Source organism: Chenopodium album, chromosome 3 (genome assembly GCF_948465745.1).
Source record: "Chenopodium album chromosome 3, dcCheAlbu1.1, whole genome shotgun sequence".
Classification (NCBI taxonomy): domain Eukaryota; kingdom Viridiplantae; phylum Streptophyta; class Magnoliopsida; order Caryophyllales; family Amaranthaceae; genus Chenopodium; species Chenopodium album.
In genome coordinates, this window is record NC_137836.1 from 34,884,590 (window position 1) to 34,956,678 (window position 72,089).

General features: G+C 35.8%; 2 protein-coding genes, 2 non-coding genes and 1 pseudogene across 4 annotated transcripts; 4 read left to right on the forward strand and 1 right to left on the reverse strand.

Annotated features, from left to right (window-relative positions):
* The window catches only part of LOC145623937 (pentatricopeptide repeat-containing protein At3g09650, chloroplastic pseudogene), a 2,745-nt pseudogene extending 2,159 nt beyond the window's left edge, over positions 1 to 586 (forward strand).
* A 6,487-nt stretch (positions 587 to 7,073) lies between these two features.
* LOC145613201 (putative DNA helicase MCM8) lies at positions 7,074 to 35,600 on the reverse strand. The gene is made up of 17 exons (XM_081668265.1): positions 34,915 to 35,600; positions 33,481 to 33,621; positions 33,266 to 33,380; positions 32,928 to 33,150; positions 32,376 to 32,539; positions 31,549 to 31,812; positions 29,271 to 29,366; positions 28,978 to 29,130; positions 20,155 to 20,225; positions 19,942 to 20,060; positions 14,796 to 14,925; positions 9,965 to 10,016; positions 9,732 to 9,888; positions 9,477 to 9,651; positions 8,441 to 8,611; positions 8,211 to 8,324; positions 7,074 to 7,355 (listed from the first exon to the last, which is right to left on the reverse strand). The coding sequence occupies exons 1-17, from the start codon at positions 35,083 to 35,085 to the stop codon at positions 7,305 to 7,307; spliced, it is 2,367 nt and encodes a 788-aa protein (XP_081524391.1). The 5' UTR covers positions 35,086 to 35,600; the 3' UTR covers positions 7,074 to 7,304.
* Positions 35,601 to 42,501: 6,901 nt separating this feature from the next.
* Positions 42,502 to 43,188, forward strand: LOC145625005 (uncharacterized). Its single transcript, XM_081678088.1, has one exon. The coding sequence runs from the start codon at positions 42,502 to 42,504 to the stop codon at positions 43,186 to 43,188; it is 687 nt and encodes a 228-aa protein (XP_081534214.1).
* Positions 43,189 to 69,030: 25,842 nt separating this feature from the next.
* On the forward strand, positions 69,031 to 69,104 carry TRNAP-UGG (transfer RNA proline (anticodon UGG)). The gene has a single exon. It is a non-coding gene; the product is annotated as a tRNA-Pro (tRNA).
* Positions 69,105 to 69,298: 194 nt separating this feature from the next.
* On the forward strand, positions 69,299 to 69,372 carry TRNAW-CCA (transfer RNA tryptophan (anticodon CCA)). Its single transcript has one exon. It is a non-coding gene; the product is annotated as a tRNA-Trp (tRNA).
* Positions 69,373 to 72,089: the final 2,717 nt, after the last annotated feature.

Sequence of the window (72,089 nt, forward strand, 5' to 3'; positions counted from 1 at the left end):
TGTTGAAATGCACTCGAGGATGTTTACCAGTAAGCATGCATCCAAAGCCAGGCAAGATAGAAGGCGAGAGAAAAAGAGAGCTTCAGAAGCTTTCAAGTTTTGGTTAGGATTACCAAATGAGTATTATGCTACTGAATGGAGTCTAAATCCACCCGGCAGACAAGATCAGTATGAATCCGATTCTATATGAACTGGATGCAGGGGATGACATTGCAGAACACCGCTGACAAAGTTGCTGTATTAAAAAGACTAAACATTTTTTAAAAATGGAACCTCAAGGCCAGGTCTGGTTTTTGCTGAAGACAGCTGACAAAGTTATTATATGAATTATGAAGTTGTATTACAAATTCAAAAACATCCAATATAATGAACCTTAAGGCCTTGTTTTGCAGAAGACGTCTACCTGACAAAGTTAATATCTGAAGCTGTATCAAAAACTCAGAAACAACTGAAGTTAAACCTTAGGTATCATCAGCTAGTAAAATTGTATATTAGGTTTTCATCATGTATCATATGTAAAGCTTCTAGAACTCAAGACACTTACACGAATCAATGAAATTTGATACAATTGATTTGTACTTTTCAAGCTGTGTGCTACAATGAAAATCAAGTGATATGCATATCAGCAATATGCTTATGCTTCATATTTGTACAAGTGATATGCTTATGCTTATGCTTATGCAGTTATGCCTCATATTGCTGAGCTTCTTGCCAAACCTTATACACTCATATAAAAGAAGCGACTGATTTGATTCCAACATGAATTGTAAAAAGTGTACATGCCAATGGTAAAAATGACGATACCAATGATACACATTGGCAGCAAAGGTGTCAACAATCACACTCGTTCACTTTCAATATTAAATCTACACCATTTAAGGGCTTGTTTGGCATCATTTTTTGTTTTTAGTTTCCTGTTTTTTTGAAAACTAAAAACCAAAAACAGGAAACAAGAAAAAGGTGTTTCCACTTTTTTGTTGTCAGTTTTCAAAATTATCATGATTTTAATAAGTCTAAATAATTTTTGATTCATTATGTGACATATATAATATACTTTTAAAAAACAGAAAACTAAAAAACAGAAAACCACAGCAATGCCAAACGAACCCTTTTTTCTTAACTCGCGGTGTTTCCACTTTTTTGTTGACAGTCTTCAAACTTTTTTTTTTTTTTTTAATTTAAAAATCATAAACAATAGTAAAAATAAATAAATAAATAAAATAAAAATACTTGCAACATGAAAAAGGTGATTCTACTATTCTGTTATTAGTTTTCAAAATTATCGCGATTTTAATAAGTTTAAATTGTAACACCCCCAAACTTCGAGCTTTTTAAAACAATAAGAGTAAGTTTTAACTTTCAAAAACTCAACCATCGAACTCTGAGAGTGTTACTGCTACACTTATTTTCCGTAGAATATAAATGCAAAGCAAATTGAAATAATATTTAAATAAACTAAGTGGTCTAATTGGTGGCAAAATAAAATAGTAATTACATCAAAACTGCAATTATTTTAAAACAACAGTACAAAAAAAATGGAATAATTTAATTCGAAAATAAACTAAATGTCTTAGCTAGTGAATATTCTAATCAGAAACAAGAAAAGAGAGAAAACTCCCAAAAATCAGATAAACTGAGTAATTCCAACTTCATCCCATAAAATAAATAATTTTAGTTCAAAACATTTTATACATAATTTAGTCTCATAGACATTATATTACTCATCCAAAATCAACATGTCACATAACATATTATTGTTTTATTTAAAAAAGTGAAAGAGAACTCCAGTAAGCCGGGACTAGTCCCTGTCACCATCTACTTTACGGAGGGTCGTGCATAACCCCAAATGGCCATGAAATAAAGCATAATGTCCCTAGTGTGCACACCCCTCACTAATATCCAGTGATTAGGAGGAAGACTAACAACAACATACATGTAACACCCCAATAATTCTCCCATTTCCAAACCACTTACTTTAAATAAAAATAGAGGAGAACCATTGGCATGTTACCGCCACGTGTTAAAACGTTAAGGCTTTATCAAAGTATTGCAGCGGAAATCTAACTTAAATATTAAAATAATATAATTTAGAAAACCAATAAGTCAAAGCTTACAAATTGGAACCATAAAGGCCCTTCTTTAAAACCAAATCAATATTCAAAATCCCAAAACATAAATGAAATAGCAAAACATAAATAAGTTCAACACAAAGAACGAATACTCTCAATCACACCAATCCCTTGACAATGCGTATGTCAAATCCCCGAATTTCACATCATCAAGCTAACCTGTGCAATACTGCTCCCCAATAATACAAGTGTAATAATTGGATCATCACAGGGTCATTGAAAGGCGAAGGCCATGACCAAAAGAAAACACACTAAAGCACGCAATCAGCAAAGCTGAGTACATACAAAGCTACAACGCACAAAATCTAGCATGCTCAACTAGTTAAAGTAAATAAACATACAACACGAATTCATTAATCAAGACTCCACACTTAAACAATTCAATCGACTCAACATACTTGCTAATCAATTCTAAACACTCGACTCTTTATATTTAATTTAATTAATTTAGTTTGGAGTAAGCAATAGACGAGGTTGTCCAATCCACCAAATCATTTTGGTCCCAAATGACCATTTAAAATAAAAGTTTAGCGCGATGCAAGAATGGGCGCGACTCCATTCTCACAAAGTTAGTCTAGGATCCCATCTAACTTTCATTGTAAAATAAAATGTAAATATCAAAAGAAAAGAGGACATGTTGATCAAACAAGCCTCGGAAAGCCACGGGCTACCACCGTGTACCCCAACCCATAATTGTCAATACTCTAGAAGTGCACGCTTTCCAGAGTTTTATTGCTCATCCATGTTTCACTTTACGTGATTACGAATTTAATTAATAGCCGACTCAATCAAGTAGAACATACATAAAAATCATACATCAATTTATTTTTAATCTTATTTAGGACAATGGTGATCACATCACAAATTGACCTTTAATTTCATTAAACTTCCAAATTATCCAAATTGTTGAACATAGTTAACCCACCTAGCCATTCGGCTTAATCCACCTTTACTCAACATACTAACAATTCATGATTGAGTAATAAAATAAATAACAACCTTGTAGAATAATTAATAAATTCATTCCAATTAAACCATTCAATTCCAATCCTTTAATAATCCAAATGTGGTTAACAAACCAATCCAATAAAACTATGCTTGTATCAACATTCCATACAAACAATTAATCCAATATAATTCAACAAACTTGCATCCAAAATTCCATACAAGCATAATTAATTCACCAAAACATGCCTCATAAATATAAATACATGAATTAATTAAATGTATAACCAAACAATTTCCATCCAAGTGTTCTCTAATCATGAAACTAAGTTCTTTTCTTTGGTACCTAAACATGATACTACTTACAACGAAGTAGACATGTACGTACCTCGTGTAAACAATTCGGTTGGCCACTTAAAAACTAGAAATCACCTTCAAAAAACTCCTCTTCTAATCCAAACAATAACATCTCAATCAATACCCAATCAATCAAATTTACAGCAACACTAACTTACTTTAAAACCTTCAAAATCCAAATCAAACAACACTTTAAAACCCTCCATTTAGTTAAAATTAAAGGCTTATATATAGTTCTTTAAATTTTCTTCATAAAAACCTTAAAATACACTCTTATAAATGAAATTACAACAAGTTTAAAGTTTAATAAAAATCTTAAAATTATTTAAAAACCTCTAATAATCTCCCTTTTTAATGGGTGATTAAACCCTCTTTATAAAACATCAAAAGTAGTACTTAGGAACTATTTCCAGCACTTAAAACTTCAATAAAAAAAAATATATTTATGCTTAATTAACTTTAAACATAATTAATTTTATTAATCAAACTCAAGGATAATATTTTAAGTATAAAAAAAACTTCGTTAAAATCAAAAACTGCCCGAAAATCATATTTAGAGGCTGAATTTGACCACGAGAGGGTGATGCTCACTACCAAAGGTAGTGAGACTTTCTTAAAACGTTGTTTCCACATGAAAAACACTACTTTTTCATCAAAATCGAATGAGTTCAGAACCTGGTCGGGATTAAAACGGGATTAATATTAATGAACGAAAATCTTAAAATTAAAACACGAATTTAAGTGTTCAAAACAATCTGGAATTAAGTTAAACTAATTATTACTTATAATCACCAAAATTTCAAAACATCATTACTATAAAAGCCCTAAATCAATTGTTCATAAAAACCCTAAAATCATGATTTTCAATAATTAAAAACCCTAGGTTATAAAATTTACAAAATCTGAAAATTATGACACTTATAAAATCTGAAATTATAAAGTTTAATCATCAAAATACAATTTGATACTAATTAAATTAATTTCAAACAATAAAATCAAAACCCATAATCAATAATTATAATTACACAAATTAATAAAACTAAGGAGAAAGAAAATAAGACTAACCTTTTTGTGTGGGAAATTTTTTTGGAGATTCATGGGGTATTTATAGGAGAGAATTGTAGGGTAAATAAGAAGATTGGGCCTCATAAAAATAATGGGTCGATTAAGTAAACAAATGGGTTAGACTTGTGTGATTGGACATAAATTGTAAAATAAAGGTGCATAAAATAATTTGTTCAAATAAATTTCGACCCAGATTAATAATTTGAAACTTTTGAAATTAAATTATGAAAATTAACAAATAAATATTATAAATAAAATAAATTTTCATTTATAAAATATTTAAAAAAATACGGGGGATTACAATACAATAATTAAACTAACTAGTAGCAACCATAACTACTAGTGGGCAACCTGTTCTTCACCCTTTCGGGCTTCATTTCCCTTCTTAGATTAAATTTCACTGTACATCTTATTAGATAAAATCATCCAATTACACTATACACAAGTATTGCACAAATCAATTTAATCCCAAGTAACAATACTTCAATTTCAGTATTATTAGTCCATAGTCATCCCACATGAGGTCATCAATCACATATAATCAAATCATCCAATTCCCAAAGATTTATTTATTTTAAATAACTCATACGATGTCGATGTCAAATAATCATTTTTTTTTTCGAAAATACGTACTTCCTCTGTTCTTTTTTACTTGACCTGTTTCTTTTATCACGCTTGCCAATGCAAAACTTTAACGGTCAATAACTTTAATTCTCCATAATTAAAAAATATTAAAGTTATATATTATAATAGTACTTATTGAGACGAATTCAAAATGATCAACATAAATATGTTTTTCCTTACATATTATTCACAAAACACGGTCAAATGAGGGGTGGTGAATAGTGTAAAAGTCAAAGCGGGTCAAGTAAAAAAGAACGGAGGAAGTATACTAGTACACAAAATAGAAATCTAGTATATAATATGATTCCATAATATATCATACGATAGCACACTCATCACATATAATTACATAAGCACATATTTGACGCACAATGTTTCAAAACAATTTCCTAACGGGATTCTAAAGATGATGGACATTGAAAATTACCTTGAGTTGTGCGTAAACCTCAAGGTAAGTAGTCTCCTAAACGTTCACCTAGTAGCCTACGTCTACAATAAACCGATAAGTAATTAGTCCTACACGTCACGAAGCTATATAATGCTCACGAGGGTTAGTAAGCTAGTGTACTACTTTTGTGTAAAGAAAACACTATTTTATAATAAAATTGGAGAAAAGACAATTTATAGAACAATGTTCTCATTATAAATTAGATGCTAAGGTAGACTTTTCTTATTTAAAGTAATCTTAATAGAGTGCTTTGAAGCACATCCCACGTAACCACAATAGCTTGACTTCATCTTTGATAGGATATTTTCATGGTTTTGTTCTGGTAAATTATTCGGATCGAGATTTTCAAGAGTTATTAAAGAGGATGGGATCAATAATTTGAACGGGTAAGACATAAAAACAGAGGGTGAGGTTCAATCGTTACTTGAATTTTCCAAAATAAACAAAATTTATTTCATATGAGAATCATAGTGGTGAATTATAGCTTACCAGCCAAAGATCAAGGTTGAAGATAACAATGCAAATTGTTGATTACTTGAGAAATAATTGAAAAAGGTGGGTTTTCTTTTTGTACGGTATACGACTTTGGTATTTAGGAGGTGTATATATAATGTAGGGATTTTAGGGATTTATTTATCTCGAAAGTTCAAAAGATAGAACCCAAATTAGATTGAGTTTAGAAGTACTAGCTCATCTCTATCCGGTAAAACTAATCACCACTCTTTTCTCCTTTACCCAAATTCAAAATAGGTTTTGAAAATTATCCTTAGTCAGTTTTGGTTTTTTTTTTTTTTTTTTTTTAATTAGAAAATAAATAATAATCATAAAATCTATTAATATAACATATATAATTAAAGTTTAAAAGTTTATACTAGCTAAAAAATTTTGGGGTATTACATAAATAATTTTTGATTCATTATATGACATATGTCATTTGATTTAAAAAAAAAAAAAAAAAAAAACAAAAAATCATAGCGATGCCAAACGAACCTCTTATCCGACTTACCCCTTCCATTTCAATTGAAACTTGGAGGCATAACAGATGTTTGCGTATCTTAACAAGTTGGCATCATACATTTGATATATGGTTTTAATTCATGAAATTCTACTAGTTTAGAGTTAGACGATTATCAAAATTCAACAATTGTTAGCTTTGTTGTGGACTTAGATTCATTTCAAACATTTGCAGGTTAGTTAAAGTGAGGAGCTTTATATTGGCGAGCTTTGATGCAGAATCAATTATCGTTTTAATTGATCATTGAGAGTATGAGTTTGGAAATTATTTTGCAAGGAAAATGGCTAAATTTAGAAAAATTGATTAATTTACTTGTATTAGAAACACATTTTAAGATCAAATAATGTTGCAACTTATGTAAGATTGACTTCTCAGAAAACTGTGTGCCATTGGAAGGTTTAAAAATCATTAAATCATCAAAAAGTACCATCTACGTGTTGGTATACTATACGCGTTTCAACAAAAAGACTTGAGTGAAAGAATGTACATGTAAAACAAGAAAGCGGGGCACAATATAGTTGACATTATAAACAAACATGTCATGGTATATGTAAATCAATACAGATTAATCGAGTACTGATTAGTACTTCCTCATTGCAGTGATGTGCTTATGCTTTCTGTTTGTAGAACACTATCACTTTTCCATGACATATAGCTGTATTTTGACATAACCAAAAGTACAGTATTAAAGATAACCTGCAAATATCCTTCTGCCCCATGTCTAGACCCTGGACCTTGATACCTGACTCCTTGTGTATGATGATGAAGGCAGCTGTAATAACAGGGAAACTATCAGATACATTGCGACTCCACGGTAAACATAGGAAGTATAATGATCAATTAGTGTTGTAATTAGTCGATATCATTATCCATAACTAACATCATGTCTATGTAAGGCACATTAAGAAACTGGTAAGTAACAAATCGGTGACTGTATCATCAACATATGACTAGCACACAAATGTGGCACCATTGTGATTTGTGGAACATTGACTAATGTGGGACTAAACTTCAACCTTCGCAGTCTTCGTATAATAACAGTAACTATCAGATACGTGCAACTCCACGATAATCATAGGAAGTTTAATGACCAGCTACTGCGTGCTGTAATTAATCAATCATAACCCATAACCATCATCACGCCTATGTAAGGCAGAGAAAATCAGCTACTATAACCATCATCATGCCTATGTAAGGCAGAGAAAATCAGCTACTATAACCATCATCACGCCTATGTAAGGCAGAGAAAATCAGCTAAGTCCTTACACAATGAAATTTCAGTGACTGCTAGAATTCTCACCACATTAAGAGCAAATCAATGATTGTGTATCATCAATATATAACTAGCACACAAAAGTGGGACCATTGTGATTTGTGGAACATTGACTAATGTGGGACTAAACTTCAACCCTCATGTTTTTGGGTCCAATAGTAACTTGGAAGTACGGGGAGAGGTAAGGAAATCCCCACTTCTGATTAGGTGGGACAAGATTCAAACCCTAGACCTCTAAGAACTAAGGTTCTACTCTTAACAGTTGAGTCAAGCCTAGCTTGGTAACCTTAGTAAACTATTACCAATTACAAGCATATATGTAGGCACTGTTCAAATAGTGTAGTGTATAAGTACTTGATATGTTCTGGGCCCCTTTTTTATCAAAAAACCAACAGTGTTCAAATTTTCAACAAAGACATCAATATCTGGAACTCTGAGACCAATCCTATCCGCCAAACCGTATATTTCCTGAAAATATGTGAAATACAGGTCAATAATGATCACAAGAAGCAGCAGGATCAGTTTGCAACCAAGCAAAGAAAGAAAAATGTAAACGAGGAAGATTGAAAAACAAATAAACATACGGATATTGAAAAACAATCTTTCTGGTCCAATTCTGATTGCTTATTGAGAGCACTCAAGAATCGCTTTGCTTCCTTCTGTTGACTCATGCCTCCACTACGTGCAAAATCAATAACTCCATGTTCATCAACATACTTATCATACAGGGATTCTTTCATGATTTCAACAACATCCTGCAATTAGTTTTTCAGAAAAAGGCATAACTTATTATCAGAAAAGAAGGATAAGGAACAAACACATCCTTGCAATCTATGCAGGAAAACACAGTCGGAAGAATCTAACTTCTCAATACACATACAAATTCAGTGTCCTTCCTAACCAAGAGTTGGAATACATGGTTAGCTCTTGATTTTTTTTTAACTACAGTCCAACTTTAAATTGAATTGAGGTCACATATCCAAGAGTAATTATCAGCCCAGTTGGCAAGTAGAATTAGACGGTGATAATAGGAATGAATTAGGTGTAATTTTCTTTTTTTTTTTATATAAAAAAAAGGTGTCATCTTAATGCCCTTATAACAACAATTTTAGACCTTTGTGGTACCATTCCCCGAATGGTAATTTATGGTAGTGAAAACTTATTAAAAAGAACATATACTTTCAAGTGAAGCAGCTTTACCATGAGAATGCCAGAAGATATTCTTCACAATTTTTACATTCAAAATCATTCCTATAACCACTTACCAAATGGGCTCTATATAATAATAAGGTGCTCTATTTTAGTATGAATTAGTTATACACAACAAAATCTGCAAGTTAAAAAAGGTGTCTTGAGCTTGAATAATTAAGCAAGCCATGTTTGTATAATAATCTAACACAGATTATTACTAGTTCCAAGAAGCACAAACATGAAAAGATTTCCTAGAAGGAATTGCTAATTTAAGACCTAAGATCTGACTTGGTTTTATACCCACTAACTACCAGTCTCCAAATTATATCACTGGATATTTTACTATTTCCATGGTTTTTCTAGACAGTTTCAGAGAGTAGTAGTCATATATTAGTGTAAGAATAAATTCATTTCCCGTGCTACAATTACCAAAGCATCCTGTTCAGTTATTTCGTCCCTCAAGTCTACCCTAGCACGAGCTTCTGCCAGCCTTACTAGACTTTCTAACTGCCTTGCAGTTATGGGAGTACCATCAGCTGAAGTGTTACGATCCCTCAACCGTAAATAGAAATTTTGAAGAATCTCTGCTGCTGACCTTGACATCCTGATCAAAACAAGTTCACACGCAGAATTAGGTGAATAAAGCTCATGAGTAGAAGTAACAAGGAGGGCCATTTGACTCACTTCGGAAAGACATAAGCTCTTGCATAAGCAATATATTTTCGTAGAAGTGGAGCAGGTAGTGGGACGAATTCACTATCTTTCCTAGGATCCAGTCTCAACCTTGAAACCAATGACTCACTTGAAGCACTAACAACTATTTGTCCAATACTCTGTGATGCTGCATTTAGAAGAACAGTTATTAGTATCAGCATATGAGTTGAGAACAATATTATCAGCTTAAGAAGGAATATCACCTCTACAGTGTCTCTTAACTGTGGAGGAATTATCTCCGTAACCAGAATGAAGCTGCAAGAGACTACATTTTAGCATGTTTTTGTTTTTGAAAAGACAACGATGAAAATATCTTAATATGAGGGAGAGAGGGTTGAGAGTTTTGAGACTAATAACTAGCAAATGAATTTTCCATCATAAATTATATACCACATAAAAACTAGCATACAAGTTCAAACTTGGCTTGACAACATTACATACCGGCATACATGACATACAACTACCTACCTTATTCATTATTTGATGCAATCCTTGAGAGCTTCAACTAATAAAAAAATGTTTATTGTCGGTATCTCGTATCTGTAGACACTTAAAAATGTCTACTCGATCGAAACCCAATGATGAGTAAAATCTTTCATCCCCATTTGGTTCGAGTAGAGTATTATACCCAGTTCATTTCATTTCCCTAGCCCATCCTATTTCCAGTAAGCTCAAACCTTTTATTTAACCCTTTCCCTTGTTTCCTAGCCCAAAATCCACATACCTTAGCTAGATTTTCTCTTTTCATAATTGCAGTCTAAAACCGAGCAAATCTGACTTTTGTGGTTCATAATTATCAGCCAAATATTACATCATTGGATAGACCTTGAAATAAGCTTTCCAACAGGGGCGATTTCGGCCTAGTGCGAGGTGGTCAACAGAACAGAGCCCCCAAATTTAAGGGGCCCCAAAATTTGGATATATATATTTTTTGTTCTATATAGTTATGTGTATGAATAGTTCGAGAGTGTAGCTTATAGTTTTCTAGGTACCACAAGTTTGATTCTCTTCCACAACACTTTTTGTTTTTTTTTCACTCACTTCAAACTCAATTTCGGTAATCAGCTACATCACCTCAACCTCTCCGCCCAGAATTCGGTAATCAGCTACATCATAATCGCCTTTTCCATTCTTAAACCTTTTATATTCGATCCAAATTGATTTCCTTCCTTCAATTATTCAATTTTCCTTTTCTAATTTCTACAAAATCTTTCTATTACCAAGGTTAATTTTAACAGTTTTTATCTTTAATTCTTCAATTATTAATTAATCTACAGAAATCCTTTATCTTCCAAATTCATTTCACTAAGGCCTCATTTTTGAGAAGTTGCACAGGGCCCCTAATGCATTGCGCCATTGTAGCTAGGGGTGAGCAAAAATTCCAGGTACCCAGAATTGGAACCGGAACCGGAACCGGTTAGGAACCGGCGGGTCCAGAATCGGAATTGGACCCGGTGGTTCCAATTCCGGGTAATAAATTAAGGACCCGGTTATAACCAATTCCAATTCTCAATTTTTTGGAATCGGAACCGGAACCGGTTGGGTACCCGATTACCTAATATATGCTAAACTAAATAAATTTTAAATAATAAAAATATGTTGAATGTATCTAATTTGTAAATCAAAAAAGTATTATTAATACCTAACATAAATACAAATAGCTTAACGCATATATAAATGTAGGTATTAAACGCTAAAAATGAAGCTAACTAAAATAAAAATTATAATTTGTATTATATTTTTACAATTACATACATAAAGTGGGTACCCGGAACCGGAACCGGTACCCGGTGGTTCCAATACCAATTCCTAAATTTTAGGACCCGGTTGAACCAATTCCAATTCCAGATCCGAATTTTAGGACCCGGTTCCAACCAATTCCAAGTCTGGGTCTTAATATTTTGACCGACTACCCGGTTTGCTCACCCCTAATTGTAGCCTCGACACTGCTTTCCAATAATATATCATAAGGCCAATTTCGATTTGAAACGGAAAAAGTATGATCAAAATACCAAACTCGGTCCAAAACCGACACCCTTGTATTATTTTTAACCACATCTTTAAATCAAGAAAAGATATAGACATGATTCCAATTGACTTAGAAAGTAACTTCAAGAACTTTCCAACGAAATATTATTTGCCTTAGTCCGAATACGGGATTAAAAAATATGATAAAAACAAAATCCGCAAAAACCGAGTGTCGCGCCAAATATCGTGGTGTGGCGCTGCCACAGGGTGCGTCAAATATGGCGTGCCACACCAAGTCCTTTCCCGTGGTGCCAATCGTTTTTCCTTTGCACCAGCTTTCCCGTAAATTCTATTATTTTTTCTGACTTCAGGTCTATGATTACCATAAATCCATAATCTTTCAAGAGTTAAACATCATTTTGAGTCTCAATTTCTCTCTAATTCTCTCTTTTCTCAATCCTCCCCATACTAATCATTCACCATTTCTTCCTAGTGTTCCTAGACATCAATACTACACTCGAAGCTATGTTAGGGGCCACGGCGTGAAAAGTTGATCATTAACCTTAATTATTTCAATTTATTAATTTTATTGAAGTTTACTAACGATTTAATTATGATATAGATGCAAAGTTTGGCGATCGACGTAAGTAGACTTAATTATTCTTTTAGTTTAATTAATTCTACAATAGTTGTTCCTACTAGCATCATGTTTAGGGAATGATTTTTAACTATTAGTATCGTGTTTATGCGTTTTTATTAATCAGGTTAGTATCATGTCTAGGGTTGTATTAATAATTATTTAATATCATGTTTAAGATGCCTTAATTCATTTTTTTATTATTATTATTATTATCAAGTTGCTTCCAATATTTCTATACATGCTTTTACTTGATTATTCTACTTATTGCTTAAATCATCAACATTGCACGTTTTAATCAAAACCTGTAATTGAAAATAACGCCTAATAAATAATTTGGACAACCGGCTTTGGTTCCCAGTAATCTTGTTTTTTAATTGAAGTGATCACAATCATTAGATTTATATGTGCATTAAAAATTTAACCAACTCAAATTAATTAGTTTGGACTTTGGAGCGAATTGAACCTTGTTTGTATGTCTTTTGGGTTACAATTAATACATATCGCTAAAAGAATCAAGTTGTAGCCAATATGGGCAGAATTGACTTCATGACTCAATTCCATACCATCATCCCCGAATATCTAGATTATGGAGTTAGCAACCTCATGGATTATGAATGGAGTGTAATCTTTATGGATTAAATCGTTGTTGTCTTTCGATTTCTTCCTTTTGTGGTGTCTTAAATGATCCATGAACAGTTTTACAAGTTCCTTACAAACTAGTTAACGGCTCCCTACTTTTTCATCCATATTCTTATAATATTAAATCCAATTTCCTATGATTGCCAAAAGCATATTCACAACACGTTCTACGAAGGCGCACTTCGACTCTTCGAACGACACCTATAGTATTCGGTCATCAAATATTATGCATAGTAGATAACAAGAATTTGGGATAGCCCCAATTACTCAGTTTGAGTAACGATTTTCGTTACTCAAATGGCACTAATGTAAATTCGAACAACTTTTTGTATTTTTTTAATTATTTTTACAAGTTTACTTGGTAATTCCCACCATTCACCCATCATCTTCCGGAGGGTACAATTTCTACCATTTCACCCATCACCACAGCCACCACAACCATCACCATCATCAAAGCCACCATCTCTCTGCCAAACACAACCACCATCTCTCAAACCCACCGATCTTCTTCCTCGATAGACCTACTCTTCTTCATCCTTTCTCAAACCCAAAACGCCGCGGCGGAACAAAACTCAAGCGTCCCCATCTCCACCTTCCCCGATCTCCACCCAAATTGGAACAAAACAAAAACCTTATGAACGAAGGATGAAATTAAGGGCATGGTCAACCCCAAAGGGAAGGGACCATTTCCTCCATTGAAGCTCCCTTAATTGTGCTTAATTTTCGAAGATGAGCAAAGAAGTGATGATGGTGGTTGCTGTTGTGATGTGTTCGACTATAGAGATGGTGGTTGTGGTGGTGAAGAAGTGAGATCGGGGTGCTGCCATGGTGTGGCTGTGATGATGGTGGTTGTGGTGGTCAAGTGAGGTCGGGGTGCTGCCATGGTTGAGTCCTTGAGGTAGAAGAGGAGTGAGGAGAGAGAAAGTTGAATGGTAGTATTGTAGTATTGAAAAGACAATAATAGTACCCCTTTGAGTAACATATTTTGCTACTCATGTTGAGTAACTTGGATTTCCTCAAAAAAAATTGAAGTTTTAACCTTCTGTTAATAATTATTACTTGTGTTAGTTAATACTTCAATATATTGAATGTTTTAATCTTGAGCAGTCCACTAGAACTTTAGATTCATACCCATAGTAGGAGAGTTGTAAGAGAACTTTGATGGTATGAGTGTAAAATACTTGCAAACAATTTGGGAACCAGTAGGGGGAAAAAAATAAATAAATAAATAAAAATAACAAACAAACAAACAAAACAAAACAAAACAAAACAAACAAAACAAAACAAACAAACCCACTCAATATGGGCAAAGAGATTACATACCAGAAGCATGATTACAAAATTTTCAAGTTTTCATGTGCTTGCAAATCTGTTGTTATAAATATAGTCAGGCCTTTCAATTTTACATCATCAAATATGGACAAGAGAGCCATGAAAAACTAATCAGTTACTTAACTCACAGCAGTCATTAACAAAATACTAAACAGAAGCCTGACAAAACAGATAGCAATCTGTTGTTTGACGTTAAATACATCAGACCTAAAGATAGCATGATCTTTCAGAAACAAGTCTTTTAATATCTTTGCATGGCTGACATACAAATGCCATTTGAGAAAATCTTGCACAATAATTTGAAATTGTTTTTTAACAGAAAGTTCATCTTTTATTTGACATTCTGTGGATTTTTAAGACCCTCAAGAATCACAGCAGCAAAAAAACAGAGTTAGAGCCTACACAAAACAAAACAAAACAAAACAAACAAAAAAACTTGTGTGTACAGTACTTACAGCCATAATGTGCTCAGAAAGTCGTTTATCCATGTTTTCATCGGGTTTATCCACCAATATGAAAACCAAATCAAATCGTGAAAGCAGAGGAGAGCTCATCTTCAAGTTTTCATTCACCGTTTTAGCACGACTGTAAAACCACATTTCTGAGATGTTAGCAAAACAAAATATTTAGGGGTGACTAGACCTAATATCTAGCTTGCATAAAGTTTGACTTCCAGTTTGTTGTATAAGACTACCAAGTACTAAGATATTCAATCACCTAGATATTTAATTTTCTATAGTTATTGACTTAAGCATTTGGATAACGCATTAGTAAGTTGCAGAAATGAAATATGTTAGTAATTACTACCCAACTATTTAGCAAGATTTAACGAATTTATTTATGGCTTGTAAAATATAGAAAGTTCCTTAAAATTTAGGAAAAATTGATAAAAATAATCCCAACTTTCGCCGGTTCGCTCAAAATAATCCCAACTTTGGGGGTCTTTCGCTCAAAATGGTCTTAAGTGACCCGTAACCTGTTAAAGAGGTAATTTTTTTTTTTAGATTTTTAGTGACACGTGTCACTATGTGAATGGTTGAGAATAAATAAAAAAAAATCTAAAAAAACAAAAAAATTAACTGAACACCCAGCCCCAACACACACGACAACCCCACCCCCACTCCCGTCCAACGATCCTCCTCCCACCGTCCCAGCCCAAGTCCTCGGCCCTCACACTGTTGCGCCTAGACGGCTAGACCCCCTCCTCCGCCGTCGAAACCTCCGTTCCCGACGCCCTTTCCCTAAAACCACAAATCCCACAACCACCGAAATCCCTAAATTATTTCCCCCACAGCGTGTTAACCCCCAAACGCCCCTCCCCCACCATCAGAACCCTAGAACCCTAGCGCTAGGGTTCCGATGGTGGGGTACGGGTGTTTGGGGGTTTTTACGCGGTGAGGGAAGCAATTGACGGTGAATAGGTTGTTGCGGGCTGCTGGGTTGCAATTATTGGTGGTTGCCGCTGCTTTGGTAGTTAGTGGGGGCGTCGCTTGTGCTGGCGCGGGGGAGGTTGTTTTTCAGTGCGGTGGAGATGGAGGATGGAGTGGCCGTGGCTGCTGGTGGTGAGGAGGGTGGTCGTGGGCAGGTATTTGTTGTTTATTTTTTTGTTTTGTTTTTTTTTCTTTTTTGTATTTTTAAGTTTTTTTTAAAAAAGTTTTTTTCAACCAATGTTATGATGACACGTGTCACCTTAACCTGTTATAATAGGTTGGGTGAACGGTTGGGACCATTTTGAGCGAAAGACCCCCAAAGTTGGGATTATTTAAAAATAATCAAAAGTTGGGATTATTTTGAGCGAACCGGCGAAAGTTGGGATTATTTTTATCAATTTTTCCTAAAATTTTAAAAAATAAAAAATAAAAACCTTTCTTGTGTAAGCAAATTCTTTCAGACATGAAAGAACTTTTGGATTGAAATCACATGTTATCTTATCAATTGATAGTGCTGGAAATGCTGCATATATACAATCCCCCTTCATCTCTGCCCCAACTAGGATAACATTATGAAATGAAACTATCTGACAATTAATGTCATATGATGGTAGTATAGAATGTATATAATGATGATCTCCCTTAGACCTGAATTGAGGCAAGATTGGGTATGGTAAATAGGAGCTTGAGGAAAAGCAAATACATAATTTTAGCACTGTGCTATAAGAAGCTATCATGATAAATATACACGATTTGTAACATTAAGTAATCATTTCAGCATGTAAAGCAAGCCCTTTTTCTTTTTCACTTTAAGGGTCACTTTTCTTGGTCAGATTGTCCATACTGTAACTGAGATAGCAGAATCTTATTTATAAGAACCTGGAAAGGATAAAGGTGGTAACAAACACAATTGTTAGAGATTCCTGCGTTGTGCTTAAGTCATTTCATCCGCCAGTCATTGGCATCTATCAGGCACACTGCATACAAGGCCTTTCAGTTGTCCACACAGTCTGCTAGCCAGTGAACAAAGAACTATTGTTGCTTACTCCACAGGGCTCCTCTTTGCATGTTTACAAGTACCTTTTATCTTCAGAGACCCTCCAGGTAATACTATGTATAACCATTTGATGAAGTTTATGTTCCGATCAAGAGGAGAAGAATTAAACAAACTGAAGAAAGGATTAAGCAAAAGAAGAGAAGACTTGGTGGTGACAACTCTTTTACAGAAATTTTTTACTTGTTTTTGTGCCTAAGAATTGGTGATTTGGATTATATGGCAAAAATATAAGGTTTGAACTAACAGTGTGATTGGATCGGGAAATCAGGAAGGGGAGAGACAGCAAAGTGAGGTATAGGAAGTTAGAAAATTATCTTTTGTTTGGATAAAAAAGAGGAAGGAAGGGGAAGGGAAAATCATCAACACAATATTCTTCTTTAAAGAGAAAAAAGGAACTTTGTATGAATCAATTGCATCTCACTAATTGACGAAGGCAAATCAAACAATGGCAATTGAATACTACAGAGATGACGCAAATAGATAAAATTAGCAAACCAATATGCAAGTTTTTGAGAGAATATTTGAGGACATAGAGAGAACTTAGATCATAACCCTAGGATAATTAAGGGATTGTTTTTCTCCAATATTACAGGCTTACAGTAGAGAGAGGAATGGAGCAGAGAACAAAAAGTAACGAAAAAGATAGAGTTGAAATAGTTTAAAATTTCCATTACTTCCATTGTTCACTGGAAAAAAGTAGAGGATATGAGAGAAAAATTCAAGACCATAAAAGAAGACTGATTTACACAAAAATGTCATATTTGTTACAAATCTTTCCAAATTTAGAGAGATTTGATCCTTAAGAAATGAGGGGAAAATTTTCCTTTCAGTCCCCTCCCCTCCACTTTCCTAACTCCCTGCAATTGCTATCCAAATAGGAGAAAATTTATCCCTCCCTTTGCTTGTATCCAAATTCCAAACATAGTGTAAAGGATGTAGATATAGCTCAAAATGCATGAGATTGTTGTCTTATAAATATTTTCAAATAAAGTCAAACTTTAAGGCAATGAAACTAAACAGTGCATCTTTATTTTGTTTAACCTAATGGTGTTAGCTAATACAGGTATAGAAGACAGATTTAAAGTAATTATTTCTTTAATCACATAAAAGAATATGTGGAAAGTTTCCTCCTATTCTCTTATTTAATTAACATACAGAGAAGTAAAGAAAGTGCTACTCTAAAAAATAAACCTTGTCATTCAATTCCCAAGTATAGTAGTGTGTAATTGACTGAACACCTGCTTCAATCCACACATAGATTTCACAAGACGTAAAGAAAAGATAGCAATAAAAATTTAAAGCCTTAATTGAAATAGACAGTCTGCTTACAAAATCAGTAGCCTGGGGCTACCACTAGCCAATTCTCCAAATTAGTGACTTTAGGTCACAAATCTCCAAACGACAACACTTAAAATCTACCTGCGTTCTCTCTCGCTCTCTCTCTTTTTATTCTTACTCTCATTCTCTAGGTTGATTCTAGTCTTCACTCACAGAGGTTATGGGTTGATTATAGGGATCTGGATAAGAAACAAAGTAAAAGACAAGTTTCCTATACCTGTTGCATGTGAATCAAGTTCAACTGAGGGTACAAAAGAAGATATATCATATATGCAAGACTGCATTTTAAACCAAAATTGACATTTTGAATTTTTGGTAATGTTATTTGATCTCACAAACCATATCTTTAAGAATTTTCTTAATTATGTGTTATTGTATTCCATGATGCCATTGGATCTCACAAACCATATTGATGTTCAGGAAAAGGTACAGAAACAGTAAATGGCCAATTCCTAAATATGTGAATAGTCTGAGGTGTTTTCTTTGGTTACAGGCTATTATAGAAAATTAATCAAATTTTATGATGGGATTGGTAAACCAAGTACTCAGATTTTTAAGGAAAGGAGGATTCAATTGGTCTAGTCAATCTTTTGAAGCATTAGTACTGGATTTGCTTTGTTTCTCCAAGCCTTTCACTACTGAGACAGATCCTTTAGCCTTCTAGGGTTTGCACTAGACATGGAAAAAGTTAAAATTGGGTTATACAACAGAAGAAAGATAACACCATTCTAACAGTTCTGGTTGCCAAAAGCCCAAAATCATGGGTTTTGACCATGAAATTCTGCACAAAAGTAAGAGTGAGAATCTTGTAGCTGAAGCTCTATCTAGGGTATTGTGTTTTTGTCCTTATTAGTATTAGATTCAAATTTAGAGTCTCTAATACATGCAAGTTTCACTTATAAAAGACACAAATCAATATGAAGAATTAGGCTCACAGGAACAGATCAGGAGTTTTAACATTGGAAAGTGGGTATGGTTGAAATGCTATAGCAAAAGTCTTGATAGGTAAAATGAAAAAGTTGGCTACCAGGTTTTTAAGCCCATCTTAGATCATTGAGAAAGTTGGAACAGTGGCTTACAAATTAAAATTTTAAAAGCCTTACAACTTCCTAAAATTGCTCAACCCCATCAAGTGTTCCATGTGCCACGATTAAAAAGCTATTAATGACACTTTACTTGCTGTATCTCACATCCCAGCTTGGTTTCATAACAAGATTTTTAGTTCCAACAAACACCCTTGAAATAAGAGTATTTGAGCATAGGAAAAAGGCACAAGTCCAGTCTCTAATTCAATTGGAAGGTTGTCCTGAAACCAAAGCCAATCAGAAACCAGCTAAGCCTTTGCAGAACAATACCCTGAGTTAACCTTACAATTCTTTTCTCTCAAGGGAAATTTAAATAATACTTGTAGCCTTTATAAAGTCAGAATATGTATTTTTGGTTAGAAAGTTAGTTGAGCTTGACAGTTTGTTGTGTTTTCATTTTTGTTAAAAAATCTCCAACACACTACTAAGCAAACACATCCAATAATCTTTTTTTTTTTAAGACCATCCAATAACATTTTACGAGATCATTTTTGGACGTATTTGCTAAGCTTACACTTAATATCCTTTTCTTTTACAGTAATTTACTTTCAACCCTCAATTTCAAAGTAGATAAATAAAATTTCATAAATAGGTTTACGTGATAAAAAAAAAAAAAAAAAAAAAAAAAAAAAAAAAAAAAAAAAAAGCATCAGATAAGGATGGTACTGAGAAAACATAATTAAAGATATACTTGTAATGACCGCCAACAGGGTTTGCTGCAGCTAAGATAGAAGTGCGTGCTGATAGACTTGCCACAAGTCCTGCCTTTGCAACAGAGACACACTGTTGCTCCATTGCTTCCAGCAGAGCCTAGCACAAAGACCATTAAACAGTCAAATAAAGCTAACATGTATCATTAATAGTTTGCAACAACTGGAGAAAATAGGCCGGGACCCAAGGAAACCTGATGCTCAGCAGACATCTTGTCAAATTCATCAATGCAACACAGACCACGGTCTGCTAGGACAACAGCACCTACAAAATTAGATAGCCACTTTCAGAGTATCAGCACAAGCATACTTCAGACACTTAATATAATGACACGATTTGAGAGTGAGTATGAAACATTTATAACTTTTAATCCTCCGTTCATGGAATTGTAAACTAACTTTTAATATAATAATCAAAGAAACACCCCATTCCACATTCCATCACTCATCATTCATTCATAAGGCATCAGGGAGACATACAATGACATTATATGTCAAATTTTGGTGATTAGAGTGGAGAGCACATTTAAAATTTGAGCAAACAAACAAGTATCGTCAAACTTGAACAAAATTGTTGTTGAGCAACAATCAGACCATTCATCCTCCGAAAGGCAGAGTATTGGTAAAATATTTTGGCTATTTCTTCTTTATTCTGTTTCTAAAACATACAGTTTTGTTGGGCAATTAATCAAGTAATATAACATACTAATTGTGACAGAGATAAAGATAGTGCAGAGTATACTGCAATAATATGAAAGAAAATCAACGCAGTGATATGAGGTAAGGAGGGTTAGATAGCTCAAACACCTAAACAGAAAGCACCAGATACAGACACGTGAAAGAATTTTAAAAAAGGGGTAGCAAGAGAAGGTACAAATTAAGAATAACGGGAAAGAAATGAACTTCCTATTATATTCTCACTGAGGATATGGCCCAGATAGGATGTTGCACTGCTTAACGGTCAGGTTAGAGAGCAAAACAAAGTGGTGGGTGTCCCATCCCTGCTGCAGTACAGCTCCACCTCCAACTTAAAAATAATACGTAGTATTATAAATTGCATAATTCTAAATTATCCTACAATAACTCTAATATGCTTTAAACAGGAACTGGATCTTTTGAAAAAAGCCTCCCATAAGCATTGATTGTTTAACAACATTGAAATTTAGGCAGTATGTGCAGGTGGACCTCCCAAAATATCCAATGTTCCACAATAATTTTTTGAAAAAATGGACACAACAGCACCAGCTACATGTAAGGAGCACACAACAGCACAAACTACAACGGATGCAGTACAAACTTTAACCAATGGTGTACACAATGACATAAACTACACTATTGAAGCATCAATGGTTTAAGATTAATGTCACCCTTTGCCATCAATAGTGTACTTTATGTCATTCCATGCACCCTTGGTCAAAATTTGTGACATTATTTGCACACGCAATAGTTTGTGCTGGTGTGCACCTTAAGCATCGTTGGTGCTGTGCAAGCCAATCTTTCCTTGTTAATTTGGCAATTAAAAGAAAATCTATAGATACAAGTCATACAACAAGAAAAGACAAAAGATTACAAAGAGATTAAACTTAGCTCTTGAAACACTAAAGAACCAATATGAAGTCAGTAGTAAGGTCCTCCCACCTTCTAGAAAGGGTGAAAGACCTGAACTCTTCATCTTCCCCAATCCCAGTAGTATTATAAATTGCATAATTCTAAATTATCCTACAATAACTCTAATATGCTTTAAACAGGAACTGGATCTTTTGAAAAAAGCCTCCCATAAGCATTGATTGTTTAACAACATTGAAATTTAGGCAGTATGTGCAGGTGGACCTCCCAAAATATCCATTGTTCCACAATAATTTTTTGAAAAAATGGCCACAACAGCACCAGCTACATGTAAGGAGCACACAACAGCACGAACTACAACGGATGCAGCACAAACTTTAACCAATGGTGTACACAATGACATACACTACACTATTGAAGCATCAATGGTTAAAGATTAATGTCACCCTTTGCCATCAATAGTGTAGTTTATGTCATTTCATGCACCCTTGGTCAAAATTTGTGATATTATTTGCACACGCAATAGTTTGTGCTAGTGTGCACCTTAAGCATCGTTGGTGCTGTGCGGGCCAATCTTTCCTTGTTAATTTGGCAATTAAAAGAAAATCTATAGATACAAGTCATACAACAAGAAAAGACAAAAGATTACAAAGAGATTAAATTTAGCTCTTGAAACACTAAAGAACCAATATGAGGTCAGTAGTAAGGTCCTCCCACCTTCTAGAAAGGGAGAAAGACCTGAACTCTTCATCTTCCCCAATCCCAAAACAGACAAAACAAACAAGCTCAATGACTTAAGTACTCTTTCATCCTAACATCACAACCACATGCCACATTAAACATAATTTCATGACTTACAGCTACAGTTGTCAGGAATTTTCACTGAAGACTGTATTGTTCCTTTGGAAATAGAGTGCTAGATTAGAAAAAAAAATGAGTCCAGCAATATCTTCTTGCAGTACACATCACGTATAAAACTTATTGTTTTTACCTTTTCAAATTTATCGTAAACTTTTGTGATTTGCTGTCACCACTCACAAATGAAATAATAAAAATAGACAAACTAGTTTCCATTGTCCGATGTTAATTGTTATCAAGAAAACAGACACAAAATTGCATAGATGAAGTTCTCCCAACCCTTCTGGGGTAAGACACAAGTCACACAACATGTTGACTTCTAGTGGATGAGACTAAAAAAATAGGACATTTCATCACTCTCCTCATTTTTCTAGCATCTGTACACCTGTAATAAATGCTTAGTTTTAAAAGGCGCAAGGCACAAATGGTCCTTGCAGCCTAGATGCAAGGCGCAAGGCAAAGGCGCGCACCTTTTGTATGCAAGGCGCATGTATTTATATATTTATTTCAAATTATTTTGTACTTTGATTGTACAGAATACCAATTAAAAAGATTCATAATAATTTAAAAAAAGATATATGTAAAACAGTAGTTTGAATTTGAAAAAATGCCCATCATTCTTCAATTTATAACTTAAATCTTAGTTATTTTCCTTGAGGCGCAAAGGCGCTTTGAGGCACAGAGCCTCACCTAGCTAAAGCCCATTTAGCGAGGCGCGCCTGAGGCGCGCTTTTTAAAACCAAGAATAAATTAAGAGTATATATTCTTTGATGAAAGCTACTACTTCCATATCTGAAACTTCTTTACAACCTCTATCTTCGTCCATTTAAGAATGTTTTAAAACTCACTTTATTTCAGTTTTGGCAACCCCCTTTTACTACATTACCTCCCTTACCCAACAATATTTACACCTTTCCACTCACATTCTCTTACTTTATCTACCTTATTCTTACACTCACCCACCTTTATATTTCTCTTATTTTTTCGATTATTCTTAGGAAAAATTGCTCCCATTAATCTGAACTTTGCCTTGTCCGCCCAAATTAATCCGTACTTTCGATTATTATCTATCACTCCCAACTTTATGGGGTATTAATTTTTATTGCACCCAAATGACTTGGAATCGGTTGAAGAGGTAAGTTTTGCTGACTTTTTATTAGTTGCACACGTGTCGCAACCAGATTGGTTCAAAAGTTAAAAAAAAAAAAAAAAAAAAAAAAAAAAAAAAAAAAAAAAAATCTAAACATAAAAATTTAAAAAAAAAACAAACAAACAAAACAAAAACAAAACCATCCAACCCGCAGCCACCACTGCCAGCCATCCCCGTTTCCCCCGGAGCACCGGCCACCAAAGCAGCAACCGGAAATCGGAGGGGAAGGGGCGAAAATCAGCAAGGATGCAAGGGAGGGCGGAAATCGAAGAGGAAGGGTGTAATACCTTGTATTTTTAAACCCGTTTACTAATTATCAACTATGGATTTTTCCGAGATATTTCAAATATTATGTTATTATACAAAATAATTTATTTAAGTCATTATATACAAATGACAATTTTATAATTACGTTTTATAATGAGTTTGATTGTACTAATCAAGTTAAAGCTATCATGCCCGAAAACCGGATTTTCTACCTTAAATCCTTTGTTCCCGAGCCAAATATTTTGTTCCCGAGTCATACTACAAGTGCCAAAAGTATTTAGTATCCTCTTTGCTAAAGTCAACTCTAAAACACCACACAAATTGCTCCACGTAGCTCCCTTCTACACCATTCATCCTCATTTTCGTTCCAAGCTTGAGCAGTCTCGGAAAACACCTCCGATCAAGGTCCATCCGTGGTCCGATTTGGCTGAAATTTTGACAGCTTGTTTGAGACATTCCAATCTTCAAATTCAACGGTGTGATTGTTGTTTGGTACTATAGATCAAAATTTATGGCTTCTGAACAGAAACTCGTTTTCTTGCTTCTAGAACATCTTCATGTCGGCAAAAATGGAACCAAGGTTCCCACTTGTTCTTTCATTAATGGAGACAGCTGAAATAGTGCCTAATTGAGGCTATAAATAGCCATGAAAATCAGTCACACTTCCCACATTCATCTTTCCCAAACTACTCTCTTCATCCTCCATCTTCTCCTTTCTAAATCTTTCTTTGTTTCCTCTTTCTTCCTCTTTGGCCGTGAACACCACGACCACCACCTCTCCGACCACCTTACTGCAGCCCTCTTACCGTTGCCGTCGCTGCCACCCATAGGTAGTCCCTCCACCTTCCTTCATTGCTTGATTATCTAAGCTTCCAACCTTGTTTCGATACTACATTATTGTTGTTGTTATTGTTCTTCATTTTGGGTCATATTATTACTACTACTACTGTACACTACTAGTACACATATATACTAATGATAATCTACCATTATAAAGTATCGTTAATTGTTATTATCTTGATTAAATTACATCAAACAACTACACTATACATATTACTACTACTACATACTAAAATAAGTACTACTACTATTCATGATGTTATAAGTATTATTATCATTATATTGTTGGTGTTTTGCTACTACTACTACTCCTCTACGTACTACTCCTACTACATATTATTATTATTATTATTATTATTATTATTATTATTACTACTACTACTATTATTATCGTCATTAATAATATAACTAACTCTCTTAATATTAAAAAGGTTTCTTGAATTATGAAAGTATAAACATTACAAGAGTTAAACTAAATGACCGTGCACAACTAAGTCAAGGGTCTACATTTTATGCACTAGTGTTTATGGGTTGAAGAGTTTTTTATTAGGACTTTGTGTTTATTGTAGTAGGGATTTCAAGTTCGTAATTAGGAACTTCGTGCTTGTTTGCAAGAATCAAGGTACGTACACGTGGCTAGATCTTTTAAAAAGTGGCTTTTATATGCAACGTGTTTTACGTGTTAAGTGATTTCGAACCATGTTTAAATAATTGTGAAATATATTTCGGTGAAGCATGTTTTAATCGTTTAATCTCAAATGTTAAAATATTTTATATGGTTGATTATAAACTTGTATTGATATTCAAGAAGGAAGTTTTATTATTTTAATTTTATCCCGAGTATGGGATATTGGAAAGTTTATTTACCAGGATTTATTCCTTGGATCTTTGGATTTTTAACTCCCACTACGCGGAGTAAGTTGAAGACTATGGACTTTGTATGACCTAGTATTTCCCCTTGATAGCACTATGTAAAGGAGTTACTAGCTTGTGTGCACACTTAGGTGGTAAAATGATTTACGAAAATATGGACTGATCCATCCTATTCGGAATTATCTTTGGAAAGTTGGTTATTTCGGAAATTGGTTCTTCTGACAAGTTTTTATACATGAATTTCTATTCATGAACGGTTTGGATAAATTATGATTTATTTAAGTTAAATCTCTTCGAAAGCATGTTTAATTAATTAAATTGATTTTACATGTCTAGCATTTGTATGTACTTAGCATTTTGGCTAATACGTATTTGTTTTGTTTTGGCTTGGCCCTACTTGTCATTTTGATGAGTAGATAGGTGATGGCGATCGGACAACGTGAACTATGTGCTGCATTGGGAATGATAGGCGGTGGTCACCTAGTTTAATTTAGTAAACATAGTATTAGTGGTGTAGCTACTTTGAAAGTGTATCAAACTATTTTATTATTATTATTATTATTAATGAAAGTAAAGTACTATTTTCCGCTGCAAAGCTCTGTTAAGCCTTACGTAATCACGTGGCGGTAATACTCCCATGTTACTCCCTAAAGTTGAATTATTATTGTTAATATTAGAGAGTAATTTGGGGGTGTTACAAAGGGGGCGGAAATGAAGGGAAGAGGGCGGAAACGGAAGAGAAAGGGGGAGGAAATGACAGCAAATGGAGGGCTGGGCGCTGATTCCGACAGCGGGGGAGGGGTTTTCGGGGGTGGGGAAAGGGAAAGGGATAAGTTTCGAGGGCGGGGAGGGTAGGGCGCCGTTTTCCGGCAGCAGGGGAGTGGTTTTCGGGGTGGGGAAAGGGAAAGGGGTAAGCTTCGAGGGCGGGGGAGGGTTGGGCGCCGTTTTCTGGCAGCGGGGGAGGGTTAGGCGCCGTTTTCCAGCAGCGGGGGAGGGGTTTTCGGGGGTGGGTTGGCCACCGTTTTCTGGCAGTGCGTGGGAGGGGGAGAGGTGTCTTCAGTGGGGCTGGGTTGTTTTTGTTTTTAAAATTTTTGTTTTTTTATTTTTTTTTTCTTTTTTTTAAATTCTTTTTGGACCTATCACGTGTTTACATCAGGTTGGATGACCTGTTGGGTGCAATAGAAATTAATACCCCCTAAAGTTGGGAGTGATAGATAATAATCGAAAGTACGGATTTATTTGGGCGAACGAGGAACAGTTCAGACTAATGGGAGCAATTCTTCCTTATTCTTACACCTACTCACCACACTAATAATTTCTCTCCAATAACCTTAATTTGCGTGTATACAATAACTATTTAGAGCTTGCGGAAATCGAGATGGTATAAGTTTTCAATTACCTACAAGAAAAAAAATAGCTCTTATTCAAAACATGAGTTTATAGCATTCAGTCAAACATCAAAAAAAGAGATATGACTTGAAAATAAATAAATTTACCAAAAAAAAAAAAAAAACACAAACTAGAGGTTTAAAGTGGAATTTTCTAAGATATCACAAAAAGAGCATATAGAAATGCATATTTGCACACTTGCAAACTACATGATGAAATTAAAATTCACCCATCCTACTTCACAGCTAGAGGAGAAACTAAATTGCAATTGCTATGTTGTTCAAGTTTAGAGAAACCACTCAGGTGAAAATAGGTCGTGAATAGTTAATAAATACTAGCATGATGGGTGTCATAAATGGCACCCATTTGATGAGCATTCAGGTTGTTTTTACCTTCTTTTCATAGCTTTCCTTCTTAATAAATGCTTAGTTTCATGCTTTTGCTCTTTGTTTTACCTTTTCTCTCTTATTTTGTGGTTTTGTGCATTTTGATGGTTTTTCTAGTATTTTCTCCTTTATTTGCTCTCTTTTCGTGGTTATAGGTATTATACGAGGTTCGGGTCTTGATATGGATGGATTACTAAGGTGGAAGATGCTTTTCGAGCAAGCTCATGGCAATAGGAAAGCTCAAGATTCAAGGAAGTGGATTCTCCAAGTTCTAGCTCCTGCGCTTTCAAGACGCGCTCTCATGAAGATGGGGTGTTGAACCCACTGTCAAGTGCTTTTTAGGACTGCCACTCTTGGTGTCCATCATCATCATTCGGTGCGCTCATTCGAAGCCATTAGCGAACGCACGAACCTTCGAGAAGAACTAAACCCAGGGAGGCGCGCCCGTGGGTTACGTGCCCACGCCCCTCCGGGTCCTGCTTTGATCGGTTTCGTTTCGCACCTCCTATTTATATACTTGTTACCCGATTTTAGAGAGGGAAGGAAAAGGAGATTTAGATTGAAATTATATCATAGTTTTAGCTTAGTTGAGAGCTTCTCTCTCTAATTTTAGGGTTAGTTTTAGGAGTAGATTTAGAGAGAGAAAGTGAGGAATTTCAGTGGTGATTGAGGGATTGAAAATTCAATGGTGACAATTGTGTTGAAGATATTCTCTATTATCAATGAGCATTTCTAACTCTATCTCATTTTATTGCTTTGTTTAATATTCAAGTTTGTTTGGATTGATTTTGATGTTTGATGCTTTATTAGTGTAGTTATTCTTCATATATTGTTGATTCTTGATTTCTTTAGTTGTTAATTGATTAGATGATGATGTTAGAGTAGTTGTTTAGCTAGGGATTGGGTAAAACTTGTATGATTGATTGATTGTGCTTAATTTGGGAATTGTGTTGATTGACTGTTGAGATTAAAGTGATTAATGGAAATTGTGTATGTGTGTAATTCGATTAGGCCTTGAGAATTATGCTAGATTGCATTGTAATTGCTAATGATACGAACCATTGATTTAGGAATTGCAATTGCCGATTGAGTTTGATTAGTGACGTTCCTAGTTAGTGTCTCTCGTAGTTGGCGCTAGTTAGACCTCTAGGAGATAACTTGTCGAGCTCTTTTGATTGCTCTTACCATTAGTTTTCGCAACCATTGATTTGCATGTTGTTCCCGAGTTGCTACAATTGTCAATTACTTGTTGATCCCCATTCCCTACTGTTTTATTTGTTTGGTTTCTTAGTTTTGGTAGTTGGTTAGTGTTTACCTTTTATTCATTGGTTTCTATCTAGCTTAGGCGCCTAAATCGAAAGCATTTGAACATTACTGTTCCTTTGGTTTCGACCCTTGACTTGCCTCTATACTTGTATTTAGGTTTGTTAAGTGTTTATAAATTTAGTTGACCAAGGGAGGATTAGTCAACGACCTAGTCTCACCCCTCGTCAAAGCACACAATAGATTTATCTAATGAATTGAGCCAAGAGATAAAATTGCATTGCATAACTCCTTCTTGCTTTGTATGTTGTACTTTTAGTAGATATATAGATGCAAATCTATGTGTTTCAGACTCAGTTCACACATTATCAATATAAACATAGACATTTGTGCACTTGTGAAAAAAATGGCAAAAGATTTAATACCAGCCTCAAAAGCATAGTCACTAGTCATTCGGTCCTTCACAACAGCTACAGTAAGCCCAGCATTAGTTGTAGCATTTCCACAGACATAGATACCACGTGGAGAAACAGCAGCTGCAGCTTGAAGTAATTGGCTCTTTCCCAATCCAGGATCACCTGAGTGTGCAAATATTAGTTTAGCTCCTATAGTCCTATGTAGTAGTCTGAAGCTTCATATCAATGATCAAAAATGAAGTGTACAAACAGATTATTCTCAACTCTCAAATCCAAAGGTAGGGATAAGCAGCCTTGCGTACCAACTATAATCACATGAATGTCTCCTCTGACTGGTACCTTATTCTGATCCATGGAATGTTTGCGTACTCCACCAAAGAGAGCCAAAGTTATTCCCGCTGTACATAAAACAGCCAATGTACTGTAATTACACATGGAACCAAGTATTGTACAGAGGGCTACCTTTCCAGAAAAAAAGATAGAAATCCATGCACAGAGAGTGAAGTACAAAGTCCATTCACAGGGCCTTGTGTATATGGCACTTGTTAGAGTAAACTGAGTATTTGCGAATCTAGAGACTATATAGCAAATACTAAGGTGCTTCCAGCTGAAAATGGACCAGTAAAACTTTACAACTGACACGACTAATACAAAATCCATAACACATCAACCATGACTCTATAAGCGGCATTACAATATTGTACGCTTTTGTAATGCAGGAACAATACTGCAATCGCAATCACAATCACAAATTAAATAATGGAGTTGGGTCGGGGGTTGGGGGGGGGGAGGGGGGTGTTATCATCTACCTTCATACTCTAAAGGCATTCTTCCCCCCAACTGGAGGTCACAGTTTTTTCAAACTTAAGGCCTTTTTTTATACTAGATTTTTTTTTTTTTTTTTTGAAAGAAAGATAGAGCTTCAATTCATTAAGAGGAGATATCCATCTCGGCCAAAGTTACAATACTTTGTGGAAAAGTATTAAACCGTACTAACTCCGCATTTCCACTCGTATCACCCCTAGCTATGAGGTGAGCTACGGTGTTACAACTCCTCTTAGCATGTGAAAATAAACAAACATTAAAACTCGCTCTATCAATTCTAAAATCATCATAAACTAGATGAATAGGGGAAAAGCCACCATCATGAGAAGTAATTGTATTAATCACATTAATAGCATCCGACTCCACCCAAAGGTTGTTATATCCAAATCTCTGTGCCAGACGAAGAGCAAAGTGAACAGCCTGTGCTTCACAGCATTCGGGGTTGAGATTTCAACCTTTTTTGTAGCAGTAAGGACAACATTGCCATCTGCATCCCTAAACACCACCCCTAACCCTACCAACACAACATCAGGAACATGAGCATCTACGTTCGCTTTAATACATCCCTATTTTGGATATAACAACCTTTTAAACTTATATGTTTGAGCTTATTTTGTACTTATTTTTTCTAAACTTATCTTAACTCAACTTATTTTTAAAACTTATTTTACCTGAAACTATTTCGTTTGAAATAAGATAATAAAAGTTAAAATAAGATGAAACAAACGGGACCTTATGTAAAAAAGAAATGTTTTTCTTTTTCAATTACACTTGAGGCATTCTCAAAGAATCAACATAATTGTAAGAAAAAGCACCTTTGCATCATGGAGGGAGTCACAGCTTGCAATTGATTTCCCCCAAGACAAAGTTATTTAGGTTGAATATTGATTAGTGTAAAAATGATCATAGTAGAAGGGTCTTCTAGTAATTATGTTCTATGCTTTTAATCATAATGTATTGGTACAACATGTGGCAACTTTTTCAAATGGAAGAAGAATTTTTTTTCCAAAAGTTTTGAGCTTACTCTAAACTAAATTCTTCCAAAGCTTCACACTTTCAATCCTTGAGGTTTGGGGAATTTAGTTTCCTGCAGCACCTTGTCAGTACAGCAATATATAATTGGGACTGGAGATCTCTCCAGTCTACCACAGCACCTTGTCAGTACAGCAATGCATAATTGGGACTGGAGATCTCTCCAGTCCACAATCAGCGCAAATACAGCCCTTAGTCTACCCTGGCTTGGAACGTGTAAAAGGCCTCGTTTTCCTCTCTTACAAATAATAATTGCCTAAGCATAATTGAGTTTGTCATTTTCAAACAATGTAGCAACTTTAATACTTCCTCCATTCTTTTTTTGTTGACACGTTTCTTTTATCACGTTTGCCAACGCACAAGTTTCACGATTAATATCTCTATTCATCAATAAGTAGAAAAAAAATATATATAAAATGTTAACAATATGAAAATATTCCTTGAGACAACTCTAACATCCCACATGAATATATTTTTTTATCATAATTAAAGATAGTCAAAGTAGAGTTAGTGAATATTGTCAATAGTCATAATGTCAAGTAAATAAGAATAGATGAAAGGCCTTAAATGGGAGCTCATGTTTCAGCAGGCAGTACACTTTCTATAATCAATACAATTGAAAAGAAAAAAGGCTATTCGTGAGAACATAGGAATGGGTATGTAGTCTTTACTCTTAAGACAAACAGTTGATCTTCAACACACAACATAGGAGTAGAAACTCACCCTTGACAAGTTCATGACCATATATTGATGGACAGATAGACTGAATCATTTGGCGGAAGACATCAGGACCATGCTCCTCCCTAAACTTCACAATAAATTCCAAATCCCTCGGAGAAAATGAATATAAGTCAGACATCTCAGTCGCTCTAGTATCAGCAGTAGGATATTCAGAATCTTCTGGGATGGTCTGTGATTTGGAATTTGTTATAGAGACAGATTCCATATATAAATAGTACAATCCTTGATACTTGCTTTTTGATTTACCTGAAACAATTCAAACTGAAGAAGCTATATAACAGTGGTTGAATTTTGTACTGATAAGCAAGGAAATTGAAAGAACTAAATTTGTTCAAGTAAAATAAAGAGCCTTTTGCTATAACTGTTGCCAAGTTCCACTGAGCATGTATAATTATTAAAAATAATAATAAAAAAAATTTTTAAAAAAAAATTTAAAAAGTAAAAAAAAGAAAAAAAAAAGGAAAAAAAAAGGCCAAATAGAACGATAATCAAAGCTGAACTATACCTCAATCTAACTATCTTAGATTGTAATTGAAAAATGAGTCCAATAGAGAAAGACATGAAATCAGGCTCCAGTCTCTATCAACTGGAAACTAATGTTGATAATGTGTTATTGATTAAATCAAGCCAAACTCTAGCTAAAACTCAAATTTGAGCAAAGAAATAAGACCAATTAAGAAGACATAATATATGAATATAGCAACTATGACCAAGCTCATTAGCTAGTAGAATCTGTAAAAGGGACATCCACAAAGTGCACACATACGCCAATAACTTGCTCTTAGGTTCATGCATATTCTTAACACTACCTCCTCCAAGGTCCATGTAATTGTTAATTTGCCTTATAATTCCAGTTACTGTCACCACATCGCCAGGAATACAATCATCAACAAGATCTTCTGAAAGTTCACATTCGACTGTCCGAGGAACCCGGCCTTCTTCGAGATTATCAGATTTCAAAAGCTCCTGCAATCTAAAGAACATAACAAATCAGAATGCAACACTGTTTACAGAAAACAATATACTCCCTATATTCATATAAAGATGTCAACATTTTTCTTTAGGGTGCCCCAAAATATCACGGACTTGCAAACAGCTACTATTTCCAAGCTTCCCATATTTTTCATTCATTTCATAAGAAACAAAGGACAAGACAGATGATCAAATCACTAAAATACAGTTTACAACAGAGTCAACTCTTTCTCTTGAACATCATAATGAAATTCTATGTGAACATCAATTTTAACTTTATATATAATTATCTCTATGGTTAAAAGAAACAGTTCTTTGCATCTTGAAAAATGCAACTATCTATAGTTTTGTCACAGAGGAAAAACAATCTCAAACAGGACAAGACTTGCCTTATTTTCTGAAAATCAATGGACTGTGCAGTAGACCTAATTGGTGCAAATGTTTTGCCTTTGCAACATCGCATAATACATGTTGCTGGTGGAGAGTATTTCCCATCAGGAAAGAAACGCATGATGTCTGCTCCACACTGGATGCATTTAAAAGTCATCTGCATTACCAATGGTTTAACAGTGCTGACCTTCACAACAGTACCATGCACAGATACCAGCCTGTCTACCATACCCAAATACAATTATCAATTTTTTTCCTGCCTGAACCAGATTGAAATTTCAAGAAATTTTTAAAAACTTTTAGGGCAAAGCATTGAATCAAATTTTATTAAAACTACCAATATAAGCTGCTTTAAGGTTCTTCAAAGCAATCAATGAGTCAGGGTGATTATGAAGCCGGATATTGATCTTCCCATGAGAGTCTAACTTGCTTTTCTCCTGAAAAGATGAAACCTGCACCAGTAGAAGAGTTTACCAATCATGCGCTCAGCGTATTTTCAAATGTGAGAAATGGAATAGGCTAATCAATAGCTTTAATCACTGCTTGATATACCTTATGAATGGCAGCACCCATGCATAGAAGAGCTTCTTTGGGGTATTCTTCCAGATTAACAAAGAAACACTCAAGGTCACATATCTTTCTGAACTCTTGATAATTGAGTGTTAAGGAAAATGTGTCATCTTCATGCTTTACCTGTACAAAGCATTTTCTTCATCAAGGCTCTTTGATAATTAAGAAACGAAAGACAAAATAAACAAGTCAACATTTACAAAATTCATGTCAATTCTTTATTAACGGCTTTTACGCAACAAGGAGAATCATTAAGAGGATCAGTGAATGCGCTTATAAGAGAGAAAAGTAGTAAGGATGCCAATACAAGAGGCAATATTTCTTGTTATCATTAACCTAGAAAGCTTTATATTTGAAGTTCAGATATTGTAGATCTCAAGTTATGCAAGATGATGGACGATACAGGTGTCAACTCGAAGTATTGGAAAACGCAGAAAAGATGGACAAAGAAAGATGGTTGAAAAAACTGATTAATATATGGATCTACCCATATGACAATTGACAAATCCCATTAATTCTAATTGAACAGAGATTTCAAGTGAGCTTTTGATTCACAGATCACAGGACTGTCAAATCTTGCAAAATGTTCAATGACTAACTGCACTCATACTACATGCTGAGTTCTGTGTCCGAATGGGTAAGAGACATGATGATAAGAACTTATATCATTAATGAATAACATTTTTCCCACATGCTGCTAAAATATTAAACCTCATTGAACTTTTAGCAAATTGCAGCAAGAAAATCTACAACTTGCGATTCGGATAAAATCATTTTAACTCAACCAAATCATGTTTTAGTCATACAGAATAAGCTCAACTCTCTCAAACATCAAAGCACGAAAGAAGAATCTGGGGATAGATACCAATCAACATGAAACTGAATTTTAATTACACAGAATTTTGCCTGTCAGCTCTATTAGATGGAAACCTTCTACATAAATGTTTTGGAATATCATAACCATACCTATCATTTAAAAGTGCACGTCTTCAACTAAACCTTACCCCGATGAGATCTTGGCATCTTATTACCTTTTACATGATATTTCATCACAATCAGAACTATATTTAGACCTTCAGCAAACTAAAATTCCCAGTTCTATAGAGGCTAGATTCACATAAATCAACCGCAATTACATGTCTAATAATGAGCCAAAATACACAGCCAATAACTATAAATAATTTTACCATTCCATTTCTCAGATGATATGATAATTGATCAAATTGATAAATATATTTATAATTCACAGAAAACTAAACATAAAAAGAAACAAGTAAAATCACCCTCATAAATTTGTTTCGATAAATCTGAAAATTACAACATTGATAAAGCAAAGAAATTAGGGCAAAATCAAAAAATTAGAATACAAATGCAAAATTGGGAAAAAATGTAGAGAATAGACCGACGAAAAGGTACCTGAGGGACAAAACGTTGGCCGCGAGGAGTAGCGAAGAAGCAAACAAGCTTAGAGATGAGAAGGTATCTCCAATCTCGAAAGGAGAGATCAATTTGGGGGAAATATAAAGGCCATATTTGCAGGAGATCACAATACGACTCTTCTGATGAAGGCCTTTGCTGCATGTTCATCTTTATTCCTTCGCCCGTTGCCGTTGCAAACTTGCGACTTGCACTATCTCCAAATGGGTATGAGCAGTGACTCTCTCTATTGAGTAGCGTAACTGACTGAGTGACTACCGAGCTCCACTCTTTTTTTTGGCGGGAAATGTAAAGACTAGAGGGTTTTAGAGAAATTATGGGAGTGTTGGTGGGTTTTTATAGTTTGGAGGAACTAATTTGGGAATGAATGAATATCCTAGTTTTAAGTGTTTTGCGAATGTAACAACAAGAACCTCCCTCAAAAGAAAGGGCGAACTCCCTCGCAAGAAAGGATTTTCCTACCACCGTTTGCCGTGGTTTTGCTCCGGCTATAATGGCCGATGACCTAATTGCTAAATGTGCTAATCTAAATCTAGAGGAGGATGATGGTGAAACCGTGGACTTTGGGACTGTGGACTCGTCCGAGAACGATGCGAGGGTTTCGTTAATGGTTGTTGGTAGGTTGTTGACTGATAGAGGAGTGAATGTAGAGGCATTCAAACGCACAATTTCTCAATCTTGGGGAATGAATGGGAAGGTTGTAATTAGGTTGATTGGTTCGAATCTCTTTGTTTTCCAATTCTTTCATTGAGGGATAAAGAGAAGGTGCTGCAAGGGCGACCATGGTGCTTTGAACAGAGCTTATTGATCCTGAACGAAATTAAGGGAGATGAACAACCGAACAATGTGGTCTTGACCCACTCGCTGTTTTGGGTTAGACTTGAGAACCTCCCTTTCAATTGCAGGTCAGAAGCCCATGTGCGAGCAATTGCCGGTAAATTGGGCGAAATTCTGGAGGTCGAGGATGATGTCTTGGGTATATGTAACACCCTAGAAATTCCTTTCTTTAAATACTCATTCTACTCTTTTAAAAATGCGATTTAGGAATAACTAAGACATTACCGCCACCGTGAAAACGGCTAAGGCAATTATCAAAGATACACAGCGGAAGACTAAAAATTTAAAACCGATTAAACAAGTCAACCCAAAGTCAACCAAACGAAAATAAAGTTTAAAACCAAACGAACAAGTCAAATAAAATCAAATTACAACTTGGAACCATCAAAGGCCCTTATTCAAAAACCGTTCCCAAATCAAACCTTTATGTTAGTCCACACATAATATATCATAAATAAATAAAGCATAAAACACATTGTAATCTAATGAAAACTAATAGGATTCACTCTTCACTCATGCCCCATCATGATCATGCTTCAATACCTGAAAAGTTTATCTCTACTTGCTTCCACTACTCTCCATTAAAAATGGGTCATCATAGGGCCAAGGTAAAGACATGGCCAAAACACAAACACACACAATCAGTAAAGCTGAGTACATAAGCGTAAGATAGCCACACTAAACATGCTTTCACCTATCAACACACACTTACCTCATTGCACCTGTTCACAAATACCAATCAACACAATACAATGACTAGACCCTAATTAATTCATTTTGCATTGATTATGCATCGAACGGGTTTCCACCTATTAACCTCCCCCAAATAAATTTGAGGTTAACTGGCACGGGAGCTAACTGTGCCAGCGACAAACCACACAAATGTGGTGGAATTCCTGCGCATAATAAATAATAAAAAGGAATATACAGCGTCCTGTACTCCATTGGAAGTTATGGTTAAATATAAAACCCCATAACCCCCCCCATTGTTCATACTCAAGGTATATACGTTCCAAGAGTTTTGGTGCGTAATCTCTTTCACTTTACGTTATTTACATATTATTAAACTTGGTGATGACTCTCAAAGCATAATAAATCAATCAACAATAATGATTCAATCAAACAAACATACCAATTTAATTCTTGAATAATTAGTGACCACATACTATTTAATGTTGAACCCTTTTTAATTCTACCTCAGTGTCAAAGACACCTTAAACGCATAATGCGCCAAAAATCCTATCCCTCGGTGTTAAAAACACCTTAAGTGCACAAAGGCACCAACATACAATTTATTCCTTGTGTACCTAGACACTTATATAGCTCCTTCCTCATGCTTAAAGCATCAATAAAAATTATTTGAACCATAATAAAATTCCTTTTCAATAATCCAAACATAATTAAACATGTAGTTTAATTAATCATGCCTTCTAACATGCCATAAATAAAAATGTGGTTCAAACACAACATACCAAAATACAATTTTCCAATCCATAAACCATCACAAATAATTCATGCTTCACCATTCAATCACAAACACCATAAACCCACAATTCCATACATAAACCTTAGCATGATTCTACTTATAATCAATTACAAACAAACCTAGCATGATTCTACATCACCAAATTATGCTAAGTACGCGTACGTACCTTGAGTACGTTATTAAAACTGCCACAACTAGTAGAAATCGCTTACTTCAAAGTCTCCTACACATTAAATACATAATAGAGTATTAATATCCACTCTAAACAAATTTCCAGCAATATATACTATTTTAAAACCCTTCATAAATTAATTAGAATAAGCTGAAATTATATTTAAAACACCATAAATTAAGTCCCAATTAATGGGTAATTAAAATTTCTTCAAGAAACCCAATATCAAGTGTTCTACATAAAATTCCAGCACTTTATTATACTTAAAACTTGCTGTAATTTGGTTTTAAAACACTTAAAACAAAGGCCTACCCTATTATACATCATAATCTTTCAATAAATCATGAAACAAGAACCTAGGGTTTCAAAAATTGGGGCTTTTTAATTAAAAACCAAATCTGAAAATTAATTCCCACAATTACAATAACCAAACATCAAAATTAAACCTCCAAACTCATAATTTATAATTAGATCTAAGCATAGATTAAATTAAAATAAGAAAGCTAAGTTTTTTTTTTTTTTATACTCGAAAAGGGGTAAAAAGAGGGGGAGAAAACGGCAGCCACCGGCTGCCGGCTGCTGGCAGCGGCGGTGGCCACCTGCTGCCGGCGGCGTGCGCTGCTGGCAGTGGCGGCCACCAGCTGCCGGCGGCTGGCAGTGGTGGGGGAAAAGGGGCAGCCGAAAAAAAATAAGGGGAAGGGGAAAAGAAAAAGAAAGAAAAATAAGGAGGAGAGAGAGAGAAGTTTACATTGGGTTTTTTCCACTCTGGGAAAAGTTGATTTGCCCCATAAGAGGGATATTTATACCCCTTCTCTATCTCCCCTTTTTACCCTAACTTTCCTCCTTTAGTTTTTCCTAATCCCTTCCCTACTAAAACTTGTTAAAAATCATAATTTCCTAAAATAAAACCCCAACTTCTATTAATTAATTAATTAAACGGCTTTTCCTTTTGTAAAATATTCCAAATTTACATGGGATATATAATTAAAACATCATAATTAAAATGCTAGAGTTATTTAAATACCCTTATAAAATATATATATTAAATAAAATACGTATAAAGTGTATATACATTAAATAAAATACGTATAAAAATACGGGGTATTACAATATAGGAAAAACTAGGAGGGTAAAGGTGTTGCTCGATGTCTGTATACCTTTGAGACAATTTGAAAATGCGAAGAACAGAGAAGGTGCGATTGTGAGAATTAATCTTAAATAAGAAAGGCTATTCTTCTGCTTCCTGTGTGGTGTGATGGGACATAATGAGAAAGATTGTGTTTCTGTGCCGGAGGAAATGCAGAATCAAGGCCTAGCGTGGGGCTCATGGCTGAAAGCGTCACCTATAAGAGGTCGAATGAAGGTCGGATGCTGCTGAGGTGCAAGAGTTGAGTGCTGCAAAAAAGCTTTCTTTTGTAACCAAAGACTCACCTATTGAGAAGCAGGGTGTGTTGGAGGTGACAAGGAAGGAGACGGTGGAGAAGGGGTTGGGAGAGTTGGTGGTGAGGCCTGAAACAGAACATGAAAGGGGGCTGGGGAAGGATGGGATGGGGGGAGTGACTGAGAAGGAGAGGGAGTCTACTAAGGTTCTGCTACCAATAGTGGAGTTGGGGAGGGAGTTGATGGAGGAAAGTATGGAAGTGGAGGGTGGGGATGAGATTGATTACTCTAATGAAAATGCTCCTATTTTTAATATTGGGGTGTCTACTGCTGTGAAGACACAACTTAATAAGGTTAAAAAAAAAAAGTGAGGGTGCATAGGAGTAACTTAGTTGGTGAGGTTGGTGCAAATTCTGTGGTGACACCACCTGGTAGCAAAAGGAAGGATATGGGATGTGAGGAGTTGCTAGAAGGGGATGAAAGGATGGAAATGGGGAAGAGAGCAAAAAATTCTGATGTGTCGATGGACTTGTTTGTGGCGAGTCAAGTAGTGGAGGTTGGTAATTCCCAACCCTACGAAGAGCAATGAAAATATTAGCATGGAACTGTTATGGGCTTGGCAACCCATTAACAGTTATAGCTCTCCAAGATTGGTGTTGGAGAGATAGGCCAAATGTGGTGTTTGTCTCATAAACTAAAATTGATGACAAGCGCTTGGAGCTAGTAAGGAATAGGTGTGGTTATGTTAATGGTTTATGTTTAAGTAGTTTAGGGAAGTCAGGAGGTCTTGGGTTGTGGTGGAAGGAAATTAATTTGAAGGTTCGATCTTTTTATGCTCATCATATTTATGCTGAGGTTTTGAACAGTGAGAATGTATCGGTCTGGAGGTTGGTTGGGATTTATGGGTGGCCGGAGGCGGCAAATAAATACCTTACTTGGGATTTGATGAGGAAAATTAAAGCGGAGTCGAGTCTTCCTATTTTGATGTTCGGGGATTTTAATGAGATTCTTGGGATGCATGAGAAGGAGGGTGGAGCGGTTAGGGGGAGAGCGCCAAATTGATGCTTTTCGAGAGGCTCTAGATGTTTGCGAGTGCAAGGACCTTGGTTTCAAAGGGAACATTTACACTTGGCAGCGAGGAACTTTGGAAGAGACGTTGGTTCACGAGCGTCTTGATAGATACATTGCTTGTGTAGGGTGGTGTTCTATGTTTTCATACATGGAGGTAATCCATATTCCCCTTTTCCACTCGGATCATGCTCCCATTTTGTTAAAATTTGGTGACAAAGATGTGAATAGGAAGAATGATAAGTTGTTTCAGTTTGAAGCATTGTGGTTATCGAATGCGGAGTGTGGTAATGTAGTATTAGATGCGTGGTGTGTTGGGGTGAATGAGTCAGTGCCTACTAGAATAGCTTGGGTGGAAGAGAGTTTAACCTCTTGGGCAGAGAAGACATTTGGTGTTTTGAAGAAAAAAAATAAAAAAGCATAGAGTAAATTGCAAGAGGTCCAAGGGGGTAGGCTGAAGCTTTGCAACGACATTGCAAATGAGATCGAGGAGCTACGTCGGTTGGAGGAATCGTAATGGTATTCCCGAGCTAGATCAAATAAGTTGCGAGACGGAGTTAACTTTCATCATAAAGCAAGCCAGAGAAGGAAAAAAATACTATTACATGGCTCTTTGATGATGCAGGTGAGTGGAAGATTTCGAAGGAGGGGATTGATTCGGTCATTACACAATACTTTGGAACGCTATTTGCAACTAATTCTCCGAGTGAGTTTGATGCGGCGCTAATAGGTATTGAAGCATCGGTGACTGATGATATGGGAAGAGTACTTGAATTAGAGCCGATGAGTGAAGAAATTCGGGTGGCATTATTCCAAATGCATCCGAATAAGTCTCCGGGGCCGGATAGAATACATTCTCTATTTTTCCAGAAATTCTGGGGGACTCTTGGCAATGACATTATTTCTTTTGTCAAAGCCTAGTGGCGTGGAGAGGTGGATTTAACTGAGACAAAACCGTACATGTATTGTGTTTGATCCCGAAATGTGATGATCCTAAAAGAATGACCGAGTTTAGGCCTATTAGTTTATGTAATGTGCTCTACAAAATTATATCAAAAACCCTCGCTAATAAACTAAAGCCTATTCTTAGTAGTATTATTTCAGAGAATTAGAGTGCTTTTGTTCCGAAACATTTGATCACAGATAATGCCCTTATTGCTTTTGAGATATTTCATTCAATGAAGATGAAGGGTGAGGGTAAAGATGGTACGTTGGCTCTTAAGTTAGATATGAGTAAAGCGTATGATAGGGTGGAGTGGTTTTTTCTGAAAAATGTCATGTTGAGGATGGGTTTTCGGGACACGTGGATTAGTAGGATAATGAACTGTTTGTTGAGTGTCTCCTTTTCCTATAAGTATAATGGTGCAATTTCTGGTTCACTTATCCCTTCAAGGGGTCTTCGGCAAGGGGATCCTATTTCCCCGTATTTGTTTTTTATTTGTGCTGGGGATTTCTCAATATTGATTACTAAGGCGGCAGTGGAAGGAATTATTCATGGGGCTCGTGTTTGTAGTGGGGCACCAAGGGTCTAACATTTGTTTTTTTGCAGATGATAGTATTTTATTTTCTTAGGCTACTTTGCATGAATGCTCAAAGATTGCTGATATTATCAGTATATAGGGGAGAGCTTCCGGTCCAAAAGTTAATCTATGCAAGACAGAAGTGGCTTTTAGCAAATGTGTTAGTCGAGAAAGAAGAAATGAGATTGTGGAGACATTGGGGGTTTGTGAAGTTGACAAACATGAGAAGTATTTTGGTTTGCTGGCCATCATTGGAAAATCGAAAAAAGCCGTGTTTACTTGTCTCAAGGAGCGTATCTGGAAGAAACTTCAAGGGTGGAAGGAGAAGTTGTTGTCTCGTACGGGTAAGGAGGTGTTAATTAAGGCGGTGGCTCAAGCAATCCCAACCTATATGATGAGTATTTTTTGAATTCCGGATGGGTTAATCGATGAAATGCATTCTGTTCTTGCAAAATTCTGGTGGGGGTCGTCTGGTACGGAGAGGAAAATGCATTGGCACCGATGGAAGTCTTTGTGTCTCCCTAAATCCATGGGTGGTTTGGGTTTTAGGGATATGAAGTGCTTTAATCAAGCACTTTTAGCTAAACAGGGTTAGAGATTGTGTAACGATACTTCTTCTCTTTTGCATCAGATTTTGAAAGCAAGATACTTCAAGAATTCGGATTTTATTGGGGCAGATAGAGGACATAATCCAAGCTATAGTTGGAGAAGTATTTGGGGGGCAAAGTCTTTACTCTTGGAAGGGTTAAAATGGAGAGTAGGTAATGGTGCGATGATTAGTGTTTGGGATGAGTCATGGCTGCCGCGGGAAGGAAATCTCCGTGTGCCTACCCCGAGGGACAACAACAATTTGAGTATTCGGGTCTGCGACTTGATTGATTTCGACTATGGTTGCTGGAATCATGAGGTGATTGAAGCATATTTTGATGAGGTGGATGGTAAGGCTATATTGAATATCCCTCTGCCAATTATTTGGTCAGGGATAGACGTTTTTGGTGGCCGACTTTTGATAGTGTAATCTCGATTCGCTCGGCATATTGGCTTAGGAGGCTTGAGCATATGAGAACTTGGGAGCTGTACTATGGAGCAAGCAAGTGTGATCTATGGAAAGTGGTATGGGGTTGAATGGTCCACCTAAATTGAGTCACTTTATTTGGCGTGCTTGTAAGGGATCATTGGGAGTGATGGAGGTGCTATATCATAGACTTATAAGGGATTATAAAAGGTTTGGGGTGTGTGGAGGGGATGAAGAGACTATTCTGCATTCAATTTTCAAGTGTAAGCATAGTCTCGATATCTGGGCGCATAGCCAATTTAGAGACGTGCTTGTTGATGCTCCTTTTACTTCATTCCGTGAATTGTTTATGTGGGTGGCGAGTAAACTGGACAGACCTCAGCTCCGAGTGTTCTCCGCCTTGGCGTGGGCTGCTTGGCACTACGGAAACAAGGTGATTTTTGGGGACGGGGAGGTTGTTAATGGGATTGCGGTGGCCACCGATTTTGTCTCCCTGTGTACTGACTATGAGGTATATAATACCAAGGTACGTGGTGTTGTTTTGGATGCTGTTGGTGTTCCTTCAGGGACGAGTTGGGTGCATCCTGCTACTCAAAGTGTCAAAGTGAATGTTGATGCTGCGGTGTATGGTGATAACGGGGTTGGTCTAGGTGCGGTTATCAGGGACAGCAATGGCACGTTGCTGGCAACTGCTGTGAAGCCGCCCGAGTTGCCGTTGGGAGCCGGCGATGGTATAAGCAACGACTGCTCTGTTTGGACTTGTGGTGGCGAGTAGCTTGGGGCATCGTGATGTAGTCTTGGAGTGTGATGCGGTTAATGTGGTTCGGGCTATTAGACAACAGCATGAAGGAGCTGCTGCTATTTTCATCTTCTTTGAGGATATTTGTAAAGTCAGTAAGCCTTTCAATAGCTTTAATTGTATTCATATTAAGAGATCGGGTAATACGGTTGCTCACTTAGTAGCAAGGTGAACATTAACTCGGTTTGTATTTGTACTAACTCTTTCCCCCAAAGCTTCCAAACTTTGGCGGACCTCGATTTGATTAATTAATTAAATAGCCCGGTCCCGTTGCTCAAAAAAAAAAAAGAATGAATGAATGAATGATGGATTTGATTTCATGATTTGGAGGCTACTTTCACCCACAGGTGTCAAAAACTTACAACAGCCTTACTAAAAAAAAAATATTCATGTGTTATTGTAGGGAATAGTTTCAAGCCTTTAAAAAAATCCCACTAGCTTGAACCCCACTGTGATCATACACTAAAGTACGGTGGCGTCCAAAAGGGAAGAAGATAGAGCAAAAGAGTCGCCAACAAGTTTTTAAGGAACTTGTAAACCGTTCACGAGGTGAAGGTTACACCCCTTAACGATCCAAGAGATCGTCAACTCCATAAGGTCATGAACCAAATAAGGGTCCGGGGATGAAGGTACAAATCCAACCTAAAAGAGATTGAACCTGCCCTAATAATAGGCCTCTACTTTATTCTGCTCGTATTCATGTGCGCTTTCTGACTAACATACAATCAATAGGATTAACCCTAAACCTGTTTAATCTATGTTGGTTGAACATTAATGCACAAATAAATCTATTATTGGCGATCACTTGAATGATAATCACAATTAACCTAACAAAATTATTAATTATCTTATTAAGCGTGGTTGCAAATACCAATTCCCTTTAAACATGCATAAAAAGGTGATCAAGCAATAAATACAAAATAATGTATAATAATAATATGTACATATCAAGCAACATAATAAATATTATTAACAATAATAATAATAATTCATCAATCATAATTATAATAATCATGTTAAAGCATAGCAAGATCCTAGGCATGATACTAACAAGATTAATAACAAACCCTAGCATGTCACTAAACAATAAAAATCAAATCTTTAGCCCTAACATGATACTAACAATGAATAAATATTAGGAAGAATGTAGGAAGCATCGCAACAATCATATTTAATATTAAAAATACCCTAGACATGATACTAGGAATATCATAATAACAATGTAAACATGATTTCTACATCATAAATCAATTAAACCATTAAAGTACTTACTTGGATGCCTCGTACCTCTTTCTAATAACAAAATACACACGTTAGTAACTTCAAGGAAAACAATAAACAAAGCAATTAAATTAAATAATTGAAAGAGAGATTTGGGACCAAACCCTCAGAAATTAAAACCTTTCACGTCTAGGGCGAAGGCAACTTCGAATATGGCTAGGTGTATCAAGATCTTGTGAATGCGGAATTTTGAAAGAGAATTAAGAAAAGAGAGATGAATGGAATGGATGAATGAAATGAATGATTAATGCTTGTTCATGAAAATTGATGATTGTTGATGAATGAAAACGGAGTTTTTGATACGATATTTATAGAGAAAATCATCCAAAAAAGATAATTTATCAAAACAGAGTCTGAAGACCAAAGAAACACCTTGGCGCCGGCCCTGGCTCATTGGCGCCAGGATCTGTGGCTAGCGCCAGGCGCCAATGCTGGCGTCTGGCGCTAATCCTGATTCCAGGCGCCAAGGCCTGGGTTTGGATGCCAAACCGGATTTTAACGCGTTTTCGAAAATCTGATAATTTTACCGTACTGGAAGATAAAATAATATAATTTCAATCGAAAATGCTATTTGATCTGATTAAAACTCTAAAGAATCCTAATTGAATTAAGAATGATAAGAACCTTCTAGAATGTTCTAGAAGACCAAAACCATTCCTAATTACATTAGGAATGATAAACTATATTAGGCCCTCCCCTAGATCATAGGGCCGTACTTAAAACTCAAACCGGGCCCAGTTTAGTAAATTGGCCATAAATTCCTCAATATTCATCGGAATTGGGCTTATAATATATCGTTGGAAAGGTCTTTGCAAGCCCCATCCGACTACACCATTATTGGACCCATATTATGGACCAAAAAAACTGGATTGGCTGTTTATTAAAAATAAAGTTTTCAAAAACAGGGAGAAGAGAAAATAAAACTTTCCGCAACACTAGACCTTTCCACACTTTCGTTTCATTCGATTATGATTCGACGTGAAAGACACTCATCACTGGGTTTGGTTTTGGGGAGACACAAATGGGTGTCTACAGTTATAAAATTAGGAGAAATGTGAGAGATTGAGAGAGAATCAATTGGTGTATTTTTATTCCATATGATGGGGGTATATATAAATACAATATTTATAGGGTTTGCTTAGATAAGGGTATAAACCCTAGACATATCTAGAAGATTCTAGAATAATACAAGGAGTACAATGGGCATCCACACTATATTTCATAACACTCCCTCTAGGATGTCCATTATAGAAGATTGTGCCTCGTTAAATCCTTAATAGGAAAAACCCTGTGGGATAAAAACCTAATTAAGGAAAAAGAGTACAATATTCTTCGTAATACGCTCTGGATGCTGCATCATTAAAAACCTTATAGAAAAACCCAATGTGAGATAAAACCATGGTCAAGAGAAAAAGAGTGTAGTGCGTATTTTCTCCCCCTGATGAATACATAACGTGAAATCTCCTAGTGCAATAAATCTAATGTGATATGGTTCATTGGATAACTTTTCCCATGTAGCAGAATACCATTTCTTGATAATTGATCCTTTAAAATTGAACTTGAATCTTCAAAATCTTCACATGGACTTATTGAGGCGTCTTCATTTCTTCGTACTTGTGGAAATAATATAAGTGTTTACCACTATTTCATTTGTTTCGAATTGTCGTAACAATTAGGTGTATGCCTTCTTCTGGAGGTCACATATACCACAAAATGATGATCAATTATTGATCACATTATCCAAACATAATTTCATGGAAAAACTTCATATCATCATATATATTTCATTTTCCAATATCATATGAATTAAGAAATTAAACTAATTACATTATTTGCTCATAACTCTTCTAGACCATAAGAATATTATTCTCACTCAATGAAATCTCAACGTTATTATTTAATTAGACATTTCATGTTTTATATGAGAGTTCGTCAATGAATACAAAGACTTGTTAGATCTCACATACTCAAACCTTAGGTTGAGATACCAATGATGTAGTCATATTGATTTTTCAAGAGTTTGATAATAATTGCAATGTTCAAGATATAAAATATATAGGGCTAGGTAGGTATTTAAATACGTTGTATATAAGTTCTTCAAGAACTCTTCTTATATGATCCATAATATGCTATTAGATCGACTTTATTCATCACAACTATAAGTGACAAACATTCACACATATCACAATTATTGTATAGAAACTAATGCATGCAATATGAGATATAAAAATCATGATAATAAGATACTGAAAAAAAATTATACAATGAGTTATGCATCTAACTTCCTATACATGCAATGAGTAATCCATTTACCTATGACTCACATACACACATGAACGTAAGACTCAAAATATTGCAAGACACTGTACAGCGTGGATTTAAAAATCCATATTTCATTGGACTTCTGGTCCATGATAAACTTTTGATCATTATCATTATGTCGACATCAAAATGGACATATATTTCAAATCCCTTATTTACTAGTCCATTCTATCATGCATATGCATATTACTCATCGGTTCCATTATGTACTGGTATCATAAAATTTCTTTATTCCGCATGCTATTTTACTATGAAATCTGAATATATTTTCACTTGGTACCATTATGACCTTTCATGTCATAGGCCATCTATTATAGTTCAGATATCTATACTACCTATATGGGTTATTTCTCATAATATGGTATTAATATAGTATTATTATACTTTAAAAGTATCAACTGCACTATCTTTCCATATATCACATATATATTGGAATCGATCATACAATCTACACTTCAGGTGTAGTGATTCAAAGAAAAATTGGTAAGATCTATCTTAATGTATGCACATAATATTATTATCACTATGATCAAAATGCAATGTATCTCTATGCATCTAAATGGGTTATAACGGTATACAAATCAAATAATAGATGTGCAACATATCTTGATACAAAAGTTGGCATGTAACTTTATAAAGTATCGTTAGAGAGATCAACTAATTTTAATTTTATAATTTTGCCAACTTACTCTAATTATTCTCCCCCTAAGTTGGTAAAATGTCTTAAATATTGGGGCAATTCTTCACCAACTTAGAATATAATTTCATGTGCAACAAATTTCATCTCGTAGGATAATCATATTCATCAATTTTCTATATCTTCTGGAGAATAATGAAATTTTGTTTTCTTCTAAAGATCAATATAAATAAGAGGATTATGAACTGTGCAGTTGTCTGTTTTCTTATTCTATTTCTTATGCGCTGACAGACAATAGCCTCAATTTAGAGAATTTTTATATGATAAACTTTCATGTAATTCCACTAGGTAGTGATGTTCGGGATTACTAGAAACATTGATAGTATGATACTAGTTACTTAAAATTTCCACCTATAACTTGTACTTGTTGGTCAACTTCTGGTCACCTAATATTTATTCTAGTGAATGTCTGGTCACTAATTATTCAGAAAAACTAATACATTATCTCTTGAACTTTTCTTTTAACACAAACTATTAAAAATCACAATCCAAATATAGCTCAAATATAATGTTATGTCTTGCCATTCAATTTATTTCATATATTTAGCGTAATAGAACGTCGGTACATTATTTCTTTTAAATGATTAAACTTCAGGTTTCCATAACGGGAATTTATTAAATCTCGGATGGCCTAATTTTTTATTATCACATCCAATCACTTTTCCTTTAGTATTTAAATTATGGTCAGTTTTATAATACTGGTAATCACCTTATTAGAGATACTTTATGCATAACCATAAGTCCATAAGTATGATGTGATATAAGTACACCAATGTGTTTCTTCTACAATTGGCTAGACAATTAACTAATACTCATACTCCAATGGAGCATTGATTGTAATCTTGATACATGTTAATGTTGTTGGACAACAGTTTATACTCTTCTAGAGTACTTTATATAATCATAACATTTTAATGTACTAGAAATGATCTCTTCAAGAGATCCAACAAAATGTGTCACTTTCTCAAATTTGTCATTATCAATTATTGCTCATTTCCACTTCCAAGGATTCTTATCGTTGTAACCCTTAAGATTACCACACTTCAGGTGTGCTAGTTTCAATAGCAACTGATCTTGTCCTTCTAGGACATCAACTTAATATGTACATTTATATATAGCTAGTATATAGGTAATGACATTTATTCATATCCATATTCAGGATGGTATCATTCTAAATATTTGATTATCATGTGGCCACCTCTATTAAATAAATTATTGATATATATGCTAGTGTATGTACCAAACTAACCATCAACCTATTTAATTATTCATGTGCAAGGATTACATAAAAACAATGGAATAAACACTATCTTCCCCTAATCCTTGCATATGGGGGTATAAAAATAGTCCACAAATCTTTAAATTCCTTGCTCCTTTTTAACCATAAATACTTTTGCAATGCATGTATCAAACAAAACAAAGTTATAATTTTCTTCTTGCCCAATTATATGAATCTTTATATTAAAAATTCTCAAAATTAAAGTATGGCATAATGAATACATTTTTCAACTAAGAAGCTCATAATGTCATGCTTAATTTCTTTAACTCATAAACATTATTTCTCAGTCAAATAGATGGTATATATATAATTCATGTTTACCTTTTTAATCATTCAAATTCTCACCCAGAGTTCATTAACTTAAATACTATTCAAAATCTTTTGTATAATTATTATCATGACATTGTGTTTATAAAATCACATTAGCATTATGACTTATAGATTATTTAAGAAACATAATTTAAAAACTAATAGAATTTTATAAGTCCTATATATATCATCCTATTATTTTTTAGGGTTTATGACCCTTTATAAATTTAAGGAACTTCAAGTCCATATGTAATTCACATTCAGTTTATTCATCATTCCTATAATCCAACTTCATGCAGGCAATTAATATCATATTATTCAATTCAATCACACATCAATCAATGTTTCAACGTACCAAAATATTCTAGCTCATTACTTTAACCAAATCAATACAATAACTTGATCACTAATAATTCAACCGCCAATAAGCTATTACATGACCAATATGAACAAAATCACCAATAATAATAATAAGCAACCCTTTGGCAAATTGCAACAGCCAACTTGATCACAAATATTTTAACCGCGAATAAGAAAGTCGAGATAAAGAAAATTATAACAATAATCAATTGATGATTAAGAAAATCAAACCTCAAACTTCAATCGAATACCCAACCATTCAATCCTCAAATCATTGACACGGTAGATAACCAAATTAGTCACTAAAAAAACACTAAGCAGTAAATAATATTCCTAAAAGTTAATCACTAATCAATAATTAATCAATACAAAGTCAAACTACTTCATAATCAAATTTATTGTATAGAAATTTAAATTTCACCCAAACTTATTTTTGGGTTAATAAAGGTTTACGGATCATAAAGTACAAGTATATTATGATCGTCGCTAAAGACTTCAAGTCCAAGATTTAAAACCCAATAGTATACTTCTTAACAAATCAAAATTAGTTTGTCTTTCCTTAACAATGAACTTAATATACCATCAATATAGTAATTTACCAAATACATGCCATCTATAATACAAACTAAACATACAATGAGAAATAAGTTAGATAAATATATTCATAATATAGTATAATGAATAATTCACAATCTTATGATTAGTAGTAAATGTATCAAATTACAAAACCATGCAATAAAGCTAATTAACAGGAAAAATCATGAAATAGACTAATAATATTGGCATAATTTGTTGACTATACCTTATGCAAAACCAAAAACAAAGTAAACAATAAGAAGCAACCAAACTTATCCAAGGTAAAACTAGGACTATTCTCAAAATCAACCAAAACTAGATAATAATTATTAATCAAACCCAATGGAATTCTAATACTTTGTAAAGTCTACTCCATAAACTCATGACAGACTTAAATTATATAAAATATATGAAACCTTCACTAATGAAATCCACCAATAAAGAATCTAATTAGAAGTAACGTGTATCAAACACAATTCAAAGGGATCATCCACTAATAAAGAATCCAATTAGAAGTAATGTGTATCAAACACAATTCAAAGGGATCAATTGGTAATATAAAGTAGTTATCCATTAGAAAAATTAGGATATAACCGACGTGCCTCAATATTATAATAATACAAATTGTCAAAGTATCATGAATTTATGACCACTCACATATACTTTGTAGAATATAGATATTGGCACAATATCGAAAATAATAATTAACACTGATCAATAACATAGAATGAGATTGTAAGGGGGCATTATCTATTAATATTCTTGTTCAAATATAAATCAGTCAGTTTACGAATAAGACGTCAAGAATCGATTTACCAAGAAAATAGTTGACGCCCGGTGAGAAGTGATTAAATTATGACATAAAACTCCATACAGAAAAATTATTCTAGCATAGAATGTGAATACGAGAGAATTTCATGCGCAACATAATCAAAATAAGAGGGTGTGGTACTATGGGGTATGAGGAAATGGTAGGAAGATAGAATAATAATTCAACATAATCAAAATAATAACATATCTATGGGTAGATCTACCAGATAAATCAATATAAACTTCTTATATCACACAAAAATTTATGATTGCAACAATGTACTGTATTTAAAGTTCTAATATGAAATAAAAATCTAGCATGTCAGACTTTTCGTATAAATTTATCTACCTAGATCAATCCGCTATGAATATATATGCGTACCTTGTGATTGAGATCTAAGTTTAAATAGCGGTGCCAAATCGTGGTGCTTTTAATTGCCGTCGAAATTAATTTAGAGTTATGGTGCTGATAACGTCGTGTCATAAAATTAGAAGAAATGTGAGAGAGAATAAGAAAGATTTAGAGAGATTGAGAGAGAATCAATCGGTGTATTTCTATTCCATATGACGGGGGTATATATAAATACAATATAAAAAGGGTTTACTTAGATATGAATATAAATCCTAGACCTATCTAGAATATTCTAGAATAATGCAAGGAGTACAATGAGCATCCACACTGTATTTCATAAGATCATGTTATTGTTCACAAAAAATTAAAAATATATTCTTTTATATACTGATATACATCAACCAAACAATTAATTTCCAACATCCTCCTCTTAACAATGAACAAAAAAATAAATTGTTCATGTTATTATTCACCTACCCCACCTTAATTTATCTTTTACTAAAAATTAAAATGCATACATAATTACAATATATTAATCTAACTAGATTAGTACCCGCGCGTTCCACGATGGTGATAAGCATTTTTTTTCCTTTTATATCTTTTGTTGTTGATAACTTTTTAACATGACTTAGCTCGCTTTTTATTTTGTAAAAATAAAGTTTGTTACTGTAGACGTCGTTTGAAGTGCGTCTACATTAAGCATGTAGTGAATATGCTTGGCACTCTGAGGAAGTGGGAATTGACATATACGATTAGGGACAACGATTAGGGACAAGGAAAGTAGGGAGCCACCAACAAGTTTGTAAGGAACTTATAAATCGTTCACGGATCATTTAAGGCAACCAAGATAAGGGATAACAAAAGGCAACAACGATTGACCCATGAAGGTTATACCCCATTCATAATCCATGAGATTTTTAACTCCATATGGTTCGGAACCACAAAAGGAGGATCGGGGATGATGGTACGAAGTGAGTCATGGAGTCACATTCGCCCGTATTGGCCTCTATTCGATTCTTATAGGGAAAAGTATTTCCTGCGATCTCAAAGGCATGCAAATAAAGATTCAATTTGCTCCAAACTAACATTAGGCTAAATTTGTTGAATATTAATGCAACAGATAATTCTAAAATATCGTGATCACTTGATTAAACACCAAGATTAAAAAGGAACCTAAATCGGTCGTCCAAATTATCTTATTAGGCGTGATTTTCAATTACATATTCCCTTTAAACATGCAACATGGTGATCGTAAAAAAATAATAATAAAACCAACATTAATATTGGAAGCAATTCAACAATAAATTGTTAGTCAAATTAAATATAAATAAACCTAATCATGATACTAGCACTAAGAATAAAAATAAGAGTAATTAAGTGCATTAATTACTTTTCACGTTTCCTTGAATTGCCACATCATGAATAAATTGTTAGTAACTTCAATAAATATATAAATCAAATTTAAACAATTAAATTAAATAAATAGTAGAGTCGATTTTGTTCAAACTCTTAGTTAATTCTACCTTTCACGTCTTGGTTTAAGTGTAGAAGTTTGGGTATTGTATGGACACCTTGGAGTGCTAAGGGGAAGTATTATGGAAGAATAGGGAGGCTAGTGTTAGGCTAAAGAGGGAGAGAGAATGATTTTGTGACCAAGCTTGCTGATGATTGAAAAATGGGTGATATGACTTCTATTAATAAAGAAAAAAAAAAGGGTCGAAGAATTAAGATAAAATCCGAATTCGAATAGGAATAAAACTCTTGCAATAGGCAGTAGTTTTTGCGGATTATTGAATCGAGGTTTGACTTTCGTTGACTTTCTCTCTTCTCTCTCTTCTCCATGGTTCTTCATCTTTGATCGGTTTTCTTCATCAATTTTGGATTTCAATGGCTAAGAAGAAGAAGCAGAATACTTCTACACCTCAAGTAGTGCAACAGAATAATACTCATGAAGCTTTTGACACGATTTTGCAGAATTTGAGAAATTCAGGTACATCGTTTGTTCCTAGTCCGATTCAAGAGGTGGATGAATTGGTTACTCAGGCGCCGGCGTTAGTGCACCCAGCATGTGGAGCTATTCCCAGAAGCGATGCTGAGACCATTGCTCTGTTTGCTGAAGCTACTGCTAGGCCAGATTCGAGACATTCCAATGGAACAGTACCTAGGGTTTTTGGGTTTACTGTTCCATTGGTTACTGGAGGATCTAAGCAACGATTTGAGCTAATAATTCCTCCTCGTCATCCTTCACCTTCTCTGGAGCAGAATACGCATAAACACAGTGAGGATCGGGCTGCTCCTTTCACTGGAAATTTGGCTGCCAAAGGAGCTTCTCTGTCTTTTGTTGCTCCGAAAGTCCAGGAAGGGAAGCAAATTGCTGAATTACAGGAATCCGAGCTTGAAGCGGGTAATAAAAAATGGTCTAATGCTTTAGTTTTCTATGTGGTTGGCTTTTACCCTACTATTGCTGCTGTTCTTCGATTTTTTGCTCAACAATGGAGTGATATGCAAAAACCAGATGTTTATTGGCATGATGATGGGTACTTTATCATTAATCTATGTTCTAGTGATGATAAAGATACAATACTCTGTTCTGGTCCTCATATGTTCCTTGGGAAACCAGCAATAGTGAAGCCTTGGTGTCTTAAATTTGACTTTAATGCTGAAATTCTGAGAACTGTTCCTCTCTGGGTTAAGTTTCCTAATCTCCCACTTAATTGCTGGGGATCTGACACTCTTAGCCGCATTGGTAGTTTGCTTGGAGTGCCAATTTGTGCTGATGAGTGTACTACTAGACAACTTAGAGTGTCTTTTGCTAGGGTCCTAATTGAAATTGATGTTACAAAGCCTATGCCTAACTCTGTCTTGGTTGAGAGTCCTTCAAAGGAGCTATTGGAGCTCAAGGTAGTGTATGAGTGGGCTCCACCTTTTTGTTCTAAGTGCAACAAGGTTGGTCATGATTGCTCTATTAAACATGCTTTTGCTAAGCCTAAGCAGGTTCATAAGCAGCCAGCTCCTGTTGCTCCTAAGCAAAAGCAGGCCTGGGTTCCTAAGCCTAGCCAAGCTCTTGCTCCCGTTGTTGATGCTGGTGCTTCTGTTCATGGACAATCTGTCATTACTCCACAGGTTCATACTTCTCAAAATTCAGATGAGGGGTGGAGAATAGTTGGAAGGAAGACAAAAAGCCAGCAAACTAGAGTTCATCAGCCTGCCTCTACCTCTAATGCTTTTGTTGCTTTATTTGCAAATGAAATGGATGGTGCAGGTGGTTTCACTATAAATCCAAGCGGGGGTGAGGTTAATCCCCCTTTGGTGTCATGATTTACTCTATTTGGAATGTCAGGGGCCTGAATGACCCTGGAAAAGTTTCCTCTGTAAAGAGGTTGCTTTATTCCCATTCAGTTGATGTTGTTGGTCTTCTTGAAACAAAAATCAAATTGAAAAATGTTCTCACTTATCAGAGGAAGTTTGGCTCTTCTTGGCTTTGGATGTGCAATTATGATCATTCTCCCAAAGGGAGGATCTGGCTTGGTTGGAATGCAGATAGAGTAACTATTAATGTCTTGAAGATTCATAAACATTTCATTCATTGTAGTGTCTCTTCTAAGGACCTCTCTACTCAAATTCATCTCACTGTTGTCTATGAGCTTCACTCCATTCATGATAGGCTTCCTTTGTGGGAAGGAATTAGAAGCATCTCTATTCAGCATTCTCCTTGGCTTTGTGCTGGTGACTATAACTTTATTCTTCATACTTCAGATAGGCTTCATGGTAATGATGTTACTGATTATGAGACTAGAGATTTCCAGAGTCTGGTTGATGATTTGGACCTCACTGAGGTCAAGAGTAAAGGAGCCTTCTACTCTTGGTCAAATAAGGCTCACACTGGTCCTAGAACTCTTTCTAGGATTGATAGAGTCTTTGGTAACCAAGCTTGGCTGGCCTCTCATGGGCATGTTGAGACTGTCTATCTCCCCCCCTCTTTATCTGATCATAGTCTAGTTCTGTTGGATGTATGTTTTGCCCCTGCTGGGAAAGGTAGACCTTTCAGGTTTCTAAACTGTATTGCTGATCACCCTGATTTCCTTGATACTGTTTCTCAGGCTTGGGGTTCTGGTAGTTCTGTTTGGCAGAAACTTAATTATGTGAAGTCTAGTATCAAGTCTCTTAATAGCAAGCAGTTTGGCAACATTGAGGAAAAGATTGATCAAGCTAATGTTGAGCTTTCTGGAATTCAGAACTTAATGGCTCAGAATCCTGATGATTTGGATTTATATGCTAAAGAATCTGATGCTATTAAGGTTGTCAAACACTGGAATGATATTCAGGAAAGCATCTTCAAATAAAAATCTAGGATCAACTGGATTAAGCTTGGAGATGGCAATTCTCATTATTTCTTCTCTGTGATGAAGAATAGACAAGCAAGGAATAAAATTGACTCCATCTTTGACTCTAATCAGGTGTTGCTCAAGGATCCGGATGCTATTTCTCATGAAATTATCTCCTTCTATAAGTCTCTTTTAGGGACTCAGGCTCCTTGGCTTCCTGCTGTTGACCTTGTTACTATGAGGAGGGGTAAACAGCTTAGCTCTGTTGCTCAGAGCTATCTCATTAGGCCTATTTCTCATGCTGAAATTGATGCTGCCCTTAAGGGAATTGATAACACTAAAGCTCCCGGTATTGATGGCTTTAACTCCTTCTTCTTTAAGAGAGCTTGGCATATTGTGAAAGATGATATTTATGCTAGTGTTATTGATTTCTTCACTAAAGGGACCTTGCCTAAGCAATGGAATTGCACAACTATCACTCTTGTTCCTAAAATCCGTAATGCTTCCCATGTTAAGGATTTTTTACCTATAGTTGTTGCACTGTGGTTTATAAGCTCATTTCTAAGGTCATAACTGCTAGACTTGCTGCTATCATTGGTGAAGTGATTGATGATGCTCAAGCAGGTTTCATTCCAGGCAAGCACATTGGTGACAATATCCTTCTTGCAACTGAATTGATCAAAGGCTATGATCACAAATTTATCTCTCCTAGGTGCATGGTTAAGGTGGATTTGAAGAAAGCCTATGATTCAGTTGAGTGGGGATTCTTGATCACTGTTATGCAGGAGCTTGGTTTCCCTCAGAGATTTGTTAGCTGGATCTAGACTTGTCTTACTTCTGTCTCTTATTCTATTCTTATTAATGGTTTTCTTGCCCCTCCCTTTGAAGCTAAGAAAGGTTTAAGACAAGGTGACCCTATGTCTCCCTTTCTTTTTGCTATTAGTATGGAATACCTCTCCAGATGCCTTGATGAGCTTAGGTTAACTCCTGATTTTAACTTCCATCCTAGATGTGAAAAGTTAAACCTAACTCACATGATGTTTGCTGATGATTTATTGATGTTTTCTAGAGCTGATAGTGTTTCTGTTAAGCTCCTCTTCTAAGCCTTCTTGAAATTCTTGGGTGCTTCTGGACTTTTTGCTAATCTTGATAAAAGTGAAGTCTATTTTGGAGGAGTTTCTGTTGATGTTCAGACAGAGCTGAGGGAGCTTCTTGGTGTTTCTCAAGGTACTATCCCTTTTAGGTATCTTGGGGTCCCTCTCTCTTCCAAGAAGCTTACTATTGCTCAGTGTAGGCCTTTGGTGGAGAAGGTGATTGCTAGAATCCAAGGGTGGATAGCTAAACACTTGTCTTATGCTGGGAGGCTTCAGTTGGTGAAGAGTGTGTTGTTTGGTATTCAGACATATTGGGCTCAAATTTTTATCTTGCCAAAGAAAATTTTGAAAGAGGTTGAGGCTAGATTCAGGTGCTTTCTTTGGACTGGATCCTCTGCCCCTGCTAAGAAATCTTTGGTTGCTTGGAATAATGTCTGTATTCCTAAAGTTTGTGGTGGCTGGAACTTTCTTTCTCTTCCCGAATGGAATAAATCAGCTGTCACTAAGTTACTTTGGGATATTGCTCACAAGGCTGATAATCTTTGGGTTAAGTGGGTCCATATCTATTACTTCAAGCATAAAGATTGTTGGACCACCCTTACCCCTGCTAAATGCTCTTGGTTCTTGAAGAAGATTCTGAGCTGTAGAGATGTTGTGAATGATCAAGGGGGATGAGATGGTTTCATACGGGCAACAAAGTGAAAATCAAGAAGCTTTATGCTGCTATTAGGCCTCAAGTCCCTAAGGTTCCTTGGAAGAGAGTTATTTGTCATAACTTAGCAACTCCTAAAAGTGTTTTTATCTTGTGGCTAGCTTTGTGGAATAGGCTTGTCACTAAGGATAGGTTGCTTCAATGGCACATTTCTTGTGATCCAAGGTGTTTCTCGTGCTTGAATAGCAATGAAAGTGTTCAACACTTATTCTTTGATTGTGAATACTCTAGACAGGTTTGGAACAAGGTGTTGGGTTCTTACATGTTTCCAAGCCTGTTCAGCAGTTTAGTGATGAGATTGAATGGCTGAAGAAAATTTGCAGAAGTTCCAGATTGAAAAACAAAGTGATCCATGTTGCCTTCACTGAAACAGTTTATGGTATTTGGATTCAGAGGAATGCAGTCTTATTTACTGGTTGCTGCAAACCTGTTGATGCTCTAGTTAGGGATATTGTCTTTCATTCAGTCTGTAGAATCCCAGCGGGAAGCAAATATTTGATTGTTTAGGAGCTGCTTCTGCTTTTCTGGTCTTCTGATGCTGTTGCTGGTTCTTGCTGATTTCTGATTTCTAACTTCTGAGTTCTGGTTTCTGGTTTTTGGGGTTGTTGCTGTTGCTGTTTTGTTTTTGTTGCTCTTGTGGGTCGTTATCTGCTGCTGGTTTCTGCTGTTGTTTCTATTCTCTTGCTGTTGCTATTTCTTTTGCTGTTGCTGACTGCTTTGCTGTGTTGTCTGCTCTGGTGAACAACTGGTTTTGCTGGGTGCTGTGTTGCTGCTGCTGGTTTCAACTGTTGCTGTTGTTTTTTGCTGCTGGCTGACTTCCCTGCTGTGCTGTTGCTGCTCTGCTGCTGTTGCTGTTGCTGATTGCTCTGCTATGCTGTCTGCTTTGCTGCTGTGCTGGTCAGCAGCTGGTTTTGCTGAGGGCTGTTGTTGCTGTTCTCTGTTGCTGGCTGGCTGCTTGGCTGTACTGTTGCTGCTCTGTTGTTGTTCTGATCAGCATCTGCTGCTGCTGGTGCTGGTGATGCTGAACTGTTGCTGTCTTTGTTGCTGTTACTGTTTTTTAATGCTATTGTTGGCTTCAGGTGATGTTGCTGGCTGCTATTTCAGCAGCTGCTGTTGCTGGAGTTGCTGCACTGTACTGTTGCTGTCTGTGTTGCTGCACTGTACTGTTTCTGTCTGTGTTGCTGCACTGTACTGTTGCTGTCTGTGTTGCTGTTGCTGTTTTTTTATTGCTTTTGCTGGTGTTAGATGCTATTTCTGGTTGCAGTTGTTGCAAGTCAGTGTTGCTAATGTTGAAATCTGGTGCTTTGTCTTGTTGCTCTGTGTTGCTGCACTATACTGTTTCTGTCTGTGTTGCTGCACTGTACTGTTGCTGTCTGTGTTGCTGTTGCTGTTTTTTTATTGCTTTTGCTGGTGTTAGATGCTATTTCTGGTTGCAGTTGTTGCAAGTCAGTGTTGCTAATGTTGAAATCTGGTGCTTTGTCTTGTTGCTTTCCCTGAGGTGATGTATTACCCTCTTTTGTCTGGTCCTGTTGCTTTTGCAACTGAGTCTAGGTGGAGGTTTGCTTTTTGCAGTTTGCAGGGGTGGTGTTTATTGTTGTTGCTCTGTGCTTGTCTTTGTGTTCTTGGCCCTTGTTTCCAGAACCCTTCCTAGAAGGTGGCTGGAAGCTTGTGCTCAGAGTGTTCTTGTCTCTTTCTCCTGAACCCTTCATAGAAGGTGGCAGGAGATTGAGCGTGAACTGTTTGGTGGTTGGTTGGCCTGTTTTTTTAGGTCTTGTGGGGTTTGGTGTTTGTTATAACTTAGCTTTTGTAAGTTGTAACTTTTCCTTTTGGTAATAAAATTTCTCTTATTTTCCAAAAAAAAAAAAAGGTTTTTGCGGATTTTGTTTTTATCATCTCTTTTGATCCAGAAATTGGAATAAGATAAATAACATGTTGTTGGAAATCTCTTGAAGTCTACTTTCCAAACCAATTAGAATTAGATTAAAATAATTTTTAGAATAAAAGATATGGCCAAAATAGTGGGACAATATTAGTTTTGATAGAGTTTCGTATTTCTTTTATATCTTTTTCGTTATAGCTAGGAATTAATATTATAATATATCATTGGAAAGATAATTTCAAGGTCTATCGAACCATCTAATATTTGGATAAAAAAACTATTAAGCAAGAAAATAATATCTGACTATCTTTGAACGTCTTTCAATTTGAATAGAATTAGGACTTTCAAAAAGAGAAGCTCATTCAATTTCAAACTCTTTAATCTTATCTCTTCAAAACGGATAATTAAGAACTTTTAGAAACTTATAGAAGATTTCAATTAATCCTAAATGGTTTAGGAATGGGATTAAATCCTTTAGACCCTCCACATGATCATTGGGTCGTAGGTAAGGTGGACTTCGGTTCGGTTTAGGCTCAGTTTAGTATTTTGGCCATAACTTATTCGTTATAAATCGGATTTGGGATTATGGAAATCTCTTTTCAAACCCTATCCAACTATTCAATCATTGGACCCAGATTATGGATCAAATTAAACTGGTCTAAACGTTTTTATAAAAAGGACACGAAATGAATTGTTTTTGGTTTAAAGGCACAAAAAGAGGAAAATAAGTTATGATTTGGGGAAATGGGATAGGAATTGGGTTGATTTATGAAATGTATTGGGATTGAATATGGATTTAAGCACTGAAAATTAAATACGCGACCCGACCAATAATGGTGGTGAAAGGTTGTTCATCATCGGGTTTGGTTTGGGGAGACATTTTTAGGTGTCTACTGTTACTCTATAAATATTATAAAAAAAATTTTAAAAAAAACACATGTACGTCATTACTTTTTTTTTTTTTAAATATTATAATTTAATGCTACATCATATTAATTACTATGTTATTGAAAATATATTAAAATGATGGTTAGAAAAAATATACTTCGTATAAAATATTGCATTATCTAATTAGCTTATATACTTAGAGTTAAGCACAACAATATTAATGTCAAAGTCACATTTGGATTTTTAGTTTCATATACCTACTTGGTTCCAATTTCTAGCAAATAAAATGAAAAGTCAAAATAAAAAAATGATGACATCCTATATAAATTTGGAGGTGATTTGGGGTATTAAATACCCCCAAGAGGACCAGTGAGAGAGCGGCACGTGTCATTCTCAGAGGCGTCCAAATGGACTCCCCAGATGGACGACACGTGTCACTCAGATATGCCCCCTGGGAATGGCGGCTTTCATGGCCCAAATCCCAAAGGAACGGCGCTGCCCTTATCCCTAGGCCATCAAACCTAGGGTAGGGAACATTTTCCTAGGACCCTATAAATAGGGAGATTTCCCCAATTATTGGGGACCTTGAAACTTTCACACTTAGAACTTTGCGTCTTAATCATTAAGGCATTTATTGCTCTCTAAACACAGAGAACACTTGAGCTTTGAATCCGGGCAGATAACTTACTTTCCACACGTTTTACTCCGATTCCATACTAACTAAATCTTCGGAGGCGGACCTTCGATCATTCGGAGCTCCGTTTGTTTTGCAGGTACAGGCGTCCTTGTCGAATCCAGTCTTCGAGTTGTAACTCTCCCAAGGGACATTAAATCACCCGAAACATTTGGCGCCATATGTGGGGAGAGTACCTCTAAGATGGATTCACAAGATCAACCTGTGCCGCCTCCAGTGACCAATCGGCCTCCGGAAGAGGTGTTGGTCCAGTCGGACCATGATTCTGGTGACGATGGAGACATCGAAACCTATGTGGCCAAGGATGGATCCCTCATCTCTAAGCGCATCCGTCATAAAGACTGGCGGGAGCGCAACACTAACCAAGTGGGTCCAAGCAAGCCCCCTGGACAGTCAAGTAAGTCCTCGGGGCAGCCGACTGAACCATCCCAGGCGGCAAGATCAGCCCCAGTCACCCGAGATGAGCTCATGAAATTCATGAGCAGCTTCAAGGGTTAAACTAAAGATTTAATCACCAAGCGGTCGACAACTCCTAGAAAGGAACAGTCGCTAAGAAACCAGCTCAACCTGGAAAGCAGAAGTCGGCTAGGGACCGTCAGCCGACTCCTCATCTTGTTCTAAAGGACAAGGCTCGACCCCAGATTGACCTCTCAAGACTTCGTTTCCAAAAACAGTGGCCAGAAAAGCTATCCGGCATGTACAACCGGATGGTAGCAAGAAATCATTCTCTGATGCTCGATAATACATCGAGGAGAAGAAGACCCAACAGCTGTTAGAGTTGGCATCCACGTTGACTTATCATGATAGCTTTCAGAATACCTCTGTGAGAAATTCTTAATCTGTACGTGGGACCTCGTCAAGCGGCCCCCTTGTCCAGTCGGGACCCCATGTAATCAACTCGGCACAGTATTTGGCACAACCATTATACAAACCGCTTGCTTTGCCCTACATCCAGCCTGCCTTCTTCGAAGGACATGCGGCATATAACTACTATCCTATGGACTGACAGCTTTGGTTACAAAACCTTGGGGAACAACCCTTTGCGTTCTCTAGGGAAATAGCCGAGGCCGAATAGCCGGGCAAGGTTAAAAATGTGTTGTTTGGGACCTATGATGGTACCGCCAACCCAGAAGACCACCTTCTGGCATACACCCACCTCATGTACTTACAGGGAATGGATGATGTCACCTGGTGTCGTTGTTTTACAACCACCCTGAAGGGCATAGCCCAATAGTGGTTTGGCAACCGCCGGCTGGTTGCATCAACAGCTTCAAGATGCTTGCGTTCTTGTTTGTTCTAACTTCTCTATGAATATTTCTGCAAAGAAAACGAGCCTTGATCTGGGCCATGTGCAGCAGAGATATAGAGAAGGGCTGCGATCATACGTAAGGTGGTTCAATCTAGTGAGAATCCAGATTTAAGGACTGTCTAACGAAGTGGCTTATATAGAATTTTTCAAAGGTTTGAAGGACGGGTCGACTGTCAAGTTTGAACTCGTTCGCAAGAAAATTTTCACCCTCCAAGGAGCCCTGATGGAGGCGGAAGCCTACATACAGGCGACTGAGCTCTACTCTTCAAATAAGTAGTTGACTCAAAGAAGTCTGATTGACAGAAGGAGAGTCGACCTGCTCAGCCGTCTCTAAAACCAGAAGAGAGAAAAAAGAAAAGAAAGATCTGGGCGGTTGATAACTCCCATCAGATGGCCCAGAAGAAAAAGAAAAAGTGGAAGTCGTACGTTCTAAGGTATGAGTTCCACAAGGACAACTACTCCATCCTTATGGAGATAAAGGATCGGCTGACTCTGGAGAAGCCGACTCCTATGAAAGGTTCTGTTGAAAATCGGAACAAAAACAAACATTGCCATTACCATGAGGATGTCGGCCATGACACAAAAAACTGGTTCAGCCTCAAGCGGACGCTTGACCGTTTGGCCAACAAAGGAGCACTGAAGTCCTATGTGAAGTCCAAAGTGACTTCCAAGGCGAATACGAGGCAGTTTAGCAAAAATACTCCCCAGCCTGCTTGTAGTTTCGAAATTGATGAGGAGCCGGTCTACATAATAGCAGGCGGATTCGCCGGAGGTGGCCCGACTATGCGAGGAACCAAGGACCATTTGAGAAAGATGGTCCATTCTGTTGAAGAGGGACAAGCATCTAGCACGTCCACCTTCCTCAAAGTTATCATCACCGAAAAGGGTAGAGACAAAGTCTGTCGGCCGCATGATGACCCTGTGGTCATAGAATGCAAAGTGGCCAACCAAAAGGTTGGTCGCATCTTAATCGACACAGGAAAATCCTCAGACATCATCAACCGCAAATGTCTATCCAACCTTAAATACAGGCCGGATAGCATGATGGATGTCTCTTATCCCCTTGTTGGGTTTGGCGAAGGAGTTGTGCACCCAGTTGGGCGGATTAATTTGCCTGTTCGCCTGGGAGAGAAAGGAATTGGTCAGCACATGACCATCCGGTTTCTGGTGGTTGAAGAGCCGACCGCCTACAATCTCATTCTCGGCCGACCCACTCTTAACGAGTACAAGGCCGTCATCATCCCTTCCCTCATGCTGGTCAAGTATGAGAAGTATGAGAAGGATGATGGAACTGTTGGCTCCCTGAATAGGGACTAGAAGACGGCTCGAGAGTGCTACTTCTCGGACGTCAAGCCCATGGCAGCAGCAGCCGGTCAGGGAAAAGAGCCAATAGATCTTGATGCTATAAAAAATGACCATCCGACCCCACCAGCCGCCAAGAAGAGAAAAACTGATCAGCTGGTGGTGGTAAAAAAAGAAAAGCAATAGCAATCGCTGACCGGGGAATGGTCAGATGACTCCATCCCCAGCCAGTCGGAGAGCACATTGATATTCCTCTAGACGACAGTCGGCCAGAGCTGTTTTGGGTAAAATTACCATGTCCAAGTGGAACAATTATAGAGGGCCACATGTCAAGCCTTGGCAGGTCCATAAGGGCTAGTTTCCAGCTGACACGTGTCAGCCTCAGATGTTTTCCAGAAATTGCGGCCTTCAAGGCCCAATTCCCAAGAACACCACAAAACGACGCAGCCCGCCAAATCTAGGTCAAATGACCTAGAAGGGGGACGTTCTCCAATGACACTATAAATAGGGAGATATTCCCCAAATTTTGGGACACATTCAATCATTTATTACACTTACCCTACATTCTCTCACAACAGAGAACACTTGATCTCGGAATCCGAGAAGATCTCATTTCATTTTCCGCACTTTCTCCTACTCATATTTAAGCACTAACTTGATCGTTGGAGGCGGAGCTCCAAACACCCACAGTCTCCGTTGTATTACAGGTACAGGCGCAGTCGAATCAGTCCTTGAGCTATAACTTTCCCGAGGGACAAAAACACCCAAAACATTTGGCGCCGTCTATGGGAGAGTTCCTCAAGGATGGTTTAAGAGTCTGTACCGCCTCCTGACCACATGTTTAATCAACCGGAGGTCTTTACTGACCATGAGGATGAGGATCCTCAGGTCAAAACTTACATAGCCAAAGATGGCTCTCTAATCACCAAGCGCATCCATCCCAAAGACACTCTAGAACGGGGTGCAAGCCAGGCGGGTACAAGCAGGCCCCTTGGTCAGCCGGAAGGGGAAACTCAAACGACAAATGGATCCGCCCCAGTCACCTGGGACGAACTCATGAAATTCATGACTAGTTTCAAGGGTGAAATCAAGGATCTGATAAGTAAAAGCAAGGCTGGCCCAAGCAAGGGTCAGTCGGCAAGGAAGACTCCTTCAGTGACGAGGAAGCCAGTCAGGGATAGGCAGCCAACTCCGCATATAAAGGACAAGGCAGCCGGGACCCTTGACTGGTTTAAGATTCTTCTGCCCAGAAGAATCCAAGAAACCCCCGCCGGGAGGAGCAGCCGGTGGGTAACAAAAAGTGTACTCCTGACGCACGGAAAATCATCGCCCGCAGGAGAAGTCAGCAGCTGTCTGAGTCAACCTCTACCTTGAGCTTTCAAGACAACTTAGAATACATCATCAGGGAATATTCAATCCTTGTATGAGAGCCATACAGGCGGTAATACCGTCCACAATGGCCCTTAAATGATTGGGAATGCACCGTACGTACCCCTATGGTCTACGGTTCGTATTCTCCACACTTCATGCAACCAACCCTTTTTGGGGGTTAGGCGGTGTAGACACCTACATGTGTCTCCCTAAAACCAAACCCAGTGATGAATACCTTTCATGTCGTTTGATTATCGAATGAACTGAAAGTGTGAAAAGTCTAGTGACGATGATGTTTTTATTAAAATATTTCTCTTTCTGTTTTCAAAAATATTTCTTTTCTTACCCTATTTATGAAAATATCCAGTCCAAAGGGTTTGATCCATGTTAGGGGTCCATGATAATTATATTTTAAAGAGGTTTTATTTTGAATAAAATATATTAAATGTGATTTTAAATCTGCTTGGATGTAGAATTACCTGTAACTGGTTTAAAAGGTGATTCCGCGTGTAAAAGCGCATTGTACTTTTGAACCAGCGCGAGATGACAGAGTCGTCGCTTGGCGCTGACCTTCGTTGCCTGGTGACGAGCTCGTTGTCTGGCGTTGTCTTCTGTCGTTGGCGACAGGAGATATTTTATTCCGAATATGATTTTCTTTGATCCCATGCTATTTTTCCTATATATAGGGGGTTGTATTTCCCTGTTTTCAAATCATCTACAATCTATAATCAACAATAATTCACAACAATCATCTCTCTTTCTCTAAAAGCTAGAAGATTTCTTTTTCTCTATTCTTTTTCTAAACCTTCCCTCTCTCAAAATTCCTCATTCATTAGTTTTAGACACACCTAGCCAAGTTCGAATAAAATGAATAAAAAAAGCGAAACATTTTAAATTTTATCTTGTTACTGGGTTTACCATTCTGGGTTTAATATTCTATTAACTAGAAATACTTTCGGTTAGGATTGATCTAAACCAGCCCATTATGTATACGATTCAGCATGCCAACTATTAAACAACTTATTAGAAACACAAGACAGCCAATCAGAAATGTAACGAAATCCCCCGCGCTTCGGGGATGCCCTCAGCGCCGAGGAACATGTACTAGGGTGTATGTGTGACTCGTTCCGATTATGAGCTGGAACAAAAGCAAAAGAAAGCATTTTTCCAGTATCAATGATCAGTACTGGTGAATAGAATAGTATAAAACTCCTATCACTATCTAAAACGAATAAAATGAAAAAGATCTATTCATCTATTGGGTATGAAATTTATGGTTTCTGTCAGTCTAAATCGGATTTAAGATACGAAAATGAAAATTTCCCATTGGTAGCGAACGTTATCCATTTAGCGGGGAATCCTTTTTTAAGAGCAAAAAATGCCTGCTCCTATTTTTACAAGAACGGACTAACAGGGTCAGCTATCCAGCTAACTTTCAAAATTAAATACCGTTACTGTATAGGTGGATCTCATTGTGAAAGACCTATTACTGGATAATTCATGGGTAGAGCCAAAATGTTTGAACTGTACAAGTTATTAATAAGATTCTGGAAATGAAGTAGAAGGAAAGGGCTCCGGTGTATAGAAAGGACCTCACCGTTTAAAAAGGAACCATAGAAACGAAGGAACCCACTATTTCTTTAATCATCTATATTTAACTTGAATTTATATTTTTTTAGTTACTTTTGTTTGATACATTAATACAATTTTTCTTTTTTTTGTCTTGTTTTAAGGTGAAATGTCAAAAAAAAAAAAGAAAAAATAGTGGTTGGGAAGGTTATAGTAGCAAAAGCCATTGGAATTTTTATTTTATAAATTGGAAAAATCCGTTTTGTTATTGATAGACCAGGAGAAAAAAGAATAACTCAAAGAAAGAAAATTAATAAGTTATTCATCAAAGTTACATTTATTCAATGACTAGAGTTAAACGAGGATATATAGCTCGAAGACGCAGAAACAAAATTCGTCTTTTTGGATCAAGCTTTCGAGGGGCTCATTCAAGACTTACTCGAACTATTGCTCAACAGAAAATAAGAGCTTTGGTTTCGTCTCATCGGGATAGAGATAGGCAAAAGAGAGATTTTCGCCGTTTGTGGATCACTCGGATAAATGCAGCAATTCGCGAAAGGGGGGTATACTATAATTATAGTAAATTTATACATGATCTGTACAACAGGCAGTTGCTTCTTAATCGTAAAATACTTGCACAAATAGCTATATTCAATCCAAATTGTATTTCTATTATTTACAATGAGATCATAAAAAAAGAAAATTGCAAAAAATACCTCGAAATGATTTAAATGAAGTTCCCCGGAGTTTATTCTCCGGGAGTATTAAAGTAGGAATTAGTCTGATAAAGTACGATAAATAAATAAAAATCAACAAATCCATTCTAAAAAAATTCCCAATTTTTATATTATCTTACGACGTGACAATAAAATTTCGATTTTTTTAGAATAAAACCCCAATCTGTGCTTGAGTTCAGATTCAAATTTTGATTCAATTCCATTATCAATTAAATAAGGAATAAGTCTATTTTTTATTTATTTTTGGTTCTAAAACTCGCAGTTCTAGTAGTCGACTCGGTTCTTTCAAACTGTTTTTCATTATTAAGAAAAGGTAACAAAGATAAAATACGAGCTTGTTTTATAGCACTAGTAATTAATCGTTGTTGTTTCAAGGTCAATCTATTCACCCGCCTAGATAAAATTTTTCCTTGTTCACTAATAAATCGACTAATTAAACTCATGTTTCTATAATCAATTCGATCCCCCGATTGAATCGGGGGCAAACGCCTACGAAAAGATCGCTTGGATTTTATAAGGGGTCGCTTAGATTTATCCATAGTTTGTTTAGTTTATTACTTATACCAAAAATCCTATCCTATTTCTTAATTCGAATTTTTTTTAGGTCCAGCCAAAATAGGATTTTCTTTGTTTATTTCTATTTTATATATTATATATAATAATTATGAAATATTGAATATGAAAATATATTTTCTAGTAAAAAAAGAGTAAATAATATATATATTTCTTATATAATGAAAATTAAATTGTTTTGTCTCCTTACTTGAAAGGATAATAAACAGACGTTCAGTTTGATCTATTTCTTTATCTCTCCATGAATTGTATGTTTAGAACAATAGGGACAGAATTTTCGCAATTCCAACCGACTAGGCGTATTGTGGCGATTCTTTTGGGTAATATATCTGGAAACGCCCCTTGATCCCTTATTAACACTCTTTCGAACACAACCAATACATTCCAAAATAACCTTTACTCGGACATCTTTACCCTTAGCCATGAACCCCCTTTTGATATTTAATTCAAGCAACTTTTCTATTTTTCGTGAAGAAGGGAAAAATAGAAAAGTTGCTAAAATAGAAGTTGCTAACTAGAAATACAATTCGCAATTCGAAAGATTTTGTGGAAATCAATAGAGTAATAATAGTTAAGTAAAGAACTACTCCGTAATCAAATTCAAAAGGGTTTCTAACTAGATATCTCTCTAATCATAGTATTTCATTTAAATATCGTGTAGAAAACTCTTAACTTAACCTGAACCTAAGTTTTGGGAAGGTTGAATCCACTTTTTTTCTTTACTAAACTAACCCTCTTTTTTTAGAATAAATAAAAAAGGGTAGGGATTATTCACAGGGAGTTGATTCTATCTCGAATCTTCGCTAAACCCTTTCCGTATTAATAACTAGAATCAAAAAAAGGGGAATGTCAACGCATCTGGAAAAAAACGATTGATTTCTATTAATATACCGGCTAAAGACCCAAACCATAAAGTACTTAGGACCGGTGCCACGGAAAGGTATGTTTTGAAATCTCGCATTGAAAATCCTCCTTTTTAATTTCTTTAATTGAAAAAATAAAGTAATACATATTGGATCTATGATCGGATGTATATATATATGATAGTTAAAGAATACTTGTCTTTGTACACAAAATGCCTAAGCTAAGTCAAATGAAAATTTCCAATAATAGAATTTAAAGAGATTTTTTTAAGAAAAAGAATAGCATGTCCCTTATCTACCGAACTGAGCATTCCTACAACATATTTTTTTTACTTTACGATAGGTTTTATTTAATATACAAATACTTTCTATTATACCTTAGTATGAGAAGAGGCCGAAAAGAAGAGGAAATAGCCGAGCAAAAAAAATTCTGTATTTTCTTTTTATGGAAAAAAGAATGTGGAAAACAAGGCAAGGATTCTTTACAATTACACTATAAAAACAAATTGAATTGAAAGGGATGTAGCGCAGCTTGGTAGCGCGTTTGTTTTGGGTACAAAATGTCACGGGTTCAAATCCTGTCATCCCTACCTAATTACTTTTACTCTGAGAAGTAAGGAGGAATTAATTGAAATTTTGATTAAAATCGAAGATACATAATCTCTCTTTTTTTTATGATACTCTATATGGTAGATAATCTATGCATACAAGATGTAGATATAGTTTGGAGTTATAAAAAAAAAAACCATTCTTTCCAATCTTTCTTATCTATTGTGATAAGAAAGCGCTCTTAGTTCAGTTCGGTAGAACGTGGGTCTCCAAAACCCGATGTCGTAGGTTCAAATCCTACAGAGCGTGATTCCATTGGTGTTAAGTCAAGTTGAATTATAGAAATAGAAAAGAATTAGACTAAACTAAATGAACAGTAATCTAATCGAAAATTGACCTCCTGTTGATTTGAGAAAGGAGGAGGTCAATCAAAAAAAGATTTGTTAATTAATCAAAGATCCAACTGATCACCGCGTCTGTATTGTAAATATGCCGTCACAAATAATCCAGCCAAAGTAATAGGAATTAGACCTAAGACGATTCCAAATAGAAAAACTTCAATCATTTCAATTCGTTTGAAAAAAAAAAAGAAAGGTAATATCTATCCCTAAATATGAATCTGAATTCCCCACGAATCTCAATAACCAAAAACTATCAATTGTCGCAGTAAAGAACTCTAAAATAGACAGAATCCTACAGTACAGAAAGATTTCTTGAGTTGTTTATTCAAGTAATTTTAAATAAGTCGTATCTTGCTTAGACCTATAAATAAAGCAGAGGTTATAGTTAATGCCGCTAGTAAAAAACCGAAATAACTAGTTAGAGTAGACATGAAGGGGCTAAAAAAAAAAGATGTTCTTTTTATACATATATGTTTCTAAAGTACTTACCTAAGTTTCCGTTTGGAAAGCGAATAAGAAAAAAAGCAATTCAAAGGATCAAAGAATAAGTTCAATTGAAATTTTTTGATTCATCAACTATTACATTTCTTTTTTACATTATAAATGCCACTAACAAAAAAAAAGTAAGGGCCGTAGAAAAAGAAAGAAATGACTCATTATCTGTGACATTTACACATCTCGTCATTTTGAATCAACGGATTTTTTTGGAAACCCTTGAGTAAACTAATCGAATATTAAACAAATAATAACTATGCCATGAAATTTTCTTCAAAAAAGTTATTTATTTGAATCGCTATAGAATATAAAAAAATGAAAAATAAATCGATTTATTTTGTCCAACTCGATTCTAAGACTAAGACTTGCTACTATCTTTGCCTTTATAGGTTCCACGTTTAATATTATTTAGTTATAAATAGAAACCCGCATTCTTGCAGTTAGGTCAAAAAAAACCTTTGGATTTAATGCAACAATGGATGTATTACAAAAATGCATTAAGTGAAATCAATTAATGAATCTTTTTTTTTCGACAATTAAACAATCCCTAAAAATAGTAAAGTACGGAATTCCCCAAACCTCTTCTATTTCTATATCTATAACCGCTTCTTCTTCTGGAATTTTTCACGAATTATTAGATCGAAACCAACTTGTCAGATTTCCACTTCCTCGACCTTCAGTTTCGAGTCTGAAGCCAATACAATGATAGAGAGAAACTGTATACTAGTTCTATTTGAAAAAATTTTCTATAGAAAAAAACAAAATGGTGCCTAGTTCCACGTAGACAAAAAAAAATAAAGTCACGTGTACTTCAGTTCAATATTAATTAAAATTGCCTTGCTGTGTCCGAAGAAGGATAGCTATACTGATTCGGTATACTCTAAAGACACCTTTGGTACTCTATTGGTAATCCTACAGGTTTTTTACGTTTTTACGTAGAGTAAAAAGTAAATTTCCATTTACTGATTTCATCTTTTATGGATTTGCCTTTGACTGTACAAGAATATGTGGAGCTCAGTATGTCTGGAAGCACAGGAGAACGTTCTTTTGCTGATATTATTACAAGTATTCGATACTGGGTTATTCATAGTATTACTATACCCTCCCTATTCATTGCGGGTTGGTTATTCGTCAGCACGGGTTTAGCTTACGATGTGTTTGGAAGCCCTCGACCAAACGAATATTTCACAGAGAGCCGACAAGGAATTCCATTAATAACCGGCCGTTTTGACTCTTTGGAGCAACTTGATGAATTTAGTAGATCCTTTTAGGAGGCCCAATGACCATAGATCGAACCTATCCAATTTTTACAGTGCGATGGCTGGCTGTTCACGGACTGGCTGTACCTACCGTTTCTTTTTTGGGGTCAATATCCGCAATGCAGTTCATCCAACGATAAACAAAACCGAATCCGAATTATAGAGCTACGACACAATCAAACCCGAACGAACAAAATGTTGAATTGAATCGTACCAGTCTTTATTGGGGTCTATTACTCATTTTTGTACTTGCTGTTTTATTTTCTAATTATTTTTTCAATTAAATAAAGAGAAGGAAAGAAATATATAGAATATAGAATTCGAATAGAGTAGGAATTCTCTTATCCCATTCGGAAGGACCTCATTTCATAATTATCCATGACTGTTTATGTCTCTAGCACGACCACTTGATGAAATGTGGAGGGAAGTGGGGTAAATGGCCGATACTACTGGACGAATTCCTCTTTGGATAATAGGTACTGTAGCTGGTATTCTTGTGATCGGTTTACTAGGTATTTTCTTTTATGGTTCATATTCTGGATTAGGCTCATCGCTGTAGTAAGTAGTAATTTGATTAATCGAGGTATAGACATGAAAGTATAAGAACTCAACGGGACCTTCCTTCCCCCTCGAATTAGACAAACAAAGAAGGGGGAGGTCCCATTTAATTCTTTTTTTAATTATCATAATTTTTTATTCGAATTTTTTCCTATAAATGAAAAACGGACCCGTTTTTCGATGTTTTTGAAAAGTGTATTTGGTTATTCAGAACATATATTCCTCGATCATACTTAGTGGTCCTTCCTAAATTGTTAAGTTAAAAGAAAGAGAAAGAAGCAATCAATTAATTTATTAAATGACCAAATAGAAG

Bases quoted from the DNA above. Each gene is read 5' to 3' on its own strand.
- LOC145613201 (XM_081668265.1), bottom strand. From the start codon at position 35,085: ATGAACATGCAGCAAAGGCCTTCATCAGAAGAGTCGTATTGTGATCTC. The intron at 33,381-33,480 runs GTATATCAAGCA...CTACTGGTGCAG, and splicing joins TGGGTGCTGCCATTCATAAG to GTTTCATCTTTTCAGGAGAA. The intron at 29,367-31,548 runs GTGAGTTTCTAC...TTTTATGTACAG, and splicing joins TGGTCATGAACTTGTCAAGG to CGGGAATAACTTTGGCTCTC.
- LOC145625005 (XM_081678088.1), top strand. From the start codon at position 42,502: ATGGAAAGTGGTATGGGGTTGAATGGTCCACCTAAATTGAGTCACTTT.